This window comes from Centrocercus urophasianus, unplaced genomic scaffold (assembly GCF_019232065.1).
Source record: "Centrocercus urophasianus isolate 14NV4802_14NV808 unplaced genomic scaffold, USGS_Curo_1.0 seq_10, whole genome shotgun sequence".
Lineage (NCBI taxonomy): Eukaryota > Metazoa > Chordata > Aves > Galliformes > Phasianidae > Centrocercus > Centrocercus urophasianus.
In genome coordinates, this window is record NW_024884142.1 from 76,942,739 (window position 1) to 77,014,204 (window position 71,466).

At 44.9% G+C, this 71,466-nt stretch overlaps 2 protein-coding genes across 8 annotated transcripts in view; one reads left to right on the forward strand and one right to left on the reverse strand.

Annotated features, from left to right (window-relative positions):
• The first annotated feature begins 11,210 nt into the window (after positions 1-11,210).
• CALM2 (calmodulin 2) lies at positions 11,211-23,275 on the forward strand. Its single transcript, XM_042815275.1, has 6 exons — positions 11,211-11,315; positions 15,568-15,598; positions 19,936-20,079; positions 20,156-20,262; positions 21,131-21,266; positions 22,385-23,275. Exons 1-6 carry the CDS (start codon positions 11,313-11,315, stop codon positions 22,411-22,413), a joined length of 450 nt encoding a protein of 149 aa, XP_042671209.1. The 5' UTR covers positions 11,211-11,312; the 3' UTR covers positions 22,414-23,275.
• A 35,990-nt stretch (positions 23,276-59,265) lies between these two features.
• Positions 59,266-71,466, reverse strand: part of TTC7A (tetratricopeptide repeat domain 7A) — a 160,807-nt gene continuing 148,606 nt past the window's right edge. For 5 of the 7 annotated variants that reach the window (XM_042812210.1, XM_042812129.1, XM_042811968.1 and 2 more), the window contains one exon: positions 59,266-62,149. In XM_042812210.1, the coding sequence (XP_042668144.1) occupies positions 61,928-62,149 (222 nt within the window). In that variant the 3' untranslated portion in view covers positions 59,266-61,927. The remainder of the gene's footprint in view (positions 62,150-71,466) is intronic. The other 2 variants (XM_042812290.1, XM_042812045.1) reach the window with 2 other exon arrangements.

Below are 71,466 nucleotides of genomic sequence, written 5' to 3' on the forward strand. Positions count from 1 at the left end.
TCCAACTGGAAAGTCCAACGGTAACCTGGAATAATTACAGCTTGAGGCCCCAGCAGGAGGGGAGCGGTGTGGGCAAACACCACATGCCTCAGCAGCACAGCTCTTCCCACCAGCCCCTACTTTCAAAGAAGTGTGACTCTGAAATATCCCTCGTTGTTGAGGTGCAGGGATGAGGATGGTGGAGGCAGATAGTGCAGGTAACACACTGGGTCTGCTCTGCCCCTGCAGAGGCTCAGATGTGCCCTCAGCCTTTCTGCTCTTCCATCTGTATTAGCTAATTTTGTACAGTGCACGCTCGGCCTCCTGAAGATGTTTGATGCCTTCCACTTAGGACTTACTGTTTTTCACTAGCGCAGGTTGCCCAGGGAGGCTGTGGAGTCTTCTTCCTTCAAGTTGCTCAAAAGCCACTTGGATGTGGCTCTTGGACACGGGACAGCTTGCTGTTTGAGCAGGGGTTGGGCCAGAGGTCGCTTCCCACCTCAGCCATGCTGTGATTCCATACTTAAGGGGGAAAACTGGATATCTGAAGAGGAATTAATGCCTCCACACCTGAAATCCCCTTTGCCAGGTAAGCTGACAGTGCAAATGAAATATTCGCAAAGTCACAAGGCATTAAATATTTCTGCTCTGACTTGCACCAGTTCCCAGCTATTGTCAGCAGACCATTAGCTGCTTGCATCCTGGCTCCAGTGAGGTTAGTCAGAAAACTCAAATTGATTTCAATGGCAATAAAAATTAGTCTCCCAGACAGTGGTCAGGGGGAAGGAATTGGAGGATAGTTTGCTGTCACTTAACTGTACAAGTCACTCATTTTGGTGGGCATAACAAAATTGTGTGTGAATGTATACACAGCAGAGAGGTGTGATGTTTATGCCACTAAGAGATCCAGTATTGATATCTTCTCCAAGTGATTTCCAAACTTCCTTGCAAACACAGATGACTGTTTTAGGATTGAGGGACATGGACATCCTGGCTCCGGGCTGTATATGGCTCATGGTGTCTCATCTATCTCACACCGTTTAGTGCTGATATTCTGTTTGTTTAATTACTCAACCAGAAAGAAGTACTAAATGGTGTTTCATAAATCTTTATTGCAATATATGCCTTCCAGTAATTACCTCGCTCATTCTCTGACAGTGTAAAGAAACCCTGCCCCCATATCTCCTGCATGTAAGACAACACGCCTCTTTAGAAGTGGATTTTGTTCTTTATCCTTTTTTCTTCTTTCCAGTTGCACTTAGACTGATCTCGAGAAGAATGTGCAAATCCCTGTGGATGCCCTTCCATGCACATTTTCATTTTTCCCTTGCTTTTACAGAAATACAAATGGACTATATTGTTTTGAATTCCGATTTGGTTTTCATTTCTCTGTGATTTCCAGTTGTGACCACTTTTAGAATTCATTATTTTCAGGCGCCTTCCATCCCGCACGCATATGAAATGAGATACAGTTTTTTCCATTCTGGACCTAAATTATAAATTAATCAATAATCTTATTTTTTTTCCTCTGAAGTTGCATGAGAAAATCTGCAATTCAGACATGTCTGCTCTCCGGTGGTAATACAAGTCTTAGATTTGTTATAATCACTAGCAGTAAATATGGTATTCATTTTAAGAGATTAATCCAATCGGCCTGTATTTCCTGATCTTTCTTTCTCATTCCTTTGTTATGATATGCATTCTGCCTCTTAATTGTTTCCATGTGAAATGGCTTCAATCTGAGCAGTTGCAATGAATAATGACCATTTCAAAATGTCAGCTTTTCGGTTACAGCAGATAACCACCGTCTGGTTCCTCTCTGCATGCAGTAGCACTCTTTAAGGACAAGCAATGCCTTCTGCAGTCTTGTTAAGTGAAAAACAGTAAAGAACAAACATCACAGGCAAAAGGCAGCTTAGTAAATGTCATTTCTGCCCTTTGCCAGTAATCTTGATCCCATTTTTTATTTCTGCAAAGCAACATTTTCCCTTTCTTTCAGTATAGCTAAATAGTGTTAGGAACTAACTTAGCATCCCTTACATGGATTGTGTTGAAACGTCCTTTGATAAATAACCATGGTGTTCCTTTCATGTTTTCAGTACTGAGGCTGCTTTACTGAAAGCCCCTTCATTGCTGCAGAAAGCTCTGCTGGTTTTGCTGCATTTCCCCTGCTCAGTGCAGGGCTGGATGCGCTGAACAGTGAGGTGTGAAGAAGCATCCTGGAAGGGAAGGAAGCTAAATATATTCTGCTTCAAGATTTCTTCCATTCCTCTTTCCACCCCCAGATCCCAGAGACAACAATGGCTTATGCAGGGCTTTACATATGCAGCAAATGCTGGGAGGAGGAAAATTCCCACAGATTGAGAGCTGTAGCCCAGTACCACCACCTCCACCAGCCTGAAATGGTGCTGGGGTGGGTTTTGAGGGAGTGCTCTCTCATCACTGCTTCCAAAGAGAGGTCCTACACAAGTGCGTTTAGGAAAGGATCCCTTGCTGCTGAGATCCTCCCCTACTGCTTTGATACAGACACCTAGATGAACTAGAGAGGGGATGAGGTTTCCTCTCGACTCCCTGTGCTTTCTTTAGCTAGAAGGGACTTCCCTACCTGGGGATTATTTTCCCTCAAACAAACTTCATACTCTTCTCTATAAGCAACCTGTAAACTACCTGTAAAGAAGCTGAGTGCTAAGCACAGTCGCTGGGAGGCCAGGGGTCTGAATACATGCTCTCAATCTTCCACAAGAGCACTGCCTTATTAGTGTTCAAGGAGCACAACTCCATATCAACACAAAAGAGAAAACAAGAGTTTCCTCTCATTTGCCCCGTGGTTTTATGTTTATATAATTTTCCTAATTTCATTTGCAGGAGAACAGAAACAGATCCATAGTCTCTTGGTGGAGATGATTTTGCAGGGCTGTGATCCAAGCCAGAAGGCCGAGCAGGAGTCCACTTTCCATGCACAAACTACCACCACAGAAAAGATGTGCAAAATGACTCAAGGTTTTTAAGGATATTTGCAGACCTTGTAGGCAGTGGGATGGAGGCAGAAGAGACTGGGCAGCCCTCCCTTCTCTCCAAGTGGAAGTGGCCTAGCAGGCTGTTTTTATCTCCAGGTACACAAAAGGAAATTAAACAATTAGAACGAATAGCTTAGAGCTTCAGAGGGGAAGAAATCACTATTGGTTTGACAGGTCTGTAAGTGAATTACTTATTTATGTAGCTCAATAGATTTAATATTAATCACAGATGAAAGACGCAAGTTAAACATGCTTTGCAAACATGCGTGTTGACTTCTTATTTACCTGTGAGTGGCTCAGGCTAGCATTGCTGCTGGTACAGCCACAGATAGGGAAGGCCAGATAGCTGAAACGTGGAACAAGTGAAAGCAAACCAAATTGCTTTTAGAAGAAGTTTCAAATGAATGCACTTTTGGAGCTGCTGTAAAAGATAAAAGAAGGAGCTAAAAACTATGGCTGGGATTCACTTTCTGCAAGCAATTGTACATCTGAGCTTTGGGCAGCCCAGAGAAGCTGTGGATGCCCCATCCCTGGAAGTGTCAAGGCCAGGTTGGATGGGGCCCTGAGCAGCCCAAGATGGTGGGGAGCAGCCCTGTCCACGGCAGGGGGTTGGAACTGGATAAGCTTTAAGATTCTTTCCAACCCAAGCCATTCTATGACTTGTGCTAGTCCGGGGACGCTAGCCAAGTCAAACAAGTTGACCTCCCAACCTTGTGGGGTTTCCTATTCCTGTCCACAGCTGTCATAGGTAAAAGCAGGCAGCAAGGGCTGTGGTTGTAAACAGCACCTTCTCATTCTGTGCCTGATAGTTCGCCTTGGTGCAACTTAACAAGTCTCCAGTCTCTCATGTTGAAAGGAGTCAATTGAATTTTTAAAGCATTGTGCACACAAGGGACATCAGGTGGAAAAATGCTCTTGGAATCCACTATCCCATGACTAGAGCAGAGAAAAAAAAAGAAGAAAAAAGCTCTAGTTAAAGTTAAGCAGAAGATAGGAGCTTTGGAGCAAATTTTACGCATAGTAAAGTCTCTCTGGAATATGTCTATGCAGTCTTCAATTTAAAGAACCTAGGATTTTTTAATTTTTTTTCTGCTTTATGTCTTTAAAGTATCCGACTCTTCTTTTTTCAGACCTAGTCAATATCGTCAGCTATCTGAAAGAACATGCTCATAAAACCGTGCAAATACATACATAAATATATATATTAAAAAAAAAAAAAAAAAAAAAAGCAAAATTGCTGTGGTTTCAGGATTAGAAATGCTGCATTTGGAACTAGAACTAAATGCTTATTTACATGAGAGAGCATGCTAGTTTTCATCTACTGAGAAAATAATGTGCATTAAACCCTTCACAACTTAACAGTCCACTGAATAAAACAGACTTTATTGGAAAGAAGCATCTGTGATGTAATGAACTACTTCTGTACTAACCAAAATTACCCATTTTGAGGTTTACTGAAAGAATAGCCATTTTGGTAATGACTTCTTTTTGTTGATTTTAAAACTCCTTCAGGACTTCTCCTGAAGGACATGCCGAACTAATGCCCCTAGCAAGAGTGCAGCTGGAGGCTCACCATGCCCTACAAGAAGTGACAACACAACCACGGGTGGCAGGACCCCTCCCTTGGTTTTTGTGACCTTCAGTGGTGGATGAAGGCTTCAGTTAATGTTTGCAGCCTACAGAGGCCATGAGCCCAGTGCCCCTGCCTGTTGGCTCACCAAGCAAAGGCAACAGAGTCAAAGTAGCGGAAGGCCTGTGCACGATGGGGCCACGATGCTGGCCTGGGTGAGCAGCTAGCACTAATTTGAGCAGCCCAAAGGTCACAACTATTTATGCAGATAAAAGGTCAGTGGCAAGCTGGCAGGTGGCTGTGGGCTATCTTGGTACTTGCTGCACCCTGGGCACTGATGTCTGCGTCTGGTTCACAGTTAGTTTGTCTTTCCACATGGACTTTCAGGCCAGGCTCTGGCTGAAATAAAACGCAATAGGGAAAGAAAAAAGCAAGTGGATGCTGTTAGGAGCCAGCTGCAGTTTTTGTGGCTTGGGCTCGTCTGTATCTAAATGAAACCTTTGAATCATTATTTATAAAAGACAGCCAGATTCTGAACCATTTGCTCATTGTTTAGACAGCTCTTACATGGACAAACTCCTGTGAAAGCATGCATGATGGCAGATAAGGGAAAAACTGAATCAGGTGCTGGGGATATGCCCTGTTGAGAGGCAGCATGTCCAGCCAGGAGCTCCAGCAGCAGTGAGCATCTGCATGGCAGGTACGTGGGGAGAAGTCACCTCAGAAGGGCAGGACCTTACAGCATGGCATGAATTGCCAGAGCAGGTTCAGGTTAGTTGAAACAACGTCTAGGTGGGCGAAAAAGGGAAGCAGATACACCATGTTTAGTCCAGTCAGATTCTATGCTATATTTGAAACTTTTATAGTCAGTAAGTACCAGTGCTGCATCCTCTGCTCTCATTAGAAAGCAAAAATGTTTTCAACCTTTGGTTCCAGGAATTGTCTGTCTGCCTATACCAATTTTAAACAAAATCCTTTAATGTTCTCCTCTAATTTGGTCCAATACAGCCTGGTCTCCAAGACAAAATATGCAAAATATTTTGTGACATTTCATTCCCCAAACAAAAGGTAATGGGAAAACATCATTATATTGATTTGTTTTTCATCACAGAGGTATTTGGCAGCATGCCCTAATTAAGGTTGTAGCAGTAATTTTATTATAAGCACTGCTTTGTCTCCCCTGGTAATTTTTTAATAGGAGTTAGCTATTATTCTGTTATTTTGGTTTGCTAATAAAGAAAAAAATATTACAATGAAAGCCTCCTAAGTAGAAAGCAACCAAAGCTAGCTGTCATCAGACCTGGAAAAGCATTTCTTTTTTTCTGTCTTCCCATCGGAATGGACAACCACTAAATTCTTCCCTGACTGCTGTCTTCCTAGGCCTGCCCCCACACCCAGGGAAGTTTAAGCAGTGACTTGAGCACCACCTGCTCGGATGTGTTTTGTCAAGACTGATATCTCCATTATACCCTTTCTTCACTTCATATTGAAGGCAGATTAGCTATAGGCAAACAGAAATGAATCTTCAGCAGTGGCACAGTCTGATTAGTGAAGCAGTCTAATTTGTATGTGTTTTCCCATTGAAAATGGCAAAATTCCAGCCACTGAACGTTCATGGGTATTCTGCCCATTGTGTTCATCAAGGCAAAGAGTCTCCACAGGAGACGAAGGTTTGACCCGATGCCTGCAGATATGCTGCATGCAACCCAAGTGTGATGGCATACTGGGTGGTCATGCAGGACTTCCCTTCAATGAAGCCTTCTGGCCTACCAGTGGAAGTGCAGGTGACTCATACAGACCCTCTCTCAGATCTCTTTGAAGGAAATTAAAATAAGCCTTTGCAGAAACTGGAGAAATCGGAATGCACCCAGTCATTTTCTGGATTTAATGCTACCTCTTGTTACTGTCTTCAGTCCCTGAAAAACAGAACTGTCCAGTAGGTAACAACTGTTTAATTACTGATTAGCACGTTTCTGTCATCTTGGAGCAAACACATTTTTTATGCTTTCCTTCCTATTGAGGTATTTCAGAAAACAAAATAGAAAAAGCAAAATCTAATTCATAATTGAGTGTTATGGGCCATCAATTCTTGTATTTCAAGAACATAGGCTGGAAAGGGGAGCGTCTGCTGCTCCTGCACAGGCTACCCTCCCACATTCTGCATCTCCAAGGAGAGACTGCTCCGGAAGTATAAAGTGTAATGAAGACCTACAGCTATGTTTCCTTCATAGGAGTCTTAAAGATACTGTAGGCTTATGGGCAATGTTTCATTAGAAGGCCACATAAAATTGAAGCAGCTGTTTGGTTCATTGTTTGTTTTTAAAGAAAGAAAGAAAGGAAGGAGGGGAGGGGAGGGGAGGGGAGGGGAAGGGAGGGGAGTTTGTGAGTCCCACCAGCTCTCTACTCATACTCCCAGCCTATAGCCTATAACTAGATCTCACATCATCCTCCTCCATTCCTCAGTTTTGTCTGAGTGCACTCACGTACATTTTTGGACTCCCCTGTCTTGTTTTCTTTTGGTGCTTGGTTACAGTCCAGTTAAAGTCTCCAGTAAAGCTCTAGGTCACCTAAATAAGCTTTACAACATCCAGCCTCTAGTTGGGGAGCCATGTAATCCCAGCAGAGGAGCTCTGTATCTGCTAACCACAGAATTGAATAGCTTTCTGAGGGGCTCTGATGATTCATCACTACTAGAACTGCTTTGCTGTCTGTACCCAAGTCGCTTAATCACTAATTTGGATATATCAGTATTACCTTCATTATTGAAAAAACTATTCAACATCATATTCTGAATGCATTTCATGTATTACCTTATCTTGGGGATTCAGAGCATCCAGAGATTAAAGACAGGTGTCGGGAGGCATCCCCTGCCCTGTTTCTCTGTAATATATTTTTATTAGAGGCGGTGTCATCCATTTAACATGGTCAACAGACCAATATTTTTTCCTAACAGCTGCTACCATTCAGGTGAGGTGTGGTTAGCTGGATGAGCAGCTGCCTAGTTCCTGCAAATTCTCTGCACTCGGGTTTATTCGATCAATATTTGCTGTCAGGGTGCCAGGAAGATGAACTTCTCATTCAGCACCTTGAAATTTTGGACACAGCACTGAAGTTTTCCCTTGCTGAAGGCTGAACCGGCCCTCCACGTACATCTGGACAGCTAAATATTGGTTTGCTCCTCAGTTTCATCCCCGCGGCACTGGCTCTGTGATTTAAAGTTGGGACTGGAGCTGAAGCCCTTTCTTAGGGTGGCAGGTTCTCTGTTATAGACAAACCTGAAATGAAATTAGAACCACTGCACAAAATGAGCCATAAGCTATTTTCTTTCTATATGCAGTTAAATGCTTAGCTTAAGTCCCAATTTTAAGTGGAGAACTCTTCCTTCTTATTTGAGAAGTTCACTTATAAAATTTGCAGTTAATTTCTAATTAGGTTGTTCAACTTATTACTATGATCTACATAGAAATGACATAGCAAAACTTTCGGAGACAGGCCTGGCATTTTATATCACTGCACAGTGCTCTGTATACATCAACCCACAGTCCATTAAAGCATTGTTAGAACTAGGGAATAAATCAAATTTACACAATATTAAATATACCACATAAAGTAGCTGTGTGCATTGCTGGCATATGCAGCTCACCTAACCTCCTACCTCAAACTGCTTTCCAAATTTGTTGCTCCAGTCCTGGAACCAGGCTTACATAAGGCTATATTTCTACATGGAAAAAAAAAAGAAACAACAACAAAACCCACAACCCAAAGCACACAAACATTGACAAATCTATTATATTACATACCAGGGAGAGAAACTATCACATTAACAAGTCCCAGTCACCGGGCTGTTGTGACAGGGCAATGATAGGCAGCTCCCGGGGCTGCTCCGTCAGCACCCAGCCCACTGCTGCATTGCCAGCCTCCCACAGCACGGACCCACGGGCTGCCAGCCTGGCTGCTGCATAGCAGCTTTCAGCAGCTTGGCTGCGAGCAAAGGCACCTGTTCCAGGAGATGGGAAGCTGCAGCTTCACCTGTCTGCAGTGGCTGCACGGGAGAGGAGTGACCTCTCCTCTGTGCTCCTCCTGGCATCACAGCGTTCGCTTTAATACCCGGCAGTGCCACACTATCTGTTGGCAAGATTCCCTGCGAGTGTAATCGCGAGTTAACTTCACTGCTGATCTCTGCAACAGATGGAGTCGAGGTGGGGGTGGTGATGAAACCCACAGGAAATGGGTGCTGCTGAGGGAAATGCAGATGGAAAGCAGGAGACACATGAGAACAGGGAAAGGGGAGAGGAATAGAGGAGAGAAGCAGAGGGCACGGGAAACATACGGCAGAAAGAGGATTATCTTCATGACTTCCTCAGCCTTTAAAGGAAACTGAATGGTATGAATAATTGAATACAGTACAGATACCCAGTAGTTTAAAAGGACACATACAGAAAAAAAAGCGCTACAGTGGCTGGGTTCCAAGGGACTCGTGTTCAAGTCCCGACTGCACCGCAGACCCTCAGGCTGTAATTACAGAGCCTACATTTTGTTTAAGCCCTGGGCCCTGTGTTTCCCATAGCCTCAGTGCTCCCAAGAGGCCAGCAGCAGATGCCAGGAGCAGGACAGGGGCAGGATGCGATGCCTCAGACAGCACTGCCACGGCCCTCTGGGCAAGCCCCTGGGGCCAATGCATGGAAATGTCCGTACGCCTCATTTCAGGTGGTTCTTTGAACTAGAGGCGTAACCCGCCTGTGAGGGCAGTGTGTGATGTCTTGTCCCACTTGAGATGCTGTGCAGATCAGTGTGTAAAGAGCCGTCAGGTGGCCCATACTGAGCACACAAGCATCGTTGCAGCTCCAGTGCCACAATGTCAAAACCACATGCCAGCACAGGGCTCAATCTGCATGGCATGGCACCGTGCAGATGGAGCTGCTGCCTTCCCAGGACCTGTGCTAGCAGCTCCACAGAGGCCATGTCACTCCTAGGTGGTGTACCAGAGTGACATGGGGAGCAGTGCTGCATTGCTCCTTGCTCATTGGCATGGAGCTGCAGGTGAGGGCTTGCTGCTCCACACCACAGAGGCGTGGGGAAGCACACATGGCGATGGTTGGGATGCTCGCTGCTTTCTCTGGAAACTTTTCTTCATCTAAAAGTATTTACACGATTTACAACATTGCCAGGGTTTGAAAGGACAGCAGCTTCAGTGTGCTTGATTTTTGGATGATGAATGCATTAGGTTGAAAGAAGGCCTAAAAAGCTAATGTAGCACAACTTTGGGTTTCAAGGCAGGAAGCTGAATTTAAGCATATCATGGTGTTTTCTATGTTCACATAACAACGCAGGCAGGGAGCGAAGGGCGAGAGGCCCTGGGCTTGTAGAAGGTCTGTGCACTCTTGGGAACAAGGCTTTGTGCTGATGCTCCCCTTCAGTTCCAAATTCAGCAGACACCAGCTCCATGAAGACAGCAAGCCCAGGAATTCCAGTTAAGGATTGGAGGGAAGAACTCAGAGCTTTTGCCAAGGGCCCACAACCCCCACCACGTTCCCATGGCCCCGAGCCAGAGGAGCTGTGAGCACAGGGCTGGGCGAAGCATCCCTCCCTGCACTGAGCAGAGCCTGCTGCCCCGTGCATGGGACAGTGATGGGTAGATAGGCTTGTTGGTGAGCACTGTGCCGGCGCCAACCCAACCATCTTTGCAACGGATGCAGAATGGAAGCAGATCACTTTTATTGAGTGGTGAAGGAAGATTTGTTTTCCAACTTGGGTCAGAACACCCACACTCGGGCTCCAGGTTTCACAGCATGTTTACGGCCCTGAAGCTGTGATTCTCAGACACCGGGCAGCCTTGCTCATACTGAAAAATCAGCGGCTATCTGTTGCCTTACACTACCACAGCCATATGAACACCCATCTGTAAGCTGGACAATCCGGCCGCCTTCAACCAGCGCGTGTCGGCGGGGTGTCAGCTCGAGAGGCCGCCCTGCAGCCCTCGGGGAGCCGCGACGCCCAGCACCACCGCCAGCGGCGGGCGCCGCCGATGGGCCCGTGGCACAGTCCGACTGCCCGCCGCAGCGCTGCCCGGCACGCCCTGCCGCAGAGCCGTGCGGTGCCGGACCGGACCCGACCGGACCGGGCCGGGCCGGGCCGCCTTAGGGCAGGCGGCGGGGCAGGCGGCGGCGAAGCCCGGCCTAAGGCCGAACTCGCCGCACCGGGCCGGGCTCCGCGCACTGCGGGCGGGCTGGGGGAGGGGGCCGCTCCAGCCCAGACTGTGCATGTCCCAGTGACGCATTGCAGGTACGAATCCACCAATCGGCGCCCTCCGCTCGGAGTCCCAGCTACGGAGAGACGTTTTTTCTAGAATCCTCCTCCGCTCGGACAAATAGTCCCGCGGGTCGCCCCTCCGGCGCCCACCGCCGGCGTTCGACGAGCTTCCGACCCTTTTCGCTTCTCCCCCTGCCTCCCGGCGCCGGGTCCCGGGGGTCCGGAGGCAGAAACAGGGCGAGGCGGGGGCGCGGGAGGGCCCGTCGGGCAGAGCGCGGGGAGCCGGGACTCGTTTCGCAGTGCCGTTCCCTGACGGTGAGAGGGGTGGGGGGAGGGAGCGGCGCGGAGCGATCCGCGCGGGCTGTGAGGCGGTTTATGAGGCACGGCTGGCGGCCGGGCAGGGCTCAGTGTGAGGCGAGCCGTCGAGCGGGTAGGTTGCTGGTGCGCCTTGTGCAGCCGTTAGCTCTTACCGCACCCCGCAGCCGGGACGAGACACCATGGTGAGTCCGCGGGGCCGCGCCGGGGCCGTGCGGGCGGAGGGCCGGGTGGTGGAGGCGCCTGCGGGATGAGGGAGGGAGGCGGGGGGCTGCGGGGCGAGGGGCCGTGCGGGCGGCGGGACGGGGTGGGGCGAGGTGAGGGGTCCGCTGGCCGCGGGCAGAGCGCGGCGGGGCGGGCAGGGGCAGAGGGTCCCTCGGAGGCGACCTGCGCGTAGGAGGAAGTGGCGTCGGGCGAGTCCCGCTCGGGTCCCTTTCCCGCCCTGGGGCGTTGGTGCGGATTCAAAATTCAAACTGCCCTGAGCTCGGGCGCCATGTCGGGTGGGGGGGGGGGAGGGGGAGGTGGGGGCGGCGGATAACGGTTCCTTCGGGGAGGAGAGCGCGGGAGCGGCGGAGTGGGGGGGGGAACCCTGCCACGGCGGCACCCGCACCGCTCAGCCTCTCGCCTTCTGCCCCTGCGGAACGCGGCTGGAGGGCGCTGCGCCTGGCACGGCACGCTGCGCAGCCCACAGCCCCTGGGCAGCACCGGCAGCGCGGCGGGGAGCGGCTGGCTCGCTCCCCCCTTCCCGCTGGCCCCGCGGTGGGGCCGAGGCCGCGGTACCGCCCTGCTGCTGCTCTGTGTGAGCTGTTTTTCTTTTTGGGTTTTTTTTTTTTTTGGTGAGCGGTTCTGGTTTCCCGTTTTGGTCATTGCGGTGGACGGTACTGCGTTGTCTTGATCAAGCGCAGTGCAGTTTTTTTTTTTAAGCGGTGCGTTTGTTTAGGGTTCTGATCGATTCTGCCGAGTTAAAGCAGGTTGGGATTGGAGAATCGCGAAGGATACGGATTCGGTGGCTGAAATTTCAGCGGATGCTGAAATATACAGAAAATAATTGTGTCGCAAAGCCTCCACCGATGGCTGCTCAGAGCGACCTGTGCACTAAGAGAAGGTGCAGTGCGGTGGGACTGACTGCTTTCATTCATTGCCACCGTTATGGACTCCTGCTGTGTAACACGAAAGATGGGCACTTAGAGCTTTTTCAGCCGCTTTAATTAAAGAAGTTAAATGAACTGAAGCTAGATTTTTGTGCCTTTTCTTTAATTGTGAGCGTAATCGGCAGGCTGTCTGTAAAGAGCAGTAATTCCAAGCTGGCTGGCCGTGGCCATCGGTACAGAACCAAAAATGGAGTATCTTCCAGTGAGGGCTGTGTGTGTGGAAATGGGTGTGTCCAGGAGGCGCGGTCATGGCTCCTGGCAGCCCCTGCGGGCTGAGCCTCAGGGCTCCCTGGCCGGTGCTGCGTGTGTTGGGGGAAGTAAAGCACTTCGTGCCGGTGTAAGCCGACCTGCTGCAGGTGTCACTCTGGTCTGTGTGTGCTTGTGGTTCTCGTTCTTTGGTTAATTCTGGCAGAACAGAGCTGTTTGTTCTGATCTGGCACGTGTGAGGTATACCAGACTGCCAGGTTTTGAAGGGAGCTGCCTTATCTGTTCTGTGATTTGCCTCTAGCTCCATGTCAGGTAGTGTTGGTGAGATGTGGATCTGTTGAGGGATATTCAGGGGTGTTACTGCATAACAGCCCTGGCTGTAATGAAACACTACCTCCAGAGGCTGCGTTTGCTGCATATTGCAGCTCCCTCTTCCCTAGGCAGTGTGGATACGTTGTCAGGCCCCTGACTTAATGGGGGAGGGGAGGTACTGCAGTAAAAATGCTGCAGTGTAGATGAGAGGAGGTCGTACCCAAGCTGCAAAGCCTTTGAGGAGGAGGCTTTCAGAAGGATGTTGGCTTTAAGAAAGAAGCATGTTGAGCTGAAGTGAGGAGCACTAGGTGGTCATAATGTGACTGTTATTGGAGTCAGGTTGTGTTACTGAAGGTGCGTGTACTGGCCAATGACGTGATGTGGGAGTATCTAGCTGCAGTTTGGCATGGAACCACCGAAGGCCCTCCACCAGAAATGCATTGGCCTGTACTTGGAACAGGGATCTGGGATTGGGGCTGAGGGCCGCTGCTGCCTCCATGCAGACCAGTGGGTGGCTGCCTTGCTGGCTCCGCCTCTGGCTGCTGTTGCGCAGTGCTCCCTGCAGTGCCCGGCACTGCGGAGTGCAGATGGTGTTTGTTCAGCCCTGCCCCACCTCCTTGCTTATCTTTCAGCTGCCCTGTACCTATGGCTCCTAGTAAGCGTCGTGCTCTTCACAAAGGCTATGCCTATTGAAGCTAGTGACAGAGCTCATCCAAATTCGTGGCTGCTGGCTATAGGAAGTTGTAAGTCTCTGCAAGAGTTCAGGAACACTTAGTAGCTTAAACACTGCTTGATGTCATGTCTTTACATAAAACGGTTTATATAAAACAGTATGTGACTCAACTTGGTAACCCTGAAGTACTGACCTAAATAAAGTAGGTTCTTGCTACTTACACTTGATGTACTGCTTTCTGGGGTTAAAAATATCGTGTGGAAATATAGCACATAACTCTCTTCACTTGAGTGATTAAAAATGTAAATACTATACAGAGGTACGTGTCTGTGTTAATGGTACATTCCTGCTGAGCAGAAATCTGTTAGGCTTCTGTTAAGTGTCCAGCAGGATGCTTACACTTTCTCAAAGCCTGATGTGGAATTGATGACTTCCTCAGTTGTCTTGATACCACTCTTGAGAAGCTCATTAAAGAAATACTGCCTACAGCTGCTGAAATGGGAGCAAGTAGAGGGTATAGTTATTGAATGCTCCTCACCTGATCTTTTAGAAGTTGCTTGTGGTTGTGATCTTGATTTCTGGTGTAGATGAGTCAGAGGCTGTATGGGAAACTGCTTATCGCTGCCCTTATCTTGGGCTATTTTATTTTGGGCTATTACCATGCATATATTTCTTGTAAGTGGTTTAGCCGTGTGTGTGAGCTCAGTGTAAACAATGTGGAGATGTAATGTACATCAAAATCAGCAGAAATGGGCAGGTGATGCTTACCTATCTCCATACTACACTAACAGAATGCTGTTGTGTAGGGCAGCCTTTGTAGGCAAACGCAATTGAAAACAATGCTGTTGATATTGTAGAGATAATAGAAAGGTTTTTGATAAAATGACCACGATGGGGATGAACTGAAATAGTGATGCAGTGAGAAGGTGTCTTTGGTGTTTTGAAGTCTTGACTATTGTTTTATGAGGTAAGGAGCTCAAAAGAGATTCCTTGATGAAATGGGTTGCCTTGTTAATGTCACAGAATGGCCAGGGTTGGAAGGGACCTCAAGGATCATGAAGCTCCAACCCCCCTGCCACATGCAGAGCCGCTAAACTCCCCATTTAAGGAGCTGCCCAGGTCCCCATCCAACCTGGCCTTGAACACCTCCAGGGACGGGGCATCCACAACCTCTCTGGGCAGCCTGTTCCAGTACCTCACCACTCTAATGGAGCTGTCCTGAAGTTGTTTGAAGAACCAGCTGACTTGGAAACCTAGGGAAGACATTTGTGCTGTTCTTAAACACGTTTGTGTTCTATCAAGTCTGAAGCTTAGTTGGATTTGTCCTTGAAGACTGTAAGGGTTTTTTTTTATTGTCAAATCCAATTGGTCTTAAACTGGTCCCAGATAACAGAATGTATGAAGTGGTGCTTACCTAACTACTGATGCCAAACCTGTAAGCCTTTGTGTTGCTGGGCCTTTGCCTGGCGAGTCTGTAAGCTGCCTTGCGTTACTGCTGTCTGCAGATAAGTTTGAAAGAAGTCTAGGCAACTAAAATGCAAATACATGGAAACTACCAGATTGGGTGGAAGCTGTTAGTACTTATTATGTGGACTCTGTTTTTTGCTATCTTGCCTTGGACCTGAGGTTCTGTTAGTGGAGGGTGTACTTGATTCGAGGGAAGAACATCTTTTTTTTCCTAGTTACAGGATTGTAACTTCTGAGAAGAGACAAGAACCTACCTTAAATTTGGGATGTAGGGGGATACTGTTGCAAGGTATAAAGTGTCTAATGGAAGCACTGATAGCCTGGTGTGTTAATGAGCCCCTTCAACTGATCTGGGGGGACCTGCAGGCCTTGGGTTTCCTAGCGTAGCTTAGGTAATTGCGCATGGAAATCCATTCTTGGTGTATCAGATATTTATGGGGTCAGGAAATGACAATCTGCTAGTTCTTAGCAGGCTATCTCAATGACTTCTGAGCCGTGTTCATTGGAATTATTTACAAATGAGGAAGGCAAATCCTGAGGAGAAGTTGCCTGATTCAAAGGCAACTGCAAATACGTATCTTTGCTGAAATTTTTCAGTAACTATAATGCTGTTCTCTTCTGTTGCAGGCTGATCAACTGACAGAAGAGCAGATCGCAGGTGAGGTTTTCATATGCTGTGCTGATACTCCTACTTAACCTGGCGCATCTCTTAATCCAGTGACAGTCCATGTTATGCAAGTTACCTAGCTTTCTTAAATACTGAGGAGATACGGGTGGATGCTGTTACTTATTGCCTAAATCTTAAAAGCTTATTCTGTAAAACACCAATGAATAAGATGAATTTGAAGGTTTGTCTGCTAAAACAGTTGTAAATAGTTCTGTAGGCACTGGAGCTATTTATTGAAGCTGTGAAGATTATTTAAATGCAGACAAGTGTGTGTGGGTTGTGGGGGAGGACGGGGGAGGTCTGTGGTAAAGACTTAGAGTTTGAAACCACCTTCCAGCATAAGGCAAAATAATTTACTTGGTGCTCTCCTGTTGTCAGTGGAGGTATTTCAGACTAGCTGTTCAGGTAGTAGCAGACAGAGCTTTCACGATAACTGTTGATGTTCCATATTTGGAACTGCGTTGTGTACTTGGACTGTTCTGAAGGTCTGGTGCATGCTCTGAAATGCTTAAGCAGAGATGTAACTCCCAAGTGTTAGTGCTGGCCCCTGAGACTGGTCTCATTCTTGTGCACCCTGCACAAACAGCATCTGTTGCTGCTCTCTCTGAAGATTGATTTCAGCTTGACTAACTGTAGCCTGGAGTCATATCGATGCGTTGGTACTGCAGAACTCAGCCTTGCTGCAGATGCTTTCCAATTTGAGATTTCTGTTCTAACAAGGGTGTAGCTACAGTACTGGGATGTCTGTGTGACTGTCAGATGAAATGATGTTAGGGGATGTTTGGATTCAGCTGATGAAGTAGCAACTCAAGCATTCAACCTCTGAGAGGCTTTGGTATTTAGCTGTGGTGTGGTTCTTGCAGGCACTATTAAACAGAAGTGAGCTAGTTTGTTTTTACTTTAACGGCTAAATTTTAAGAGTAAGAATATTCTGGTGGCTTTTAGACTTCAGAAGCTTGCTCTAACTCATAAGAGACTATTATGGTTTTGTGGAAAGCTCTTAGTCTATTTATGTGTTGTCATGGTGCTGTCTTGTAAGCACACGTCAGATCTAGCTCAGCTACATACTTCTTTGAGTTGCCTCATATCTTAAAGGGGTTTGGGAGCAGGCTTTATCAATTGTTGCTGCTGCTGCTTTGATAATGGTTCATTGTTTCAGTTCTTAACTGTTAAAGCTTTATTAGTTGATCTGGCTGATTATAGAGTATAAACAGGAAGCTTATTCTTAACACTACCTCGGGATTAGCGATGATAGTATAGTAGTTCCTGGAGCCAAAAGTGGGTATTAATAAGTGTGTCATGCTAGAATAGAGTTTTCATCTGCTTGGGAAGAATAATGGCCTGGATAATTGGCTGAACTTAGAGCTCAGCTGTGGTATTTCATGAAGTAAATGTCTGCAAGTAAAGCCATCGCCCTCTGATGCAAAAACAAGGCTCGTCTGTAAAGCAGCTAGCTTGAATGTTCAGGAACAGTTGCAGATGTCTAAGTGTACTGCTTAGCTTTGCTATGAAGGTCAGTACTTTGCATGGGGAACCTGTTAAAGGTGCCAGTTCAAGTGATTGACGAGGGTTGTGGTTACGTGGTGGGCTTGAACCCTTGCTAATCCATTTCAGTTTCAGAAGTTATTTAGCTTTTGATTTGAATTTGGGCTTAAGGAAACAGTAGTAAAGGTAGAGACAGACTTCCCTTCATTGAGTAGAATTTTTAAGTGGTAAAATGCAGTTCTCATCTGAAATACGGTTTTCTTGCCAGAATGCAATTAAAGATTCCATATGTTCTTTCTGCTCTGTGAAAATGCTGGAAATTCTTGTCTTGATGTAAGGCTGGAGGGTTTTTTTGTTTTTTTTGTTTTTTTTTGTTATGGGCTGAGGTGAAAAACCTGTTGGGCCTATCTGTTGTATGAATGGCTTAACTGCATGAGTTGGGGATATACAGAGTGTGGATGGTGGCTGTAGCTCTGTTCAGAACTGAATTTGCCAGGCTGGATGGATTTCCTTTTGCTTAAGCGTTGCGTTAAGCAAGGTAAATAGGCCAGAACTGTTTGATGTGGATGGCTAAGAAAACTTAAAGCTACTTTTTGTCCCTAGGCAACTGGTACAGTGAGCAGTTCTTCCTTCACCAAACCTCAGAGGTCTCTAAATAGACTCTCAGAACAAGTAGACCTATGTATGGTGTTTTGCTGTGCTTTGTTCTTAGTGTGCTGCAGCCCTCTGGGGAGCTGAGCACAACAGCTATTTAAATTCGTTTCATAGCTGAAATAGTCATGTTTAAGTTACAAACTTTTGGTGGGTCATAGGAGAGCAATTCCCGTTCACCTGTGAAAGTTTGGAAATAGCTGTCTAAGCTGTTCAAGAGTGACAGTAGCAATTAACTGAAGGAAGGTGATGTTATGCTGAGGCTGAGTAGAATGGTGGTTATAACTTCAGCGTCGTTGAATAAAAAAGATGAAGTTGTCTTTTGGTTATCTCAAGTACTCAGGGCACACTACTGAAGTGTAGAAAGCAAGTATTTGGACTTGCAGGAATTGCTGCAGTGCTGTGTAGTCTGCTTCGTGTTTGGGTTACAGTGGCAGTCTGTTCTGACTTTGTCTATGGCTGTGGCTAACAGGTGGCTGTTTTGAGCAACACCTGAGTACCTGATGCTTGTTGGAGACAGTCTTCTGAGGTTCTTGAATGATGGCAGCCTATGGTTGTTGCTACTGGTCTTGACCAAAAAGCCCTTTCTTCCTTCATGTAAAGTCTGATCCTAGCAAACTCATTTGCCTCTAAGCTTTCTGGAACCTAGCCCTGAGGATTGCTTGCAAGTTATTGTAGGTACAGGTTGTAGCTTCTTGTTTGGATAGGCTTCTAAGCCCATATTTTTACAATCACACTGCAGAGAGAACTGTTCCATCTGGTCCTGTGGTAGCCTTCCTGTAAGTCTTGTGTGCTGAACAGCAAGAGCTGGCTTTCTGGAGCTGAAGATGTGGAAGAGTTGCTTTTTGTTTTGTTTTTTGTTTGTTTGTTTTGTTTTTGTTTTTTTTGAATGGAACTTGGCTTTGGTTCTCATATGATGGCTGCATCCATGAACTACAAACAGCATTTTTTAGTTGCATTTCCAGCACTTGCCAGTTTGTACCTCAATATATCTAGCGTTTCAGAGTAAGAAATGGGCAAAGGCTTTATGCTGTACTTGATTAATTCAGATCTGGGAAATCCACTATCTGGAAAGGAGGTTTCTTGGAAATGGGGGAGGAATTGTAATTCGTGGAAGTATTTCTAATGCTCTTTAGCTAACTTCCCCAAAAGCATGATATTGAGTGGCCTTGAGTGCTGCAAAAGGATCTGAATGGCATAAGGGAATAAATCAGTTTTTCAGGCTTAACTGTAATTTTTCTGTGAACGGCTGCAGTCCAGTGAAATAGTTGAAGGTCTGTAGCTGAAGACAAACAGATGGCATGGATTAAAACCAACTCCATTTTTGGACTAGACAATTAAACATGTTATGCTTGTATTAATATTGCTGGCGACAGTACAGCTATTGTAGGGGCCTGAGAGGTAGCACTGTAAAACAGCCAGTCTTGCAGCTGCTTTTAACTAGTTCTGTTGAGGGCTGTTTCAAGATATAGTAGGGCTGAAACAGTTTTCCAGGCAAGTTTGCAGAAATTGGTGTGACTGCAGTGACCTTTTCTCTTGAACAAGTGATTACCGAAGCTGCTGTGATATAGTCTAGACTGAAAAGCTGCAGTACTGCAGTGGTGTTCTTTTTTGGCAAGGTATGGCCAAATGTGGGAACCATGGTGCTGGACTGTGGCTTCAAGTAGCTGATCAGAGTTGTGTGTCCAGCAGAAGTGAGATGCAGTGAAGCTGTTCTACATTGAGTCTTAATTACAATCTGCCCATTGAATGGTCTCTTACTACTAATAGAAGTGTATTAAGCCATAGCATTTGCATTTTGAGTACAGCTTTCAAGCTTTTTCTTAATGTAATTCCCACTACTTTTTCGTAAGAGTAATCTTGCCAAGGATGTGTTATTCTAGTTGGTAGCTGAGAGGAGTAGCTCTGTATTGAGGATTCTTCAAGGTGATTTGTAGCAAATGTCCAACTGGTCCTGAAATGGATGACCTTCCATTTTCTTCAAGCCAAAACGTGGTGATTAGACTGATAGAAACATCAGCATCAAGGCATTAACTCTGATGTTTCAGTTCCAGCAGGCTGAGCTCTACACCTTCAAGAATATGAAGTCAGGTTTAATAATTTGCTCCAATAAACAGCAGTGGTTCTGAAAAGGTTAAATAAGCTCTCCATTGGAAAACTGGAAGCACTAACTCCTTTTTGTTGTTGTACAGAATTCAAAGAAGCTTTTTCACTATTTGACAAGGATGGTGATGGTACTATAACTACAAAGGAGTTGGGGACTGTGATGAGATCACTTGGTCAGAACCCCACAGAAGCAGAATTACAGGATATGATCAATGAAGTAGACGCTGATGGTAAGATCTTAACAATAAGTAACTGTTTACTGGAGTATTGAGAAACATTTTTTCTAACAAAGCGATTGTCTTGCAGGCAATGGCACAATTGACTTCCCAGAGTTTCTGACAATGATGGCAAGAAAAATGAAAGATACAGATAGTGAAGAAGAAATTAGAGAAGCGTTCCGTGTGTTTGACAAGGTACTGAGATGTTTGCCTCAACAAATCCTTCTGTTGGAAGAGCTCAGACTTCTGATAAGATTCCTTAGTGAACTAGGGGCGTTTGCAGTCCTACCATTTAGAACTAGTTAATTAGTTGTGCTGAAGTTGAGTTATACTATGGTGCTGTACCTGAAAGCCACGTGAGTCATTGTGGGTGACAGTAGAGATCTGCTATATTGTTTTGCTTGCTGTGGTACCTAAGTGCTTGTTGGCTGGCAGGGGAATTGAATAAATACATTGTGAATCTTTCACTTCAAGTAAATTGCTGTTTACTGTTAATCAGCTCCTTAAATGAAATGTAATTTTAATCAGAAAACACACAAGTATCGTGCAGTGTGGGGAAGAAATGAGCAGCTTTGAGTCTGTATGCACCAGTATTTTGATATTCTATCCTGGTTGGGATGTGTAAAAGTGGCCTCTGAAGGCCTTGTGGTTTTGTGCTGGATTGCCACAAAGTGGGAGTGTGAGAAACTGCTCCTGGTCTGAGAAATAGACAAGTGACCCAAATGGCCCATGACTGAGATGCTTGTCACCATCAGTATGGTAATGCCTCAGGACAGTAAGGTAGGCTGTGTTGTGTAAGCTCTTTCTGAAAGACCTCTCTAAGATGGTGTAGTCACAGAATTGTAGAGTGGCTTGGAGTGGAAGAGACCTTAAGGATCTCGCCTGGATCCACCTATCTGAGATCCTGGGCAGTACATAAGATGTGCTTGTGGCTCTTTATTGCCTCATGCAAATGTTAGTGGTTCAATCTGTGTTAACTTTCAATGCTGATCTTAAGAAATGTAGCTTTGAGTTGCTAGGCCTGAGGGAAACTGGAATAAACGTGTCTTTTTTCCCCTCCCAGGATGGTAACGGTTACATTAGTGCTGCAGAACTTCGTCATGTGATGACAAATCTTGGGGAGAAGCTAACAGATGAAGAAGTTGATGAAATGATTAGGGAAGCAGACATTGATGGTGATGGTCAAGTAAACTATGAAGGTAAGGAGCTGTTAACAGATTGTGGTGCACTTTCCAGTTGCTGGTAATGGCAGAATTTAAATAGGACAGCATTCACAAGGGAGGTCCTCAGCAGTTTTGATGTCTCTTCAAGCTAACATCTTTTTAGTACATACATAGGTTTGAGTGGGTCACTGCTATTTTCTTCCTAAGGCAGCTGTGAACTATGCAGCATTTAAAAAAAAAAAAAAGCACACAAAGCAACAACAAACTCTTAATGCTAATAGCCATTAGTATAAGAAAGCTAGTTAAGCTATTCACATACTGTTCTGTTTATTAACAAATGTTGATCTGAAACTACATCAGGAAAGTGAATGTTCTGACCTCTGGCAGGTCACTGATCTTTCCATAATAGTTCAAAAATTAAGAGGAAAAGCCTGTGAAATACCTATCAATTTTACAATCTTTAGAAAACCTTTAAAGTAAACTTTAACACAAATCAGCTGCAGTGCTGACTTTCTACTTCTCTTTTGTGATGTTGAAACTTAGATAAACTCATGCAAGCAAAAGTTTTTTCCCTCTTCTGAGAAGCACGCAAGCTGTCTAAGCTTGCTTTCATTTTAGCTTTCCAAGCATATTAGAAGTACCAGCTAGGGTATTTCCAGTTTTTCTCATCCAGGGTACTGTTCCCAAGGAATAGGTGTGGCTTCTTTTTAAAACTTCATTGTTGTTCCTGACACTAAACTGAGTCTGTGGTTCAGTAAGCTATTCTGCTGTGAAGTCCATGCCAATGTTTGTACCTGTTTTGTGTCTGTAGCTGACTGTAACTTCAGCAGCATTGGCTCCTCTCTTGGCATGTGAAGGGTGACTGCAGGTTGACAGGAGATGACTCTGAACAGTCTTATTTGGAAGTTTGTGGTGGACTGACAGTTTTGATGAAGTAGAGGCCTTTAGCTGTTAATTGCTTTTTTTTTTTTTTTTTTTTTTTTAAAAAAAAGGAGGTGCATAGGCATGACTGGTAGAAAAGGGAAATGTCTTTTTTTAATGTAACTGGAAATGACATTTTGAAATGTCATTGGCCACTAGTGAGGCAAGTCACTTGCCAGATGTTGCAACTCTTGTTCTTCTCTAAATAACTTCTGGCCTCTTTCCTTTTGCAGAGTTTGTACAAATGATGACAGCGAAGTGAAGACGTTGTACAGAATGTGTTAAATTTCTTGTACAAAATTGTTTATTTGCCTTTTCTCTGTTTGTAACTTATCTGTAAAAGGTTTTTCCCTTACTGTCAAAAGAATATGCATGTATAGTAATTAGAAGGCCATTCCTCCATGTTTTTCTCCTTTATCTTACTGTCATTGTTCTGATTTTTGGAAAATTGATCTAAGTAACAAATGTTGCATGTGGCTTACTCTGGATATTTAAGCCCTTCTGCACATCTAATGTTAGATGGAGTTGGTTCAATGAGGGAACATCTGGATTGTTTAAAAATAGCTTTCTCTAGAAGACGTAGGTATGACTAGTGTAACAAGTTACATAAAGTAAGTTAGGTTTTACCATGCATTAGCAGTTCCTTATTTAAAGCAAGATGCTGACTCCAGCTTTCCAGTGCACAAGAGTTTATTCCGCTTCTGCTAATGGAGATTAAAGATTCCTACAGTTGACTGCAGGATAAAACCACGTGGATAGCATATGTGGCTAATGCACTGTAGAAAGTATTCTGACTTACTTCATAGTAACTTGTTTGTGGCCATACCTGTAACATGTTGTTGAAATGTGGAGTCTTAACATTGTGGACGATTGACAGTCAACAATATGAATCTTAAAAGTTGCACTAATGCAAAACGGGTGTATTATCCAGGTACTCGTACACAATTTTTTTTGTACTGCTGGTCCTGTACCAGGAAACATTTTCTCCTCTTGTTACTATGCTTTTTAAACTTTGTTTAGCCACTTATTTTCAAAAAAAAAAAAAATCTGCTTATGGCACGATTTGCCTCAAATCCATTCCAAGTTGTATATTTGTTTTCCAATAAAAAATTACAATTTACCCATACTGTTTCAATGTATCCTTGAATTATTTACAGGATTTGTTCAATACAGTTGCTGCTCTGTGTTTCAGTATGTAGCAGTTTGATTTGCTTATGCGATGGATTGGCTGTCTTAAGAGCTTGGAAGGTGAAATCCTAGACCGTAAACTCTGGCCCTTTATTAGTATTGTTGACTTGAAGAAGCTTTCTTACTAGTAGTTTAAAATGTATTTTACAGTCTTGTGTGGAGCTTGGTGCTTCAATATACTTACCATAGTGACTGGCTATGCCCACTATCTGTAGACATTGTGAACTGGATGTTGACCTAGTTCAATAGTTGACCTAAAATTAAAATTCCTTGTTCAGACAACTAAACCTGTTTGCTTTCTTTTAATTATTTTTTGGAGTTTATTCCCTATCAGCTGCTACTTTGGGGTAACATAGTCTCACACCTGGGCTTTTCTGAAACTGCCATGTCTGAGTCTGTTGCTTTTCAGGATGTGGTCAACTCAAAGTATGTAAGGAAAACCTTTTCTTACTGATCTGCTAGTAAGCATGATTGTGCTTGTACCCCTTTTTGTTGACAATTGCAATGTTCTAACACAGAAAACAAACCTCTTTTTGACCAAGGGCAAATCCAAGACCTCAGAGGCATGGCAGAGGCTATTCATGTTGTTTTGCCTCTGTACCCTGGATGAGAATTGGCTGACTTCTATATATGCTGTGGGGTTGTCTTAGTTGGGTGTTCTGGCACCTAATCATCCCCACTGGTTCCTGCAGAGCAGTTACCTCATGTTTTTAAAGACATAAAATATGATGATTCTTGCAGAATTAAGACAGCTGGTATCCCTGATTGCACAAATAACTTGAAAAATGCTCATGGTCAGTGATGTCCAAAAGCACAGCTTCCAAAGGACTGTAAGTACCTCCATTTTGAGGGCTTATCAAAAGTGGTTAAAAGGCATCCATCAGAGTGCCTTAAGTTGTTTGTGCCTTGACAATTGGATTCACAAAGTTCATGGAGGCTGCATATGAGGAACTGGAAAGGCCATTTACGCAGCGCTCATCCTGTGGCTTAGCATCTGGGTATAAGATATTGGTTTCTAACTGGTATGGGATAAGAATTTGAGCTTCTGATCTGTAGGGCTACTGGAAGTGTCACTTCTAAGGTAAGGAAAGTACGCAAGAGTCTGACTGGAAGCCCTGTTTGTCAATTCAGTGTCTTTCAGCAGCCACAGTCTGCTATTACATCTCAGCATGCATTTGAATGTGTCTAACTTAGAGTAAAAAGAGAGAAGGGGCCTCACTTTCCTGAGAGACTGCCTTGGCCAAGATGGTTGCAGTTCATACAATGAATGGGTGAAGACTATAAATGAGTGGGTTAAGAAGGTGGCTCTAACACTGTCTCAGCTGCACATGGTTCAGCATTCTGTAACTAATGAAAGAGCAGGCTTGATTCTAATGTCAGTGTTCATGTTACTGATACGTAAAAGAAGTTTCTAGGTCAAATATTGGAAGTCTTGTAGTTAAAATGGAAAATAGAGATTGTAGTTCTTTCTGGTACTTTCTGTAGAATGGGAGGAGCCTGTCTTTGGAAGTAAAGATGGTAAGTAAGTGGAAGCTAATGGCAATCAGTACAAATTCTCTGAACAGGAGAGCACTACCGTATGCTGTACGGAGTTTCTGCATGTTCAAAATTTAACTGAAACTTCTGGGCTAGTGGTTCCTGACCTTATTTGAACAGGGTTTTGTGTGAAGTGACTACCTTGTCCGTGGCAATCTAAATGGCTCTGGAGTCATAGTGCTGCCTTCTGGCTTTGTAGGAGGACTGCTGTGGTGTGCTGCCTTTGCTGGGAGAATCTGCTGGCTATCTAAAGGAAGATGGGTAATTGCTGCTGTAGCCTGATGAATGGTAGTGTCTGTGACTCCTCCTAGTAGTTGCAGAAGACATCAAGCAGGCCTACAGTTAGCAAAGAAGGTGAAGGAAGCAAGAAGATGCTATGTATTTCAAGGCTGAGAAGGCTGTGAGTTCTGAAAATACTTCCCTGGTCAGCTGGAGTTGTGGATTTTTGGTGGAGGAAGGCATAACTGGATAAGTAATAGGAGCTGGTGAGCTTGTGGTCTGTTAAGATAGATAGAGCCAGTAAATTGAGGGCAGCTAATGAATAAGGAAGATACAGATTTTGGATTAAATAACCAAACTAGCTGAGAACTTCTGCACAGTGAATCTTGAGAAGCACTTCAGTCTTCACCGAGTGAGAGAAGTAGGTATTTAAGATGATGATTTGAATGAATATACTGGGCTAATGAGAGTCAAAAAGTGTCCTGTTCTGCCAAAAGGAGTGATGGCAAAATCATATGGGCACACATAATAAATCTGTGCTTGACAGAGAATAAGATAATAATCTTTGGGGTTGAGAAAGGGAACCAGAAGAGAAAGAATGGAGAGTTTGTGTAAGTAAATCTGTACATTGAAGTATTTCCTTTTTCTGCTTACACGTAGCATTCTGTATTTAATATCTGTTTGTGGCTGGAGTGAGAACTGTACTGAGATGGAGATGAGAACCCCAGTTTTCTGATTTCCAAGAAGTATGATTCTGATACCGGATAGCGTCCTCTTCAGATGATGCAAATGTCTGTTTTAAATTGAGAGTGATACCTCTTTGCTGGCTGCTCCCTGAAAGAGAAATCGCCACTGATTTCTCAATCTGAGCTACAGAAGGGAGAGTGTTTATTTCAGTGTCTTAAACTTGGGAGTCCTGAGATAGTTAAGGAAACTGCAAAGATGCAATCTAGGTGGAATACCTTAAGCTGAAGTCTTCAGGACTAGAAGAGTAAGTAAAAGCAGCTTAAGAAGAGGCGTTCCATGCACAGCTGTTTGACAGCATCTGGTGAAGTAACTAAAGCTAAAGTGAAACTAAAGTTTCACTAGGCCAAGCTTAGGGATTCCCTACAGGCCATGGCTCCCCTGACGCATCTCAAGAAACCTTTTAAAATCCTTGTCTGATCCTTTGCTGAGCTTCGAAATGGATGCTACAGAAAACATTTGGACAGCTTTTGCTTGCTTAAGAATGCTTCACCCAAGGAGAATAAATGCTGAAGAAACCTCCATGAGATCAGGGCTGGAGGCCCTTTGTGGAGTAGCTCAAGTTACTGTGCAGCAGATTTAGGATTTAGCTGGTAGAAATCAAGTTTGATGATGGCTTTTATTTTCAAGGGTCTGATCAATTCTGTTTGGCTACGGAAGAGAAGTATCATGATTTTGCTGTAATCCTTGAATTACCAAAACAATTGGATGAAATTTGATTGAATTTCAGCAGAAATTGTATGGGCTTTGTTTTATGGGCTTTGTTTTAAGGTCTTAGTTTCTTTGCTACCTCTGATGGTCTGTCTGCCACGTTAGTACTTCAGGGAAAAAAAAGTCATTGCTCACTGCAGTAAATTGGAAACATCTACATCAATTCAAAGACTTTATTCTGCATCTTAGGAAATGCACCTCTGCAGTTTATGAAGTGTAGGCAAGCAGCTGCTGCAGTCATTTGCTGAATAACAGTCTTAAGCAAACACGGAGTAGTCAGAAAACACCTGGTGCAGTTATATTTCTAATACCAGAAGCATGGGGAAAAAACATCCAGTGTTCAAATCTATTTCTTCTTTTAGCTCTAATGCAACCTTCTCTTCTGTACCTAGTAGAAAGATGTTTTCACTGGGAATGCCAATAGTTATCCACTGTTAGTACTGTAGAATGAGGAGAGCTGCACCTTGTTTCCTCTGTGGGCAGAGGTACACTGCTTTACCAATTATGCTGAAAGGCAAAGCTTTACTGCTGACCTGACATGCTTCTGGGGAGGAGCCTGGAGTCCTTCCAGAGCAGACTCCTGTTAGTTTATAATGGTGTCACGCTGTGGAGCTATTTGTGATCAGCTATTTCAATAATTTTTCTAAGAAGCTACTCTCCTCCCTTTTTAAAGGTTTCACTGATAGAACAATTGGGATCTAATGTCAGTTTGCCTTTTCATCAGTCTTTGAGGAGTGCTTAACGAACATAAGGAGAAACTGAAATGATTGTTCACATTTGCAATAATGTCTTGGGGGATAAACTACACAAACTCAATTCACATACTCCATCAGTTCACGCAGTATGCAATTTTCTTCAAGCAGCCCAGCTCAATCCTGTGAAGGCCACATGCAGTTCTAAAGGAGGAGGCAGGAGAGTATCCATTTTCAAACCAAAAGCTAGTATTTTGCTGCCAAGTCTTTCTGCTTAGAATTTTTCCTACTTCAGTAGATTTCATGGGGAAAATACTAACTGTATTAGAAATGCACAAGGAAGAAACCCTGGTGCCCTGTGTTGTAAAGACTAGGTAAGCACTTCTAGGTATGTAGATATAAATGAGAGAGTGATGGCAGTTGTAGTTCACTTTCAAGATGTAAGTGGGGAATGGTTCTGGTGACTGTTGGATCCGTGTGACCTGAATTATCTATTTCACCTGAGCTTTAAAAACATAATATACCAAGTAATGTTGTTTCAACACTTTTCATATACATGATCTTTCAATTCCCCAGAAGATTGCTCTGAGTGGTGTAGTGAAAGGTTTTCATTGCCTACTTGCCCAGCTGTCCCAGTGAATGCAAGCAATCACAAGACAGAACTGCATCTATGTTCAATTTCTGAGTTTCCCATGGTGAAAGGCACTGCTGCTGCTGCCTGTGAGCCTTGTTCTTATTTTTCTGTTCAAATTATGGAGCAGGTGGGTTTAGTTCTTTGCTGAACTCCAGTGATTCTGAAGTGCTCTGATCCATGGTCATTTCTGTGGATTGCTCTATTTGTTGGCAAATTGAAGCTGAGGCACTGGACTCTTCACTTGCTCTCAACTCTGCTCTAAAATTGTCTTCTCTGTATTGGGTTGGGCAGTACTTCTGTCCTGAATACCATGGGGATCTGGAAACAGTGCCCAGTACCCAGTAACAAAGTTCCCGACCTTGCAAGAACAGACATTTGTTTTGGTTTTCAGGTTCAGGTGATGATTAGAAGGATGCTCAGGACATGTACAAGTGCCTATGTATATCCATCATGAGGCAGAAAACAGCACCAGGTCAAATCTGAGTTTCTTCTATTTATGCCTCAACACTTGAGGATTAAGTTCTTATTCTAAGGTTGTAACGTTGTAAGGTTGTGAGGTAAGGTTGTGTTTTCCCCCACAGAATTACAGGGGTGCAAGGGACCTCTGGAGATCATCTAGTCCAACCCTCCTGTATTTGTGAGTTGGATTTTGCCACTGTATCATTTTCATCCAGTGTAGGGAAACGTGGGAAGAACCAGTAACATGGAGGTCCTGTCACCTTCCTGACTATACTGACCTTTCCTTCCAGGTTATTAACTTCACACCAGAAAATATTCTCAGTTCTCTAGCTCCCAAGTTTGCAAGTAAGTAAATCACATGAAAATCACATGCTGGAAAGACTGATGTATGTATTTCAGCACTGGAGTACACCTGTCACTCTCTTTTATACACTTCAACTAAAGGGCACTGCAGTCTCAAATTGATTTCAGTGCTCTAAGCCCTCAGTGTCTTGACCATTTTCGGGGTAGGTGTGGGTATAGTCATTTTTAAGAATATGCTCAGGTTCATCCCCATTCAATTAAACATGCTGAACTAGAATAAGAAGTAATTTGTGCTGAAATTTTAGCACAGAATTTATCAATGGGGCATGAAATAGTAAATATCATTAGATAACATCCCCACTCTGTATCTTGAAAGTGAGAGTTCCTGCTGGCTTGTAGCCCTGGTAGGTATCGTGGCAGTTACAGTATTTTCTGCCCAGAACTGTTTAAAATCCAGCTATTTTGAAGGAGAAAAAAAAAAAAGCCCAACACCCAATCAAGCACAGAAGTGCTTCATTTTATGGTAAACTCTTTTGTACTGCATGTTGGTATTCGTAATTATAAACAGTTATGTAGTAAAAACTAATAGAAGCCATTGCAAAATCTGGAACAGTCAACACAGTACCAGAATTGACCATTATTCTTTCTTAAAAATCATAGGATGGCTGGGGTTGGAAAGGACCCCAAGAATCGTCAAGTTCCATCCCACTGCCACAGGCAGGGCCACCAACCTCCAGATCTGGTACTAGAACAAGCTCCCTGGGGCCCCATCCAACCCAGTCTTCAACATCTCCACATTCTCTCTGGGCAGCCTGGTCCAGCATCTCCCCACTCTCTGTGTGAAGAACTTCCCCCTGACATCCATTCTAAACCTTCTCTCCTTGAACACAACTTGTTTCATTCTTCTGTCTCAAGGTTTTCAAGCCTTTACTTCATTCCAGTAAGCATTATGCAAATGAAGATTTCCACTCCTAAAGCACACATGGATAACTGAGATGCAAAACATACATAAATCACCTTATGCCAGCTGAGGCATTGGAGCTCTGTGTATGCCTAGCACATGTCTGTAATTCAAATCAGCTGTGCTCTCTGGATCATCAGCTCAGGTGTTGCTGGTAGTCCTGCCTTGGTCATTGCCCTATCTGCAGCAAAACCAACTGAGCAGAATGTGTGCCTGCACCTCTGCCTCTAAATGTAGGCAGAGCCAGTGGGCTTCACACTGAAGCTGTAAAGGCACTGACCGTGTTCTCCTGTTTCAACTTCAGTGTGGTAACCACAACTATGGGACAGTGCCTCCTCAGATAACTGCAGAAAGGCATAACAAGCTCAGCTACTACCACCCTAACAATCAACAGTAACTTCCTCTCAGCTGGTGTGTGATATCTTGTTACCCTCATGACCGTTTATCCCCATACCTGTGGCTTGTGTAGAACATGAGGGCATCAATCTTCTAAGCACAGCTCACACAGAGCTGTACTGCATCAAGTGTCTTTGTAATGGCCTCGAGGGCCCTGCTGGAAGGGAGGTCACACATGAGCTCCTTTTTACATGATTCTGGCCAAGGTGCATTAGGAAGGCTACTAAAGCCATCAGCATTCTCCTGATTTTCAATCCTGAAGACAATTAATGGTGTGCTTACTGAAAAGCAATCCACGTTGTTGTTGCTGTTAAACATCCCATAAAAATGGGCAAGGATATGGTTTTCTTACCTTCTGTGGGTTTGAAAGGACTGAGAGCATCTGTCAGGTTCAAAGGAGGCACAGCAAGGATGAATTCATCTCCAAGCTGAAACTGCATATTCACTTTAAAGCAGTAGCAAGTGAATTGACTGCATGCCAATGTGGCACAGGCATAATGTATAAAATTCCATTCTTGCTTAAATTACAATTGCATAAAATTTGAAATGCCTTCAAGCTCTCGCCACACCAAGGCTGATCCTAATCACTTTGGTAGCAGCACTCTATCACATGATTCCTCTGGCTTCTGTAATACACTTCCTGATTTACTGCGAGAGATGAAAATCAAGGCCACAGAAGCTCCGTTTTAGTTCTTCCTTCAGAATGTCACGTATGTAATTTATTCAATTGCCAGCAACACAAAAGCCATGCCAAGCGATGAGATAGCTGTGGTTCACCTCTGTGCATTCTGTACCTTGCTGAATGACTCTCTAATCATAGAACTTTCAGTTTGGGGAAAAAAAAAGTATTTCCACTCAAGAATACTTAAGTTATTCTACTGCTGGATTATTACATAAGATGAAACAGCTGCTGTCTATGCTTACCTGACTGAACTTGCTAAATCAGAAGTGAAAGTATTGACACAGCCTCTTCTTCCAGCAGGACTAAATAACAGCCACGCTGAGCAGCTGGAAAGCAGTCAAGTCCCCAGTCACAAAATGAAGATTTGTCCTGGCCCAAGTCAGGCACCTAAGGGGATGCCTTCGTGATCTTCTGCACAAGGCTTGGGCTGTCTCTGCCCACATCCGAGGCAGGTGCCAAGCTGTGGGCTAGGGAAGAAGTCGAGCAGCCATATTAGAGTAGCAGCAAGCCCGAGTAATCCAGCAGGATTACTGGGCCAGACTTGGCACTCTGCTCCTGGCCTGGAGTGGCTCATGTCCAGGAGGAACAGCTCAGCAGAAGCTGTCTGCAGAGCAACAAGATGGCCAAAATGCTGCCAGGTCCCAGAATCTGCCTTCCCATCTCCAGCAGGTTGAATCAGTGTGAACTGATTCTGGGGCTCTTAATTCCCCCATTCACAGCACAGGGATCATAATCAACTTAGCACTGTGCACAGGAGCATTTCATTTTACCTTTAGATACAGCATTATTATTATAATATCTGAGCCCTTTTTTTTTTTTGAACCTGGCACTACACGTGTTATTTTGAATTTTCCCTAAGGACCAGAATTGAATTATTTCTTTTTTTAGGAAACATTTGTTCAGGGGTCTCTTAATCTCTCTGCAGCTGCCACTCAAGCCTGTCTGTGCAGCCCTTTGTTACAATGCCACTAAACCTGGCCCCTTAATTACAGAGTGCCAACTTTTGATTCTGTTATGAAATGAACACAGAAGCATTGGCGTTTTCTATTTCTGCATGAAAATGATTCACAACATAGAATGTACTGTACTACAAAAAGGATGGCAGCAAACAGTGCCATGATGAGGAGACAGAGGCAAGGGCTCGCTGCTGTGATGCTTGCATGTACCAGGCATTCTAAAAATGGCCTTCTTCACAATTAGCTAGAAAAAGCTCTAAACCATAAAAGGAAAACCATTGGTCTAACAGCAAGAGATGCCAGCAGGCTGCTTGAACTCAAGGAAGGTGATAACTCAAAGAGAGGTGACACGTCAAAGCTTGCTGGACATCCACTCAAGGCTACCTTCATTACCAGGCAAGCCTTGGTGCCAGGCTTTGCTTTGAACAGAAAACACGTGCTGTGCTTGAAAAAAATGATATGCTCCAAATAGGACCGAGCATTGCTATTCCCTAACAGGTTGACTGTGGCATTGCTGTCCTGCGTACAGCCCCTTGTCAAATCCAGGGCGCATAAGGGCTGGCTGAACAGCAGATCTGGGGAGCTCAGGCTGCTGCCCACATATTCCCCATGGAACACGCTTGGCAGAGAGAAGGCTGTGAGTAGGCTGAGCTCTGGCAGATTGTTCTTCCCCCACCACAACTGAAAAATGAAAACAACGCTGCTGAGAGCACTCAGCTGGATGTCATCTGAAATATGAAAATGTGGGTGTTGCTTCCCTCAATGTGTTCTTAGGACCCTCTCATGCTTGGCATAGCCAGCACTTCAAGGATAACATACTGCTTGCAAGGACTTCTATGAACTCCAAAGGCACGACAACTCTGGCTAAGAGAGGTTTGCAGTGGGTAGAAGTAAGGGGGAACTTGAGCTAATGTTGATAAATTATAAATTTTTATATATAAATTATAAACAGATTAACACAAACCTCCCAAGAGCTTTTGAAATACAACTTATGCACGACTCTGGGAAAATGTATGCACAAATGTAAGCATAGAAGCTCCTACTGGAACAGGCAATGTATTGCAGCTGCTGATATTGTTAGTAAAGCAGTATCAGCACAGTTAATGCTTGTATACATTTAGTCCTTTGTCTGTAAGGAATTCATGCATAACTCAGCCATGGTCTTGGCAGTATGTCTCACAGTAGAAAGGCCCTTTTCCCTTTTGGGGCAGAATCTATTTACTAGCCAAGAATTTCACGGTATTGTTCACTTCTAGGTACTAGGATGGAAATGAAAAGAGGATTTTTATCGTGCAAAGCAAGTTATCTATGCTGTATCTGTCACATCTAGAGTTCCAGAAGGAATGGTTTGGGCTTCCCACAGCCCTATCCAACCTGGCCTTAACACCTCCAACGAAGGGGCACCCACAGCTTCTCTGGGCAGCCTGTGCCACTCCGTCATCAACCTCCGGTTAAAAATTTCCTGCTACCACATGACCTAAATTTTCTCTCTTTAAAGCCATTCCCCCTTGTCCTACCACTACCTGCTTGTGTGAAAAGTCATCTTCCCTCCTGTTTGTAAGCTCCCTTCAGTTACTGGAAGGCCACAGTGGGCTCTCTGTGGAGCTTTCTCATCTCCAGGCTGAACAAGCACAACTCCCTCAGCCTTTACTCAAAGGAGACACGCTCCAGAACAGCGTTGTTAAGAAATAAAATAAGCATTAGCACAGTTCTGCAGTGTTTACGTGGAAGAACAGTGAAGCAGTGTACTAATACAAATTATCTGAGGCACTCTGCCCTGTGATATGTAGATGCTAAACTTTCATTTGAAAATCCTTTAGGATCTCATTAAGAGCTCTATGCAAGGCTGCCTTTGCTGTAGGAGAGCCATTCTGAGTAAACAACTTCTTAAATGAGTTACAGGTGCATCTGTTTTACAGTAATTTGCAACAAGTTATGTGTAGCACCCTTTAAAACTGTACTTCCAGCCTTGGAATTTCAGCCTGAAACTGGTATGCCATAGTGTCAGATGGGATCTGTTTGGCTGCTGTTTTGTAGAACAGCCTTACACTTTCTATTTATTTTGCTGTGCAATTGTTCCTGGCCTTTTCAGCTGACCTCAAGCTAGCAACTAGTTATAAACAGCAACCACATGAAGGGTTTTGGTTGTGAAACCCCAGTAATCTCATAAGCAACTGCTCCACTTCTAAATCTCATCATAAAAATGACGACACAAAACGAGGCCCCAGCACAGTGCTGCTGTCTGCAGGGTCTCACTTTTCAATTTTCATAAATGCACTGCAACATCCTGTGAATGGCTTAAAATGCACTTACAGTCAGGGAAGGGATTTTGTAGAAGCAAGGGCTCTGCGTTCTATATTAATGCTGAATATAAACATTATAATATACACAAGTCTTACTTTCCAGTTGGTATTGTCATGAGAAAACTCTGTGCTATGGACAATTTCACATCTATTGCTGAATGTCAGCTTCTCGATGTACAAGAATATTTGGTCATATTTTACATTTCCAATATAAATTCTATTTTAAAACAGGAAAGTCTTTCAATATTTATGATCCCAATGGTTTGTGACTGTCAAGATTAATGGCTCCTGTTTCTTGTGGGGTTCTTGGACCTCCTGGACATGCTGGGAAATGCCTTTCCTATTAATCACCTTTGCTTTGCCATTCATCCCCAGGTCAGATTTGCCACACTAACACGTGTCCAACCTGTTACTGGCAGTTACTCAAGGAATTTGCAACACTTTGTTTTAGCTCAGTGAGAAAGGTCACAGGCTTCCAACAGCTTGCTGAAGCTTTTCCCTTCCCCACTACTAATCACTAGTCTAATGTGGCATCTGAGCTGCAGTACAGCTCCATGGAGTCAGAACCCCTACAACCCCAGAAATGCACATCTCTACCGCTGCAGCAGGCTGTAGGCTCTATCCCTGGCATTCAGCATCCCTTCAATTTTCTGTACTCCAGTTATGCTTGTCATTCTAATAAAACTTCTGCCTAGAGCACGCTTGTCTCTCTGTGCAGCTTTGATGGTTGTTTTGTCTTGCAATGCTTGGACACTGCAGTATTTGTTTTACCACTTCGCTGACTTGTTTTGGATGGCATCCATGGTGGCCTTCCCCTGCTAGCTCATCTGCTTGCACTCCCCAACTCATGTTTACAGGCATCTTGATACTTCCCTAGGGTTCTGTTATCAGGGCTGGACAATGTTTTTACTCTTCCTCATTTCTAGAAGCAGAATTAATTTCATCCCTGCAGCGTTTATCCAGTTGGTCTTTTCTTTGACAGAACCAGTCCCATGTGGCACAGTGACCTCCAGCCAAAAGGATTCCTCTCATCCTCTTCCTAGGACACTCAGATCTGCCAGATGTCTATATCAATATCACCAGCAAGCAGTTAGGAGACACGGCAAGATTTTCTGCTTGTCTGGGACAAATCCGTTTCAGCAGCAGCTATGGAGAATGGTGTTCAGTACCTCCTACCTCATTTTTTTTCCCTCTCTTTTGAAGCACACATAAGTATTATTAATCACCTGCAGTTGAATGCTTGTCCTAGAACAATGACCCCTCAATGACACAGTTGAACGCAATGAATGCAAAATGAGAATGGCAGAATTTGTAATGACTGGCTGAGGCATATGCTGGCTAGTTTGATGGTTGGCACATCCCCTACCTACTACTGCAGCCATCTGAGTTCAAACTTCTTGTGGAGCTAAGAGAAATCTATTAATAACATTCTAAGCTAGGATCCAGGTTAAGAAGGTACCTCAATAAGGTATCTTTAGAGAAGCAAAATTATTTGTTTCCCATCCATATTATGCAAACTAATAATATGGTTTTATGCATAGTCTTTTATTGGTCACAGGTCAGCTGACTTTTCAGCTCTCCAAATGTTTCATTCATAAGCCTGCTGTCCTGTTTTATCTATCACCTCTATCACTCTTTTCCTGTATTGCCTGTACTTCTTAACCTCTTCTCTATCCCGTCCAGTACTGCAATTAACTCACCACCTGCTTTTTCAGAGATACCAACTTTAATCTATCTGATCTCTTAAAGTTATTGACACAAGAAAATCTGTACCATGAAAGCTAGCTAATACATCAGAAAGAAATCCAAGAAGATCCCTTTTGTAAAAATGTCTTGTTTTGTACTTGCTATACGTCAAACGTTCTTACATGGTCTTTAGGTATGGCTATGTAAGCTTCTCGCACTAGAGAACAGGACTATTTGATGGTGCATTCAGATATTCAAGCTGATGAAGGCTAATTCTTTGTTAGATTGTAAAGAAGGGGCATCATGCAATTTTTTTGCTGAGCATCTCATGGCATTTTAGATTTGAATGGGGCTTATGGGGTTCGTGGATTGGCCTAGAGTCATCACCGTGCTGCCACTAAGCATCTTCTTAACAGCTGTTCTTTCACTTAGAAAAATTATCAAATGTCAAAATGTGATGGCTGGGTGAACTGTCCTGTTATCTCTACACACCTCAAATTCATAATCCTTCCCAAAGACAAACAAAGCAAAGTACACATGAAAAAAATTCAGGAGGCTATGACTGCACGAAGGCTTCATTTTTATGCCTGGCTACAACTGACAATCAAAAATAAGGAAGGGGAGAGATGTGAATTAATAAATACACAGTATCATAACTAATGGTTATGAAGCAGCTTAGGCTAGACCACAGCTACTAAAGAAAAAGGTTATATTTCTGGAGACAAATATGAAAGCCTTTTACAGAAGATAAAAACTCAGAACTGACTAGTAGAAGTTGGTTTGTGTAAAGCTAAACTACTATAACGTAATGGAATGTGTAGCAATAATAGCAGAAAGCACAATTCTAGGTCAGAGCAATTAAGAACAAGCCCAAAGGCAGCAACAATAGACACAAAAACAAAGGGGAAAATAATAATAATAGTAATAATAAAAAATTAGCTTACCTTAAGAAAGCCTCAGATATACAAGAATCACCATGGAGATACCCTTGTCTCCACTGCCAACCCTTAAATGAGGTCTGGGATGGGGTGATCCTGGCTCCACCCCTTCTGGTCACTCAGGATACATTGCATGCACCTGAGCTCTCCTAGGTTGGCCCTGCCTTCCCGCCAGGTGCTCAATCACTGGTTCAAGCCATGACTTAGCATTTCTGCTAGAGTAATATTCTAGGGTTATTTTAATCTATGCATTTTTCCTTTCCACAGATTTACTACATATCTCTATATATTTAACTGCTGAGATCAACTTCCACACATGACTAGAAGTGCCTTTTTCTAGATTGCATTTGATTGCAAAAAATCTCCCTTTGGAGCACTGGAACAGGTTGCCCTGAGATTGCGCAGTCCCCTTCTATGGAGACTTTTAAGACCCATCTGGACACCTACCTGTGTGACCTGTTGTAGGGTACCTGGTCTGGCGAGGGGGTTGGACTCCATGATCTACTGAGGTCCCTTCCAACCTCTGCAATTCTGTGAAAACAAGAAAGGAATGCATAAGGGAAAACTTGAGTTATGAAGTAGTTTACTATGGTGACTGTGTCTGCAAACAAGTGATCTAGATAAGACTTTCCTTTCAGGAGAAACATTCCTAATTAGTTCTTCTAGTAATTCTCCTTTCACCCTGAAATAACAGGGGATCCTTAAATAATATGTGAGTTTTATACTGGAGTGTAACAAGCCTAATAATACAAAGCCTTTAAGGTGACATGGGCAAATTAAAAAAAAAAAGAAAAAAAAGTAGTGGCAGAATATAGTCCAATAATGAGACACCTGTGTGTAGTCCTGCTCTGATTAAAAGTCATTAAAAAAAGCTATGGGTTAAAAAGCTGTGAGGAAACAAACAGAAAAATCTTGCTGAGCGCCACAGCAGCTCTTGGTGGCCAGGCAGCAAGGCAGGAGGACTGTGTTTGGAAAAGGACAGCAGGCAGCAATGAGCTCTGGGGACAGCAGCCATTTCCTTTCTGCAGGCTCTCACAGAATGTGAGGATGGTGCGGGGAGCAGAAAGCAAGTAATGGCAAGAGGACTGTAGCTCTGCCAGTCGTAGAAAGGAGGGAAACCTGAGGCAAGTTGTTGTCTGCAGTGCTTTGAGCAGTTGTGTTTTCCTTTGATCCTGTATAAAAACATGAACTTATTTATCAGTAATTTGTTATTCCTTTCCCCTGCTCTTTACTTGCTGGAAGGGAGCTGTGGCCTATAATGGGAGTCGTGGAAGGAGTTTTGATTTCCAGTATCCTGAGCAAGAGTTTAAACTGTTAACAAAGGGAATGTGGCTCATTTATGTTGCTAATGATACCTAAGGAACCAGTTTATCAGGAACAAGCTATTCTATGCAATCTGAATGCAGTCTAAACAGTGGTGAAATATTTAGGCATTACTCGATAGCGATGCATTGCCAGATGATGGAATTCTCAGCTTCTTATTTCCTTATAGTATCCATATGTAATGCTTGGTAATGTATTTGCTGTAGTGTTGGCATGATTATCTGCATCAGTTACAACGAGTGTTCATTTATAATCAACTGTGATTGGAATACTGTTCAAAAGCATTGAATTATTCACAAGAAATGTCCCATTAATCAATCCCAGACACTAAAGGACAGGTGTTAAACAAGACATTTAGCTGCCTACAGATGCTAATGATGTATTTAGGCCTTTTTAACATCCCAGCATACTTTGAGCAACCACATTTCTTCAAAAATCCCTGGTTGTTCTGATACCATTACTTACAACTAGTTTCTTCCCTCTTCAAAATTTCTCACATCAGTAGAAGTGCTGTGAGCAGTATGCAGCGCTCAAAAACTAAGATATTTTTGTAGAGAGACAATTGGGAATTAAAGAGACCCTAGAAGTGAAAAATAATTGTCTCCCTTTAGCTCTAAAAATAGTAATTTGTCACACGTCAGAACGGTTTTCCTTAGTTGCATGCTCTCCCTCTTGGCTGCACCAAGGCAGTGCTGGGTGTGGAGCTCGCTGTAAGGCCAGGATGTTAGAAACTGAATGCATTAAACAAACATCTCCATCAGCATCAGTGCTCATTCCTTGTTCTTGATGGGGGCCGCCTCGTAGTTTTTAAGAGCTGTTTGTTTAAAAACCTGGGTAGCAACAAGCAAAGTTTCAGTGCATCCAGATGATTCACATTGCAGCTATCAATGCTATTTCAAGCTTTGTATGTTAAAAAATACATTTATCTAACCCCACTCAGCTTTTGCTGTTGATGGGCAACACAAGGTCTGTGAGTCACCCAAGACACTCAATCACTGTGGCTAATAATGGGCGAAAACAGCTCTCCATGGCAGCAGTTGGGTAATGTTGATTTTAACCCGAGCCCGTTCTTTTCCATGATGTGAGAGCTATCTCCTGGTATCTCTGCCTCATGAATTACCCTGGTGACTACACTGTGAGTGCAATACAAATTATCCTGAAATCCCGACTTCACCAACGATGATGGCAAAGCACCCTATGTGCTCAGAGAGGACAAGGTTTCTCCTGCAGCTCTGACAGCTGGGAAAGAGTCGTGGGGCCGGAGTGCTCTGATGTCCTCGCCAAGAGAGAGGGGTGAAATGTTGGCCAGCCTCCAGCATGGAAGTGTTTGTCAATGTCTTCAAGTTTCAAAGTTTGTGTTACTTTATGCAGTCTAGTTTTTATACGCTTAGGCCAAATCCTGCTTTCAACCAAGCACTCCCACAAAGTCCATGGGAGTCCCAGTCCCTGGGTTTGGCAAAGTGAGGTTATGAAAGCAAAGCTTGCAACTTGCAGGCCTCAGACATGCAGAGGTGCCACTCTTTGCCTCTCTGACTTCCCCTGTATATTCAGGAGGCTGTGTGCGCTGAGGGCTTGCAGTAATTTGGCAGGCAGGGTGATGCAGTGCAGGATTCCTGCTGCAGCTCGCTTGTGAGATCAGCCTAGTGGTGGTATGGCTCTGTTGGCTTTTGTCACAGCAGAAATGCACATCCAGGCAACAGGGCAGGAGATCCATGAGAAGCTTTGAATTCAACAGGATACCCAGAATAGTTTTAGAAGTCTAATACTAGCCCTACAGATCTCTAAACTTTTAGCTCATATCTTGTTTAGGATATAGGGTTCTCGTGCAAATTGCAGCCAGGAGAAAAGAATTGTAACATCTGCTCTGTTTTTATAGCTACCTCTTTAATAGATGGTAGCAAATCCATTTAACTAAGCTGTACAACATCATCACTTCTGCTTAATTATAAATCTGTTGCATATCATTCTGGTTTTTGAAAATGAATATGGATAAACAGACTTATCTCTAATTTATATTGATCTCAATCAAGAGATGAACAGATGATGAACTTAAAACATCCCGTTCTATTCCAGTGCATTTTCCATCTGTACAGAAACGGAAAAATGTTCGCTGTTAATTACAGAAGAAACCCTTCAAGGAAACGATTATGGGAGTAAGAAAAAAAAAAAGAGCTGAAGAGCAAAATCGTATGTGAGAAAATATTGTTCCATATTGCCAAGGTTGGCTGACACCAGAACAGAGACGGTAGGAAATACGCATCTCAGTTTGAGTAGCGGGTTCTGTCCTTCTTCTGGCACAATGCCTAATGTTGAGCACATTGCTTAGTATCTATGCTCTCCAGTTTTCTTGCCTCTTAAGCAGAGGCAACAACTCTCTAAAATGGATCTGAGAACATTTTAAAGGCAACTGGATTGTTCTTGACATTGTATTAGTCAGAAAAAACAGTCATTCATCTTCCAAGTCTTCCACTAAATTGAGAGGCACATCAAGAGAAGTGACAAAATCTGAACACCCAGCAAGAGACAGTGTGGCAAATGGGCCTCTCATAAACTGCAAAGGCTAAAGAGTGCTTCAGCCTTCACTCTGCAGGAAGAACCTGGCAGGTCTAGGCTTGTAAATATCACGGCACCTTGAAGTGGTATCTGGAAACTTCTGTCTGCGAGGAAGGCACTGTGTGCAGGGAAGCAGAACTCCCAACTAGGATCACAGAATTGTGAATTGTGATTGCAGCACAGTATGCAACTTGGTTGGCACTTGTGATTCCTGTAATCTGTTGCTCCATCTGACCAGGTTTGGAGGAAAAAAAGATCTTTGGTTGCTCTACTTTTTACTCAGCATCACTTGCCTGATGCCATTTATCTTCTGTGTAAAGTATCTTAAATGCATACAATTTGGTTAACACGATAACTTAGGATATATATCCACAGATGACAAATCTTGGTGACAGTGGGATTGAGTCTAATTAGACAATGGTGAAAATGGAATGTAAATGAGGAGGGAGATTGTTCTCAGTTTATCCAAGCATAGGAATCACAATGATTTCCTTATCAAGCATCTCTTAATTCTCCTGGGGATCTGGATATTCAGCTAGCTCTGGGGCCAGCCAGCAATACTCAGCTGTACTCAGTGCCTCTGAGTATCCTTTCTCTTTTATGAATGTTACTTAGAAAACCACTAAATGCAGCTCAGTGGTTCTTCCATTGGAGACAAAAATGATCACAGGACATTTACTTCTGCCTTGGAGAAGAAAATGAATATACATTTCTGTTTCATTCTTAATTTCTGTAGCTGTAGGAGACCATTAGCTTGTTTCAATAACCTATTCCAATGACACTCTGTTTTACAGCCCCATAACGTTCAAAATAACATGAAAAATGTAGATGTAGAAGTATTCCATGCAAGACTTTGCACATTTATAGCCGAGCAGTTTAAAAAGAAATCCAGTGTTACTTATTTGTGCTTGCTTACTTGCATTACTTTTCAGCGTGGATAATACCTCTTAGATGGTTTATGATTATTTCATATTGAATTTCACTCCAGGCTCCCGCTGTATTAGCACAGGTCTTCAGTGACTGAGTGGTTGCAAATCCTGCGGGAGAAAGTTTATTTCTTTGTTGGAAGATGGAACTTCTTTAAGAACTGGTTTAAGTCACAGATGACTGATGATGGATCTTCACCAGTAGCATGTAGGTCCTGGTGCTGTACTGCCTCAGCAACCCCGGCTCTGGCCTGGAGATCCTTTCAAATCCAAAAAATTAAACCCTGGCCTCACCAGCTGCAGTCAAGAAAATAACTTTTTTAATAAAAAAAGCAAGTAACTGATGTAAGAGTTTGGCTTTACTGAATTAGCCAAGAGCCCAGGAGCCCCAGACTGGTGCATGGCTCCTCACAGAAGGTGATATACTGTGAGCCCTCAAGTGCACAGAGCTCCACAGTCTGCCCATGGTCTGCAAAGGAGAGAACACATTTTTAAAAGCAATATCCCCCCAAAATGGGAAATAATTGTTATTTGCCATGCTGTTCTTCTTTCTGCTAGTAAAGAAGGAACCATCTTGCGTCATGTGCTCCTGTTCAAATCACCCAAGATGCTACCATTCAGCTCAGTGAGTAATCTGAAATGTTGTCTGAGAAGCAGCATGTGGCAGCAGCCTGAGGTTAGTCACCTGTGGTCACCTCTGGGAGAAACAATTGCAGAGGCTCATTTTGGGAAACGTTTGCTAGTACTGAGATAGGTGACACTCTTACTGTAGAGGAATGTCAGCTGGAGAAAAGCACTTTAGGCACTTGGTCACTTGAGCATTGGTACAAGCCCTTCAGGTGTTTGTTTCAGCCCAGTTGTGGTGGCATCTCCCAGCCATGCTGGCTGTGGCTGCCAGAGCAGGTTAGCTGTGACAGCTGAGCTTCCGAGATTGTTCTGGTAAGTTTAGATGTGAGAAAGATGGACAAGATAGAAGGGAGACAGAGGGACCCAACTTTTAGTAAGGATATTCAACTTCATTGTCAGGAGAGGAGGAGTCTGAGAAGAACTACAACAACCTATGTGGATACTTGCAGATGTGCAGACCAGCCATAGTCTCTCCCACTCCTTGCTCCTTACATTTGTTAACAATTAAATTTGATCCATGGCAGCTGCAGGCTGCTGAAACAGGCTGGACAGAAAGAAGAGAAGTATGTCACAGGATGGTTTCAGGGAAACTGCTCTAGATATCTACTCTCATTGAGTTTGTCCATGGCCAGCTTGTCTGTCGTCTCAGCTCCCATCCTCCAACTCACACCCAGCCCTTCACTTTGCAGTGATTGATGTCTGTGCTTCCCTTTAAATCAATGAACTGAGGGGAAAAAAAAAAAAAGAAAAAAAAAGCCCAATACAGAAAAAAAGGTTTACTATGTTTGTAAATGTGTAAAATCTGGAGACCTTCCTGGTCTTTCTTCTCTGGGCTTTCCACTGCTGCAGGCAGTGAGGCTCAGCAGCACTCTCAGGGGAGCAGAGGGGGCATGATGACCACAGCAAGTCATTTTGTCTTTCCATTTGACTTCCCTACACATATGTAGAGATAATGACACTCTTTTCCTCTGAAGACTACTTTTAAGACCTCAGGATGAAAGTGACTATTCAAAGGCATTAATTGTTAGTGAACAATAAACGGCACAAAATTGTTCAGCTCTTATTTGGAGCTTTCAAGTGTATTTTTGAAACACTATTCCTGAAGAAAGTTTTTTTTCCAACAGCCCTAATCTGGGAGTTTTCTGTTTGCTCCTCCCTCCTTTATCTGGTATTTCTTGTTTTCCATTTGTGCAGGAAACACCAGGGCCTGGAAACTATACACCCACATAGTGGTTTCCAAAGCAGTGATGAACTGCTGCTTGTTCGGGTCATGAGCACCACACCTCCTTCAGCATGTGAAATATGGGGAGGAATATGAGGGGGAAGGCAATGTCCTTTGTCTTCAGGCACGATTTCTCACCCCACTGTGCTTACGATTCACCACTCACCTGTCTGTCCTAAACAGCACAGTCAGGGGGTGCATGTGGCCATAGAGTGGCCAGCTGGGTGCCCTCTGTGGTGGTAGGAGTTGGCAGCTGGCCTTGGGGGCTTGCTTGGGGTGTCCCTTAGCCAGGATTGTATAGTTTTACTTTCTGGCCCTAGCTCAGGATTGTACTTAGGTCAAAGAATAATTTGAAGTATTGACTTCAGTGGGAATTCTTGTGCTCTGAGGGCTGTGCATGCGTTAAAAGTCTTTGTGTTGGGCTGTGGCACGAATGGCACTCTATGCTGCTTAAGGTTGCTGAAGTGTTTTTTGTTCTCCTTTTGTTCCATCTCTGGCACTTTACATTTGCTTATAACTTTCTGATACAGAAAGCTGCTATAGATAGTTTCCTTTTGAGAATGGCTTCATGCATGGGTGTCTGAGGAAAATCAGTTCAGCCATTTTAGAGAAGGAATGGCCTTTATTTCCATGTTCTGGCTTTAAAATTTCAGAAATGCTTTCAAAACCATACATGTTCCCAGCTGGAGGCCAGTAGTGCATGGTGCAAGGACTTTCTTTTCTGAGATCTCTGAGAGTGAACATATGCATGCTAAGTTTATCTCTTTTTCATTTGTTTTTAGGTGTTTTCTTGAAGCAGTGTTAAAATTATTCATGGGATGGTATTCATCTCTTTTGCTCTTGCTGAAATTTAAAATGTTATAACTATGTAGGCCACTCTGAAAGTAACGCCTCCTATTCATTTTCACAGGCACTACAGTACAACAACACAGTTTGATAGAGGAAGTTCTCAGCTACAAAAAACTGTTTTTCAACACAGTCATCACCATTAGCTGAGCATTTTTACTGGTGATGAACAAGAGCCTGCATGCTGCGCTCATGAAAGCCTGCGCCAGTGAAGGTGACCCACTGTTTCACAGCTGCTATGATGGCATCATTGCTGGAGAAATGTCCACACAGTTCAGCTTTCACTATGCCCAAATCCACTGTTTGGTCTTCATAAACATTCAAACAAGTGTCAGTGAATGTCAGTAGCTGCCATTTTTTTAGTGGTCTGTGGCTTTGGCCTGTGGGGTTTGGGTTGGGTTACTTTGTGCTGCTTCCTGCTACCCGGGGTGTAGTTAATGCAGAGAAAGGGGAAGGAAGGAGAGAGGAGTGAGAGCAAAGAACCTGTGTTCTCAGCACTGTGTGCGAGTCTGGCCCTTCGTGGGTGGGAATATGGTTCCAAGAGACAAAAAGTCCTCCTTGTCTCAGATGCTGCTTTACAGCCCTCTTTGGTGACATGGTTTCTTCAGCAGATGTCAACATGGCCCACGCCCAGCCTGCTATTTTGGGATAAACTGGAAGAAATGAAATCTGGAGGCTGTGGTTCCTCCTCAGGCCGCCCCATGCCCAGGAGAAAGCTGTTGTTGCTGTGTTGCTCCTCTTCGTTATGGAAAGATGGGCAAAAAGAGGGTGGAGTGGGTAGGTGGAATTGCCTCCAAGGAGAGTGAAGACAAATGGAGAAATGCAGGGGTGGGAAAGCTGCCTTTATCAGGCATGATACATCTCCCTTTGATTGAGGCACATCAAAGCGGAGAGCTGCAACATCTTCTAGCATGTCTTACTTCAATCTATCACCACAGAGTTGTGTCAGCCCAGAGCAGGCTTGACCCTTGTGTCAGGTGGCTCTGGGAAATGTTCCTCCCAAGGGACGAACAAGGCCTTTGCAGCAGGGATTTATCCGCAGTGGCGTGACTGGCTCTGGTAATCAGTAACTAGCTAAGGATAGAGGAGTGGCACTTGTGCACGTGAACCATTTTAAATATTGGAAATAGTGTGGACTTGTGCATACCAACCAGTTCCGCCTGTGCCCTGTTTGTATTTCTTCCAGCACGGTGCTTCTGAATGGGTAGGGGAAGAGACTTGCTGTTGGGATGTGCATGCTTCCAGGCTGGCCTGCAGTTCTGGGCAGCTAGTAAGGAAATACCCCTGTTATTTTAGCCGCCATTCTGTGCCCTGTTGCTTATCATGGACAAATTGCATTCTTTGCTAGCAAGCCCAAGCATCGCCTGCTAAGACGACAAACACTATGGGAAAGACTACTTTGGTTTTATAGTGCCTAGCCCAGAGGGAACCAATCCCAGCTGGAACTTTGAACTCTCTAGCATTCTGAATAGTTCTAAAGGTTGCTGTTCCTTTGGAAGCCGGGTGAAGCTTGTGCCTTATGGCAGGGGAGAACATGGGTGTCATCGCTTCTGTGTTGTGAGCACATGGTAATATGAGAGGTGTGTGACAGCAGGATTTTGTTGTTCCCCCTATATAATAGATGGCTTTGAAAGGATATTAGGAAAAACTTATTCTCCAAAAGAGTGGTGAGGCACTGGAACAGGCTGCTCAGGGAGGTGGGTGAGTCACCATCCCTGGAGGTGTTCAAGGAATGTGAAGATGTGATACTAAGGAAAATGTTTTAGTGGGGAAATATTGGTTGTAGGTATATGGTTGGGCTGGATGACCTTAGAGGACTTTTCCAACCATGGTGATTCTATGATTTTATGACAGGGGCAAGATGCATGTAGATGAGTCTGGTTAAACCTATGCGCCCTTCTGGGCAGATAAATTATGTACAACTCCTTGATTTTGGAATGTGGAAAGGTTTCTTTAACTTGCTTTGTCCATGGAGCTCCTAGTGTACAGCAGTGCCTGTGCCTCACCACCGACCCTTCAGCCACTATCCACCAAAGGCAGACCCTGGCTGGTGCCTGCTCCATGGCTGTCCTTTGCTCTCACATTACTTTGCTGTGAATGGACCTGTTGTGCCTGAGTTAATGAGGTGCTGTGAGAAGTGGTTGCTTTGTCCCCTTTCCAAACAAACGGAAGGAAAAGGCTGATGAATATCTCAAGGCAGCAATTAGACCCATAGAGCAATTTTGCAACCAATTATTTTATGCTGGTGCAACCCTAGGATTTCCCTATGAGTAGGTGAGGTGGTTCAGATGTTCCCTCATCTCCCCTTTGAAAACAAACCTCACAGACTGCAATACAGCTATTCCCATGTTGTAGAGAAAATGCATCTTTTGACAGCTTTAAAATAAACCAATATCGATGTTAAATAGAAGCACTCTGCAGAAATCAGAACATACCAGTGAACTTGGTGACTCCAACCTCCTCCTGCTGCTCCTTGTCTGGACTGTGGCTCCCATCATACTGACATGGCTGCCTTCAAGGCAGTAGGGGACTCATGGCTGAGTTTTCCTCGTAGTTGCTTTCAAATATTTATCTGCACAAGGATAATGTGAGAAGTGTGTTGCCTCTTGTCAGGGTTTCAGGAAGGATTTTAATCTCCTGTGCTCCTTCAGCTTGCTGAACACCAATAGAAGTGGCTTATTCCTGCTGGTGCAGGACCAGTGCTCCTGATTACACTCTGACCTAAGCAGGGATGTACTTTGATGGGTTAATGGTTGGAATAGATGATCCTAATAATCTTTCCAACATTAATGATTCCATTATTCTATGCTCTTTGCTCCACGTTCCCTCCAGTTTGAAGGGCTTTCCGTCCTTTACTGTAGCTCTGAACAGGTGCTATGAATTTTATTGCACCTCTAGCATCCAGCCCTGCTCAGTGTGGGAAACTGGTCTTTCTCCCTTGAGCCCAAAGATAAAGTGAAATTCATCTTGTCATCTCATCTCATGAAAGGAGCGAGGGAAAGGACAGAACCCAAAGCTCCAGAAAACCATGGTGAGTGCTCCTCAGGACAGTCTTGCTGAGCACCCCTGCCAACTGTGGGGCTGGAGGATGCAGTGGGGTTAGAGAAGCCCGTGCACCCACCTGCCTTTTCAGCCCAGTTTTCACACTGTGACTGATACTGGGGAAAATTGCATCCTGGTTGCTGGAAGAGAAAACTTCCCATGCAACATCACTGAGAAGTTCAACCTTGAACCGTAAGATGCAATCCATTCTGAGGCAGGATAATCGTGCTAAGCTTTGCCCTGTTAACTGCTTGATGGAACAGCTGGCTTGGCAGACCTTGAGGTGATTGCTGAAGTCATGTTTAAGATAGCGTGAGCTTTTTTTCCAACCCAGGGTTCTTCAGTCAGTGCACGTCTGGTGGTGTCAGGGGAACACCCAGGGCTTGCAGGATGCACACGCACATTGCTCTGCTCCGCAAGGGAGCAGCAGTCATGAAGCCGCGTTGCTCTGAGCCCTGCTGTGTGCTCATCCGTCAACAACCTACTTGGTATGCAAAGATACCTCTTCTGCAGTGAAAAGTCTTTGATTCACCCAGGTCCAGATCGCTTTATTAGCATTGCTAAAATGGAAAGAGCCTCCACCGCTGATAACCTTCTGTTCAGTGGGATCATCTGCTACATATGTGATCCTTGCAGAGATAATCTGGAAAGGTGCGTTTATTGCACTTCAGCAGATAAGGATGTGCCCGGCAGTTTCACAAACATGTCCTTGGTTAGAAGTCTGTTGCTTAGCAATAGTTCAAGATAAGGAATATATAAATCCCTGAGTGCTCAATTTTTAGGTCTTCGGGTGCTCAGAAGAGGAGTGTGTAAAACAGTCGTGCTTTTGTCTAGAGCCCCCAAACATAGTCTTAATCTTTGTTAACCATGAACAGTATCAAATTATCAGAACATGCAAGATGTTCCTCCCTGCATTCAGCCAGTTGCAGAGTTGCAGAGTAAGCAGGGTAAGCAACCAGCCATGCTCCTTGCCAGGAGATTAGGTGCGGAAAGAGCCCCTCTGACCTACAGGGCCTCCTTTACAGGGTGATGATATGGAGGGAGGCAGGGACTCTTATTTGTTACTTAGGGTGAGAGGGAATAGCCTTAGGTTGCACCAGGGTAGGTTCAGGTTGGATATTAGGAAAAGTTTCTTCTCAGAAAGAACAGTGATGCACTGGCACAGGGAAGTGGTGCTGTCGTCCCTGGAGGTGTTCAAGAAACAGGTAGATGTGACACTGAGGGACAAGGTTAGTGGGCACGGTGGGGATGGGCTGGAGTTGGACTGGATGATTTTAGTGGTCTTTTCCAATCTTAATAGTATGTAATAGAATAGCTCTTTCTGCTTCTGTGCATGCAATCCATGTAGCTTCTGTAGCCAGAGGTCACCTCATGTCTGTCACCTGGTGACCATCAGTCACTGATTCACCTCACAAGCTAAGGGAAACCTTCTGATGGTGGTTCCACATGGCTTATATCGCACAGACCACGTCCACAGCTAGGGCTGATCTCACCTAACAAAGAACCTGCTTCTGTCCCATAGCCATAGGTCACCTGTTTTCACTCCTGTTTCCTGAGCAGTTCTCTCCACCCTCTGTTCTGTCCCTGGTGCTTCCAAGCAATGTGGCTGGGGAGGTGGTGAGCCACGCTGCTGCTCCTAGCAGAAGGCTCACACAGAGCTCTTGTGCTCTGCCAGCTCCTCCTCCATGCGAGAGGCAGGAGCTAAGAGCTGCATGAACTTGGCAGCAGCACCAGGTTTGAACTGACTCGACACATTGGATGCAAATAGAGTCATAAAGTATATGTGGCAGCGTGATGCATATTAAAGTGATCCGGGGGGTAGTGTTTCCAGTGACTGTATTCTTAGTAACGGGGAGAAGCGATCTTCCCACCTTAGCTGCAAGTTGCAATGCCCACCGAGGGGCTGTTGGGAGCTGGGGGCCGTGCTGGCCCTAAAGCAGGGTTTGAAGGCCTGAGTCCTGCTCGGCCCTGTGCCTGCTGTCCTCAGAGGCTCCGCACTGCAGGCCCAGGGCAAGCGCTGGATCTTCTTGGAGCTCCCAGCAGCATGTAGGAAAACATGCCCGAGAAATGACTGCATTCCCTTGGGAGTGAGGAAGGACCAACCCGGCTAAAATGGGAGGAGAACATTTTATATCCAGGCAGTTAGTAACGCTTTATTTGGAAGAACAGCGCTGTTTGCCTGGTGCTTCTCGGAGCTTTGGCTTAATATTAAAATGACCTCTGCACAAACGTTCCTGTGCCGCTTCCCAGAGGAGAAGGCAGAAGTTACAGCTCTTTCCATCAGCTCTCTCCTTGGCGCAGAGCTCACAGCCCAGGCTGGAGCCCAGACACAGCGGCAGCATCTCAATTGCTCATGGCACACCTGATGTCTGGAGGCCCCATGGGGAGGGCTTTGTGGCCCAAACCCTTCTGCAGCAGGGTCACTGAGAGCAGGCTGGTCCCATGCACTGTTGGCTGTTTCCAGGGGTGTGTACCCTATGGCCTACTGGGACAACCTGTTCCAGAGCTTCTCCATACTCACTGCAAGAAGTTTGAGTTCATGTTAAAATGGAATTTCTTGCGCTTCACTGCCACAACCAACATGCCTGCATCTGAGTCATACCAGGAGCCCAGAGAAGGCCAAAAAAGTCTGCCTTCCTGCTGTGCAGCTCCTTGGTGCAGCTTGTCCCCGAGTCAGCTGGCTGCTTGTGCCTCTTGCAGGCAGAAGGTTGGCAGAAGGATGGGTTTAAATGCCTACTCATATTCTTGTGAGCATGCGAGATCATATGTAAAGCCTCACTTGCAGCACAGCCTCATTACTCAGTGTGTGCTTTACAATCTCTGGTTGCAGGGTTCAGGACTACCTTTGCTCTCTACTGCCAATGTCAAGGTGCCAATGAAGGCATCTCGATCATGCCTTGTCCCTTCTGTAAGTAACTGCTTAACCTGGTAGGAATACTATTATCTTATGGCCTCTAACACCCAAGAACATCAACGTTCGGGCTGTAAGAGCTATCTCCTTTGCATTCTCCTGGGAAGGTTTGGTCGTGGCATTTACTTCTGCTGTACCCAATCTCTCCAAATACATCCCCAATTTTCCTGTCTCTACCTCAAGCGCTCTGTGCTGGAGCCCGGAATAGCAGATGTTGCCTCTCGTGTTAACTGAGAGGAGCACAGGACACTGAGGCGTCTGGTTTCTCATCACTTATGGGCTGGATAAAAGTATCTCTTGTACTGACTAGTCCATCAAATATGAATGATGCAGATAGAGTGGCTGTTTACACACAGTGATCTATTTTAGTTAAATTGAAAACACACACAGGGGAGTGTTTCAGCCTTGTGGATAGGAAACACTGGAAACGTGTTTGTTTTGTTTTGTCTTTTCTGCTTGCCAGGGACGGTTGTTTCTCAGGGGTGCTCCGCTTGCAGATGGGAGAGGAGGACAGATGAGCAGGTAGCTCTCACTGCCCAAACACGTCTCACAGAACTGAGGACGAGGTGCTGGCCTCCCTTTATCACTGTAATTTTACCTTAATGCTCGCATCTTTTGCATAGCATTAACGAGAGCATTTACAAAGCTGGTCCCTCTGGAGGATGACAGCAATTGTTTTGCTTCATGTTTAATGGCTTCCTCTCCCTCCGGACTCCGTGCCAGTGCATGCTGTAACGAGCAAGCTCTGGAAGAGCATTATAGCCTCCCTTCATCTATTAGGACACTTTTTACAAAGAAATCTATTTTGCGCCACCATGAATGACACCAACACACAAATTAAAGACACAGACGCAATAACCGCACACAGAGAGCGTTGTCTGCAGCAAACTCATTAGCAGAATGAATTACTCTGAAGAAAATCACTTAACCTTTGCAGATTTCCTGGTACCGTGTTTATTAATGCCATGGCTTTGTTTTGAGGTAACATCTCTGTGCTATCTGCAAACATGCTCCAGATTTGAAAATTAATGTTACAACATTAAGGCTGCCTCTGAAGGTGCTAATTATATAGAAAGTAAAATGTGAGTTCTTGTCTGCTCTCCCAAACCTGCCATGTGCAAAGGCTTCTGAAACCAGAACCGAGCAATGCAGAGCTAAGCTTATTTTGGGGAAGGGAAGATGAAAGGAAACAAGATGAAGGGCTTTGGTTTCCATGGGTAAATGTAGATGGCAAGCAGGAAGCTTTCCTGCACCGCCCTCATACAGGGCTCTGTGGTGAACGTTTTGCTGGGGAAAATATTTCTCCAGCAGCAAATTGAGATGAGGGAGCAGAGCAGCTTCTTTGGCAAAGGCTCTGCTTTGGTTAGAGAACAATGCTCAGACTGCACAGGGTTCCATCAGGAAGGCTGCTAGCAGGAACATGGCAGCTCTGCTAATTCTGCAAGGAGTCCCAGACAGGATGCATCAGGAATAGCACGCTCGGGGCTGAGCAGCCCGTGTAGAAACGCCGCTGCAGGAAGCTGTGTGTGTGCAGGAGGGGAGGTGCTCTCAGCGGCAACGCATCCCTGAGGCTTCATATGGTGTTTCTGTGCTCAGCTGGTGATTGCTCACTGCCAATTCTGTGGTACCTCAACGGCAGCACCACGATGGCCGTCCTGCTTGGTGTGACGGGTAATGGGGAGCAGCGGCTGCATGTCAGCGGGGTGACTTGCTGGGCAGCGTGCTGCTGGCAACATCATGCAGGCCTGGGGCTGCAAAACAAAACCAATGGAAAGAAAAACTGGTTCAGACTTATTTCAGGGACATGCTCATGGAAATGAAAGCAGATGGCAATTCTGATGAGGACTGATATTCCCTGAAAATGCTGCATTCATGAGCTGTGGGGTCTGATGCTGCTCCTGTGACACAGAGTTAATTCTACTTCTGCCGGGAGAATGCGTGTCATTGTTTGCTGGGTGTTATCACCCTTATATCTTATACAGCTATAATTACAACCCTGCAGAGCACATTAGTGGAGGACGATGGTTGTTGACTCCTACTGATACACTCCAGGTGACAGTGGTAGAAATGCCACGAAAACTTTGGCCTTGAGGGGAAAGAGTCAGCAAAAGGCTGCTTGGAGTAATTGCACCAATCGCACCATTGGTGGCCATGCTGTACTGAAATGCAAAGACAGTCAGTGTTAACCTGGCTGAGCCCCAAGCCTCCTCAAAGGGCTGGAGCCCTGAACTGCCTGAAAATGAGGCACCTGGGTGGTGCTGGTCCTGGAGCATGCTTGCACAGTCAGCATCACTGAGCTTTGTAACTAATGAGTGACAGAGTAAGTAGGAAAAAACCAGTATTTGCTGCTTCTGTACATCAGTGTCATCTGTCACTTAATCCTTTAACCTTTCTATCTAGACGCTGTGGATTCCTTGCAGCATACTCGCTGGCAAGGAAAGGAGGATTGGGTACAGGGGTGTCACAAATACTGCCAGAGAAGGGAGCAGGTCTGAAAAGGAGCATGGGGGGATACAAGGTGAAGGCATTTCACTTGCTGCAAGAAAATAGCTTGCAAGAAACTGCTAATTTAGCGAGGTTGTGAATCAACAGATTCAGTCTCCTGTGAATGATGTGAACACTCATATTTATTGCTGTAGGCTGTAACAGGTTAACTCTGCGTATCGAGATCAGGAGATTTCTCAAGAGCAATATGAAGTGTTTCACATATGGGCTGATCAACTGAAGTGTGGATTCTGTAAAAGCTCCTGATCCAAAAGCTGTAATTTGCAGTGACAAACAGAGCAAGGTTATTTATTGCTGGCAGAGGCTTGCAAGAACATACATTGCACCAACTTAGCCTTCTTCAGTAGAGGCAAGAGAGGACAAGATGGTACTAAGGTAGATTAGCGGCACCTCATCCTGTCTGCAAGAAAAAAACAAACATGAATTTTAGACTTGCTCTTCCAGTGAAACCAGATCAGCCCTCATTTTGAAACAGAGGCCACTGTCCTGCAGTTAAGTAACTTGAAGCTAAAACAAAACGCTGTGCATCTTACCAGTGTTCTCTTATCACAAATGTGTATTTCCTAACTGTAAAAAAAAGATTCAGGTCTTGAACAGAAAGGTTTCCCAGACACTGAACATCTCTTTATATTTTTGTTTTTGTATAGTGATGTTGCAGAGCTCCTTGTCTCTTGATGAGTATTTGTGTTTCCATTGTAAGTTGGTAACAGTGCCATTCCTTCATGTGGAATGATAGGACACACAGCTGGCATTTTGGTTCTGCTGTTAGTCATCAACACGAGTGAAAAGATACATACATGAGTTGGAGAAATTGGATCCACTGTCAGATCTGTTGATCAGATATTCAGAGAGGTATGAGTTGAATAAGTTTCTCAGCAGTGTAAAAGAGCTTTTAGTCCCTAATTCCATAGTGAATGTAAGACACATCCTCTAGCTGCTCTTTCACAAAACATGCACGCTCCTTGTTTTCACAGACACTTGGATTTTGTTTTCTTCTTTTTCTTTAAGCTCCTCCATACACACACATCCTCATCTCCCACCTAACCTCCCAAACTCAGTCATCTCTGTGCATGATTGACCTAAGTGATCACCATGGTTTCCAATTCAATTTGGGTCCCCAAAGAGGACTTTTAATTAAGAAGCTCTAATAGGATCTGGACGAAAATGCGTAAGTCACTGGTCTTCAGGCTGAGACTGCAGATCCCGGGGGTGTCTGTGGCTAACTAGCGAGGGGCCCTAAACATGTCTCTTTCAGAAAGGTCATATCCTACATGGAAATCTACAGAAGTGTATCCTGCAGATCCAGATACCTGTGGGAAAATTCCTAGGGATCGCTAGAACCTAAAGGATTCTGTAATAGGCTGCTGCTGAGCAGTGAGAGGAAGGCGGGACTGCGTCGGAGTGGCTGTGTGTGATGCTGCAGTGTGTCCAAGTAGGCATTTGAGCAGGCCAGGCTTTAATCACCATCGCCTGAACTGCAGATGTGTACATGGATGGGATTTCCAAAAGCACTTGGTATTGGTCCATATTTATTTTGGCAGGAGCAATCCCACCTTGTGAAGCAGTATGTGCTGGTGTTTACCCAGCAGCTCTCAGTGACTGCTAGAAAACAACCTGTAACTGTGGGATGTAGTGTATGGTGCAGAAGCACTCAGAGAAGCTTTCATAGCAGGAACTTGAGCTTTGGCCACATATAGGAACAAGGGGTGGGACTGGAATGCACTTTTGAACTCTTTCAAGCACAGTATACGCTGAGAAGAAAAGTTCCAGAGAACAGGAGCTGTGCTTAAACTTAAGATAACTTCGGTGAATAGTTCTTGGCTGGGAGACAAAATGGAAAATTTAAACGTTCTCTGTAGATTGTTTCAGGATTAAACATCTTGAATTTTTGTTGCAAAATGCTCTCCCTTCTGGCAATTCTCTCAAAACTTCTGGTCATATAAATCTGAGTTATTGAAGATAGTGCTTGAGGACTCCTGTCAGAACAATAGTTTGTTTAATTGGAAAATTTTTTTAAGCTCTATTTGGTTGAAAATCTCTGAAGTTTTCCTTTGGAATGTAGCTTGAAACAAATGATTTTCTTTCAGCTTATTACTTTTCGCTCAGCAGTTTGTACAGAAAGTGCTTTGCAAGTACCCAAAGGGGATGATGGGAAGTTGAAAAAGAGAAAAAATCCACAAATAAAAGGCTCGGTGGTAAGCAAGCCCCTCAGCACAGCAGCACTCAGGGTCCAGATACGACTGCCTGTGCTGAGCTGCCTGTGCCTTCCTGGCAGCATCAACCTGTGGGTCTTGTGTATGTTGTTCTAGGGATGGATAGATAGATAGATAGATAGATAGATAGATAGATAGATAGATAAAATAGATAGATAGATATAGGGGAGGAGGGCACATAGCCTGCACTGATGTAACATGGCAGTGGGGGCCTCCCTCATAGAATCATTAAGATTGGAAAAGACCTCTAAATCATCCAACTCAACCCCAACCCATCCCCACCGCACCCACTGACCATGTCTCTCAGTGCCACATCCACACGGTTCTTGAACACCCCCAGGGATGGGGACACCACCACCTTCCCGGGCAGCCTGGGCCAGTGCCCTCAGCTCCATTGCCATAGAGGAGAGGCGACAGCTGCAGGGCATGAGCCCACAGTGTGGACTGAGGGGGAATGGTGTCGTGCTGCCACCACAACATGGCCGCATTCCCACCATGACATGGCCGCCAGAGGCAGGCAGCACTGCCCTGGGGCAGGCGCAAGGCCCCAAACCCAGAAGCAGCAGTGTCAGCCATTTTGCAGAGAGAAACAGCTCTCGGTCCTCTCAGCTCCCAACAGGCTTGGTTTTCCATTCTCTTCAAAGGAGGATGTGGTGCCTCTCTCACTGCCCTCGGAAAAACCCTTCACATCCTCCAAGGAGGTGTAAGAGCAGCACCATTGTAACTGGGAAATGAATTAGTTGCTTTCTTGGTTTGGCAGCTTCCTGTTTCGGAAACATGAGATAACAGCTCCAATTTCTCTTTGCTGTCAGCTCAGAAGGGAACCCAGGGCTGCACACCCCTTCGCGTGGCAGCGGCCCATTTGCTAATTGTCCCTTCCAGACAATGTCACATACACTGACAGAACCACCTCTAACCCACACCACCCAGCAAATCACTACAGCCCTGAACTCCCGTCCTTCTGAAACAGCAGCCGGCACCACGCGCTCAGCCGGCGCGTGCTGGCCTCTCTCACGGCACAGCCACACAGAGGACTGCTCGTTGCTGATTAATTTGTGAACATGCCAGTTTCCAGACATAAGTCTGGTAGCGCAGGCAGCTGCATTAATGAAAAAGATATCCGATTTGCCACACATGATATAATGGATCCTTGCTTCAAGGACTGTGCTGCCCTTTGAAAGTTAATGAGAGCCGGGTGCGGCAGTGGCATTGCCATGGGCATGCTGCAGGAGAGTGGTCCTGGTGCTGTCACAATACTTTTGGCTCCCCAGCCGTGGTGCGAGGAGGAGAATTCAGGTTCAGAGCAGCCTTTGCAGCCAAGATGCCATCGAGGATCTGCTCCACAATCTGGTTTTGTGTGTTCCTGTCAGAAGTGCTGGTAATGCTGGGCTCTGCCTCTGCGAGAGATTTTCGGTAAAGAAAATTTCTTCTTTACGATTTCGTGATTCCTCTTTTGCTTCTTTAGGACACGTCTCCGTATGTCATTTCTGTAAATGTGAGATGTTCTGTCACAAAATCACAGAATCACAGAATGGCCAGGGTTGGAAGGGACCTCAAGGATCATGAATCTCCAACCCCCTGCCACATGCAGGGCCACCAACCTCCTCGTTTAATGCTAAACCAGGCTGCCCAGGGCCCCATCCTGGCCTGCCTACCTGCTTACCTTCCAGCCAAAGGATCCAGCTGCTACACCAGCTTTACACAGGATCAGAGCTGGAGAGGGTCAGCTAAGCAGACTTAGAGGAATGACCTGCAAGGGTACTTCCTCCATAATTCAACACTTGCACGACCTGGAGCACTGAGAAAACCTTTGAGTCTGGCCCTTCAACTGGTGGACCTGTGATGTTTTTGGCTTTGAGATGCGGCTCTTAATTTTGGAAATGACATCAGAAGAAATTGGTTGGACAGCCAGAGCTCAGTTAAATGCTACAGTGGCTGCAAATGACAAATACACAAACCAGCGATAGGTACCTACTTCTACCTTCTCAAGTAGCAGTCTTTAAAGATCAGTGGGTTATGAGCATTTTATTTTCTCTGTTACACAGAGTGGCTCAGGCACACTGAGGGGGATGTGGCATCTCCTGAGGGATGTGTTTGAAGACAGAGCCAATGTTGCTGCTTTTGTGCAAGTGAGCATATGGGCAGCAGCAGTGCTTCCCATCGCCTCCCTCACTGCTCATGGAACTGCTGAACATCCCTGTGTCACACCAGGTAGGACTCCAGCACAGTATCTGAGTTAGTCTTTCCAGTTTGGAGAAATCTATGTAATCAATGACTTCAATTTCCAGTTTTTAAGGTTTTGTCGCAACCACCAAAGGACTGAACCCCGCTGTTGCTGTAGAGAAACTTTGTCCTGCTTGAGTTGTACTGAATGCACTTAGAACCCGGAGCAGCCAGCTATGAAGAACTGCTCTTCAAAATCCCTTCCCTTAATCCAGGTATGAAACCAAGGCCCTGGCTTTTTAAGAAGGCCCTTTGAAGCCTGCCCAACAGACTGATGTGTGAATGCTCTGGAAGCTCTTGAATGAAGACAGTTATTTCCAAACAGCCACAGGAGTAACTGACTGTAGCAAACGGATGATTAATGGCATCATGGCCAAAGTAAGGTGAGCCCCTAAACTTGATGGCGCTGTATTTGCATATGACCTTGATGTTAGAGTTTATTTTTACGGGAATAAGTACAAGAAAAGCATGATGCTTGCTTAAATCTGCATAAATTCAAACACTGAGGCCACAATGATCCTTTTTCCTGGCTCTGGTCCTCTCTGAAAGAAGTCTACTTGCATGCTCATTCTCAGCTTTCCCATGAACTACAGGGTGTAGGCCAAAATGCCCTTTGCAACTGGTAACTTGCTGGGCACACTAGGTTCCAGTTAATGTACCAAATAGTTGTTTCATAAGGCCTGAAATAGCAGTGGAATGAATATATTAGAAGTACTGAAATCAGCAGGAAATAACTGTGCACTAGGAGCTTTTCTTTTTTTTTTTCTTTTTTTTTTTTTTTTCCACAGGATCAGTTTTATTCATCTGGTGAGAGTGTCTTACAACAAGAAAAAATGTTAGGTTACATGGAAAAACAACAGCCACAACCATGTTAACAGTATTCGGGTGGCACTGCTGAGTATGAAACACCTTTTACGTGCCAAAGGCACTCTGCCTCTCTGTCCGGGTCAAAGAGGCTCCTGAGCCAGCACTCAGTGCTATGCAATGGTGTCATGCTGTGGTCCCCTTCAGTGCCTTCAGCTACAGACTGATATGTTTCCGGGGGGAGAAAGAGCTAACATCTTGCAGAACCAAACAACAACCTAGTATCTGAGAGACCACTGCCTGCAGCCAGGCTAAGGGAACGGCTGGCTGGCTGATTGGTTCAGTCAGCAAAAGCAAAGGGGAACAGGGAGGGAGAGGAGTTGCAGCTACACCCACTCCTTGCATAATTGTCCAGTGTGCCTGTAATACAATGCAGCCAAAGGCAATTACCACTGCTCTGGGGAGCCTTCCCTTCCTCGGCTGAATTGCAGCTATCAAATCTCAGTGGGTTTGGTTGGAAAAAAGATCATGTCAGCGATCTCTTTTCACCCCAAAGGATTGCTTCTTGCCCTGTTGTCACTAAAATGAAATAAAATAGCCAAGCTCCACCTTTACCAAGGCTCTCCAAAAATCCAAAGACGGGACTTCTCAGGGATAAAGTAGCTGCAATTCAAGCTGCAGCAGTCAGTGCCGTGCCTACTTTGGTTCTCAGCCAGTGAATTTTAAAGTAAACACCCTCCAGGACTGTTCTCCATTTGGATTTATTAGTCATTACCAAGAAAAGATAATTAGCACTTCTGAAACGTTGTGATAATCAGTGGCGTGAACTGTTACCAATAGAAACGGATTGGGGTACTCACGCAGTGTAAGAATATGGCAGTGCTGCCATGTTCTGCACAGTGAGCACACCGGAGGGCAGGGCCTCCACTGGGGGAATTCTCACAGACACCGCCAACTGGTGCCAGCTCATGGGGGCTAAGGCAGCGAGGGGGCTGCTCCTTGGCTGTGGGGCTTCTCCTTTCATCCACCTACAGGCAGATTCCTTTTTGTGACCAGATGCAAACCTCACTGATTAAAGGCAATGCCAAGTATTGCTCCTTCACTGTGCAACAGCAAAACAGGAGCTAATTACATTCTTTTTGTGTGCACCCTGCCAACTCAAAGAAAAAAAAAAGCCTTGTAGTGGGGGGAAAGGGATTGGGATCTACCTGCATCCTTCAGGCAATGATACAATATTACTCTCCTTCTTACAAACTAATGAGAAAACTGTTGGACTGGCTAAGGCTCCAGAATCAGTACTTCCCTTGTTCCCTAAACTTCCATTATTTATAATCATCTGCAATATTCTGATGAGGGATGGGATATAAGCCTCATGTGCTTAGTCTAAAACCCTGAGCAGTAAGATGCTGGGTTTCCTGCTACGCAAAGGAGTATTATTTCATCACCTCAGAGAAACGGATCCATTAGATATACCAATGTTGTTATATAAATAAATACTACAATACATAGGCTTGTTTGTAGTCTTTGTTTTTCTGTACCTGGAAGTATGAGCAAAGAACAAATACAGGATCTATCTAAAAACACTTACAAGTCAGTAAATACCACCCTCTTTCCTGCCCTGTGCAGAGCATCTCAGGTCAGCATGATCTCAAGCTCTAAACATGTCAGTATTAAGAAGTATACAGAAATGTACCAGCAATGTCAACACAGTTCCAGTGAACGTGCTTCGTACCTGCTGGGAAATGTCCAGCAAATCTCAGGGCTGAATCCAAACACAGCACTGAGGCAGAACTTTGCCTGCAGTTGATACAGGGGCTGTGGTGTGCTGAGCAGTGTAGCTCCTATTGCTGCTGATGGGAGCTATGTCCTCCTAGCCACACCTCCAGCACAGCCTCTCAGCACTGCAGTTCCAATGGCTGGTGCACACCACTCAGCTCTCCCAGGAAGGTGACTGCTGTGGAGTTAAATATCATCAAGCCAGAGCTCCCTTTGGAGGTAAGATACATGACACTGGTGGCTGCATGGAAACCATGCATGCAGCAGTAACGAGGCCTGTGAGTTTGCTTCTCAGCTGCTGCTGGGAAAATGGGTACCTCCTGCCAGGGCTCGAACTGGACGCACTGCAGACCTCTGCAAACAGCTCCTCGGTCACAGAGACATGCACAGCATGTACTCAAATGGCTGTCTGGTACACAGGCGTTACTATGGCAGTGCCTGACAGACAGATGTTGCAAAGCAGAGCGGTGATGTCAGACCACAGTGACTCTGTGCTGTACAGAAGGCTCACTCCCATGCTGGAACTGTGGACCAGAAATAAGTATCGGATTATAATACCAATCTATCTATATCTACTGAAACCTACTACTTCGAGTCAAACTGCTTCGAGCAGTGAAACTGGGTTTAAAACACCTCGATAACGATTTACATGCCATGTCCACAATGGCACTCTCTTCTCCTACCTGTAGCACAAAGTCAACTTCAGAGCATCCTTCACAGCAAAATCTGTCTCTGCTGTGTCTTTCTGGCTTCACAAATCCATTTAATTGTGGTACTTCAACACCTACTCCTTCCTCTGCTGCTGGTGCTACTGCAAATGAGTGATGTGGCTGGGTAACATAGCTCCAAAACAACTGTAAAAATGGCTGATGTCAGGTTTGCTCCTGAGCCTTCAGGACTTGGAAGAGTAACTCCTGTTCATTTGCTGCCTGAGGATATAATGATTTCTGGAAAGAACCACAATACTGGACAGAACTACTGTACGCATCATGTTTCAGTGCAAACCCACTTAAGAAAAAGTCACAAACATTCTTTGGTCAGAAATGGGCACCTGGCCCCAGCTTTTTGCATAGAAAAGCACCCACAGCTCATTTCTGCATCCCCTTTTCTGTGGGGCTGGCACGTGTGTGCTGTGCTGCAGGGCAACAGGCCTGTCAAACAGGGCTGTGCAGATCGGATCAGCTTAGCGTGAGGTGAGGCAGCTGCCTTGCAGCCTGGCCATGCCAGCCAGCAAGAGGCAAGTGGATTAGGAGCTCTTCAGACAGCTCTAAGATCATTCTTTCATCTGACACGGTGCTCAGCATCAGCCCGCCCCACTGAAGGTGCAGCTCCCTGACTCTGATGTGAAATGCTTGCAGAAAATCCAAGCATTTGGTTGTAGAAGAAAAGCAGTTCTTCATATATGCACGCTGCCTTCAGCATGCTTCCCCTGAACAGACTGCTGCTACCTGTTATATCATGAGAAGGCAGATGTGAATGTGTATAGTGCCAGGGACAGCACTGCAGCAGAGCACAAACTGCAGGCACTAAACACTGGTAATCACTTCATTCCTCACTAAAAGTGATGGAATAGGTGATTAACAACAATGAAGTTCAGAGAGTTTACAATACTTCAAGAGAGGCCTTTCAATAAAAATGTAATTGGAGATACATACATGCCTTTAACACTAGGACAAATGTTAAATGGGTCTTTGGTCTTTCTGCTTTTTTGAATTGTGTTGCTATAGCAGCTCTATTAAAAAAAAAAGGCATTTTTAATTTAAATTGATCTAGGCAAATGCCACACTAAATATATATAAATATATACTGAGTATATGCAGCATGTAAGACAAGGCAGGAAAGACAATCATAATAGCTGAAATAATTTTGTAAATGGTATATACTGCGTGTCTCTATGATTTAATTGTCATTCCTATCCTGTCAGGTCTGTGCGAAGGCAGCCATGTGCTTAAATAAACCTTGGTACATTTGCTGGTGCACTTACTCCTGCTCAGAGCTGGTCCGGCTTTAGCTCAGGGCTTGGAAGCTTTATCTTTGGATTTGGGATTTTATCCTTAATGAAAACTGAAAGGTGCAAGTGCTTTGAACAACTGTATTCCAGCATGAGCTTTTCTACAGTTAATCAGTTCAAACCAACATTTTGAAATAAGTCTTGCTATAAGTTGCTATTAACTTGAACCAGGCATCTGCAAAGAAAAAAAAAGGCATTATCTCTCTCTGCCTCTTGCAAACTCCTCTGCAGTTAGGCTCGTCTCAGCTAAACATGTTCCCCTGAGCCCCACATTAGAATTATTTTGCTCAATTCCAGGTTACAGTGGCACTTCTGTTGAATCCAGTTTCTTCGCTGCAGATCTTTTTGTTTGTTTATTCAGTGTTTGTCCATGGAATGAAGACACTTCAGAGCTCTCTGGGTATTACAGTGAACGGGATGACAGGACTGCTGGATTCGAGATCCAGAGCAGTAAGAAAGCATTCGACGGCTGCTTCGTTTTTCCCCTGAGCTTGCAAGACCTCCCCTAGGCTGTTCCAGGCCCTGTGGCTGGTGTTCTGGATCCGGATGGCATCTCTGAGGACCTTCTGTGCCAACTCCCTCCGCTCAAGTCTGTTCAGCACCAGGCCCTGCCAACAAACAAGAGACGAGTGGTTAGCAACAGCACTGGCACAGGAGGAGCCCACGCTCCCAGCAGGCCAGGCAGTCCCGAGCATGCAGGCACCCTGCCATCTGAGGAGGACCTCCCAGCACTGCAGGAGAAATGAGGGGAGCAGCCAGCTTTTAAGTTCTGCTTTTTGTGATGGTCATCCTTTTGATTCTGTAATTTAAAACAACAGCTGTGAAGACTAAGCAGCAATGGATCCAGCCCCGCAAGCACTCCTGCTGTGTTAGTGGGAGAGCACATATTGGTATGGTATACTGATATCCATCATGATGCCAGTTACGTGGGGAAAGGCTACAGGCCCTTTAAGCATCCCTCCCTTGTATACAAGCTTCTAATCCTCAGGAACACAGATAGGTTCAATTACACCAGTAGCTAAATTAACTCCTGCATGTCTGGAAAATCCAACGGAGGTAAAGTCCTTCAGCTCCCACAGCCCGACCGTACAGCAAGTCCTTTCCTCAGCACAAAGTGGGCTAGAGGGATGAGGTCCCTTCCAGGGGCAGGCTGTAACATCACCGGGGCTCCGTCCTCCCATCAGCTGCACTCCAATACAGAGCCTAAAGCGGCGTGGGGGAGAAGGACAGAGGAACCTTGTTTAAAAAGCTGTCCTTAGGGTAAGAAAAGACACAAGTGGGTGTAACCATCTGGAAGGAACAGGAGGTAAAGGATGAAAGAAGTGGTAGGAAGAACATGTTTTCCTATAGGGCTCTCATAGATGCGTCTGAACCCACAAAGCATCTAATGAGCCAGGCTCCCATTTAATTACACAGCACTCAGCCTCACTGAGCCCAGATGGTCACGTGGGCTTTGCATGCCACAATGTGTGAGTGGCGTTCTTTTGCTTCCTCCTCAAGGTGCACACACCAGGATGGATGCCTCACCAGTCCCACCCAGATGTGGCCAGTGGAAGAAGCTGTCAGCACTTTCATGTTGCCTGCCAAGAGCTCAGTAGGTTCAGGTGCTGCAACCCTCACAGATGCCATGACCACTATGAGGTGACCTCTCTGGGCAGCTTCACGTAGGGTGTGGTTAAAGGCCTCATCCTACAGGGTGAGGGATGTCCCAGCAGGGCACATCAAATACCCACAACACTGCCAAAGCAACCACCACAGTGCAAGTAAATGGGACTTCAAAACTCGTAAGGGTCTCTCTTAGCATCAAGTTTTATACGGTGCTTGAACTCACAGCTCTGTTGTCCATCTCCTGCGTAGAAACAACAGTCCTCCATGATGGCTGAGGGACTGCAGGGTATACATGCGCTCCTTTCATTGGTATATCAGTCTAAGAGTTCACCAATTCAAAGATTTCTATACCAGAATAACTCAAGGGATGGTATCATGAATATTATTAGTGCAGTAATCAAATAGCAAGTATTGGGAATCTTTTTCATACAAAAGTATAATTTTATTTAGCCAACACAGAAATGTTGTAAAGGGAGATGACTGCCTGACTTCATGCTTTTCCTGAGACTAAGCCATAGGTGGACACAGTCAGTCATACATATATAAAGAGAAGCATAAGCTCTGCCCTTAATGGGTCCACTTACTTTTCAAGATGTAAGAAACCCAAAAACTCTCGCAACTAGAACCCAAACTAAATTTCTGATGAAAGAATGGTGGTACTTTCAGAATCAATGCAGATTTTTGTCTTGTTTTGTTTGCTTTTCAGAAAGTGCCAATAGCTGCAAAGTACATTAGCATGACTAAGGCTTGCTAGCCAGTGATATCAGTGATACTGACAGAAGAACACTGCTTCACCAGAGAAAATTAAGAAACACGTGTTTGATCAAATATACAAATGCAGTGGCAAGTTTCACTGCCTTTTTCTTGCATATAACTTTGACTTGAATATTCAATTCAGAACCAAACTTCAATTCAGGGATTCAGTGGGGATGTTTTCCCTTCAGGTTTCTCTCTCTGCTGGAAAACAGCGAGGCCACAGATAGAATTCTCTTGCAAGTAGACACGGGCAGAAGGGAGATGCTTCCATGGGACAGGTTAGTTTCCCTGGAGGTAACTGCCTGGAAATGATCACTGGCATGTAATGACAGACTGGAAGGAATTCGTTCAAATATAATTTGAGTCACCTGCTTGACAGTGATAACGAGGTACAGAACGGGAAAGTAATGTGGCCATAGAAAGTCTGCTGCAGAGCCAAGAATAGACAGGAGCTATCTCAGCTCATGTTTGTCCTCAACCACAAAACCACTCTTCCTAAAAGCTCTTCCCGTTGCGCTGACTGAGCAGAGCTGCTTCTGCTCTCTGGTGGCCAGGGCCCTGCCGCTCTCCTCACCCTGACACCGAGCAGCCCAAGCCCTTTGGGCCTGCCACAGTCTCCCCTTGCTCCCAGAGGGCCACAGCCCGGCCGGCACACCGGCTGCAAGCCCATGCAGCTGCTGCCTGTCATCCCTCTCCAATGAGGAGGGGAATTCCCTCCCTAACTGACATCTCGCGCCTCTCAGCAATGCCAGAATGAAATCCACCTCCTCGTAAAACTCCGTCGGTGCTCGTGCAGCTCGGTGCCCTTGTGTGCTCCAGCACCCGCGGTGGACTGGAAGCAGAAGCCGGTGAGGCTCCTTCTATGGCTCCCCAGTGTGGACTCGGCATCTTATTTTGGCTGTGCTTGAGCAGGACAGATCTCCTCATCCAGTGGTCCCTGCAGCACTGGGAGAAGGAGCTGTATGCAAAACCCGGGCACCACGTTCACCTGGGGATGATGCTGAAGCACAGCCCACCAGCAGCACAGAGCATGTGAATGTCGCATGCTGGTATTCAGGGCTTTCAAGAATTCCAAAAACATCTGTGAATCTGCAGAGAGGGTGGTCTCAGGCTCTCCAAAGCCAGTGGAAGGACTCCCGTTGACATGAGAAAACTTTTGCTAAACGAGCTAAATATGCCTGCTTGCTGACATGCACAAATGGTTGGGCCAAAGTCTGCCCAAGCCCTCACCCCAAGAAGTCAGGCTGCTCCCCAACTCAGGCTGCAAGTGGCACCAAACCATTTAGATATTTAGAATTTAGACATACTCCTCCACTGCAAGTGAACAGCAGCAGACACTGTCAGCCTTTCCATGAGGCTTAAGTGAACTGGCAGATGCTGCTAGGTGTTTAAAGCACAGACTGAACATCATTAATTCTATTTGCAGCAGAGCTTCTTCATTTGGGCTTCTTCTCTCTTTCTCCTATCCCCTGCTCCTTGCAAGTCACCAGCATTCAGAGAGCTGGAGGCTGCACCGTCCCCAGGCCTCACTAACACACAGCACTGAGCACTTCAGCTTTTTGTTTCCCTAAGGTATTTGCACTTGAGAGCTTCTCCTTGCTACTGAATTTCTTATTTCCCCATGGAGTCTGGCTTGTTATAAACAATGCCTGCATGTTGTTGCTATGTAGGTCCAGCTGGAATCTGCCTACAGTGCAAAAGAAAAAACTGATATATAAATTCAGAAAGCCACCCACTGACAGGCAATTTGCATTTTTATCTGGAAGATATTTTTTTACAAGATTTTTCTAATGAAAGTTCAGTTCCTGAGTTTCTATGGAAACTCATCTGCTTGGTGTGCATGCATAATTTCATAAAGTCAGATCTCAGGAAGATGAGCAATTAGTACAAATACAAGCAGGAAAGTGATTAAGGGTTTCATCCATCCCCTTATTCTTGGAAAGGGAGGGTGGGGCTGGGTTCTGTTGTCTTGCTTTGGTCTGTACTTGCGATTTTGCCAAATGAATGCAGAAACCAGTGTTCAGAGTGGCCTGGCTCCTCTGCCACCTCCTGGCTATCACTGGCACTTCTGGTTTTGCCCAGTTATTTTCCTCCCAAAGCTGGCGAGCACCTCTAAGCATGGTCTTCTCCATCAGTGTTGGCAGCACTGAATCAGACCTTCAGGGGCAACGAGGATCAGCTTCTTTTTAAACTCAAGCATAACGTAAGTGCGAAAGAAACCCAACCAACTAAAAATACACAAAATACAAACAACAAAAACAAACCAACAAAAAAAGCCAACACCAAAAACCAACCAGCCCAAAGGGTGTGTGGCAATTACTTTGCTTTTGAGCTCCTGTAGGCAGAATGTCAGCAGGGCTCGCACCAGTCCTCTGCTAACCACACGTAGGCATTTCATGTGCTAGGTGCATTAATGTAGCTGTACAGAGCTTGAATGCTAATTCACTCAAGGGGGCCTGAGGGCAACTTGTGCAGATTAAATTATTTTCTTCTTTAGGTCTGAAGACATACTTCAAATCTTGTAAACAAGAGGCAGAGTAGTGAAGGTTATACTTTCAAGCCAGACTAAAAGCTGGCACTGAAAGAACTGGAGAAAAATCATTTGTAGTGAAGGGCGATGGCAAAATGAAACTGGCACAGTCCAGCAGTGCATAAAGGCAGAATGGAGACAGCGAATTTAGTCATCTTATTTAGGGTGCCTTACACTGGTAGCTGGATGCCTACATTAATTCTTTTAATTTCATCACAGGAGAGGTGCTCCTGGGAAACTTTTCCAGAGGTATTTCAGATCTCAGCTGCACCCAAACCAAACATAAACTAAACCACATATAAAGATACTGGACTGGACTTCACTGCCGTCAGTGATGTAATACTCACCCAGAAATAGATACTTGAGAGAGGAGACCCATATTTCAGTCTAAGTCAGATGAGCAAAACTGCGAGGTTTCTTCAATTTCTATTAATGTAGAAAATGAACAAAACTCCCACTTGAAGTCCTAATTCATTAGGTCTTAAAATTCTAGACCAGTGCCTTTATTTTCTTAGTTTTCAAGAAACCTCCTTAGAAGCTGTTAGCTTGTAAAATTCCCACAAAATAGTTCAGAAAAGACATTGTGGAAGACCACAAAACAAGCCTCATGCACAAGGAGGAGTTTATTTTTAGTAATGAAAGTCAAAACTTCCTTTGCAAATGTTTAGCTCAAACACCTGATGAGCAGCAGGGAGTTCTCTCAAGTCTTGGCAGCGTTTCTCCTTCCACTAAGGTGGCACAGATTTATTTGTTCTTTCCTCTGTACTCTGGCTTGCACTGGAAAAAGACATCCAGCAAAATATTTTTTTTTCATTCCAAGAAGGCTGCTCTTTGTTTTGTTGGCATGGTTATCTCTTTTTTGGACCATGTGCATAGGAGGACTAGACTGTCCTTTACATACTGGTTTTAATAATTACCTTGAATGCAATTTCTCTTTCTCTCTTTTTCATGAGCATTAAACTCCAAAGTTAACTGTCTCTGCTGCTTTTCTCAACTGAGCAGAATATTGCGGTCCATTATTGTCTAAATACCCTAACAAGCTACCAGAGTAAATGCAGACTTTGCTGCTGGGTACTGCTAGTACACTAGTTAATGGATTTCAAGGTAAATGAGGTGTTCTTCCTACAGAGTGCCTACTACAGTCTGTAATATGGACATGTCAGTAGTGGTTACTATGAGGGTAATTAGCAGCTGGCAAGACCTGGGCATGCTGGAGAAAAGGGCTCAGTCAAAAGTGTGCTTACTCAGCAGATGCCTACAAAGAGCCTTTCAAGATGCATTTGGCACTTGCTGATAACAGCCTCACGTAAAGGAAAAACGTGCACTGCTACAGGGCAACAGACACTTCTGTAATTATTTAGCAATCAGAGTAAGTTGAAAGCAAAATCTGTTGCATAAACCATGAAATATCAGACAATCCTTTTGGAAAATGATGGAGATTAACTCTGAAAACCTCAGGTCCCAGAACACGAGCAGACGTGCAACCAGCTGATTTCTCCTCATTCTTTCCCCCTGCACTCACGATCTTTGCATTTCTGAGGAACCAGGATTTTTTTCTCAGCTGTGAGCAGTGCAGTAAGTTTCTGTTAAGCTGTCACTTAGTCGCGCAGGGGCTGCCAGTGTGCAGGAGAGCTACCATCCATTTTGCTGATTCAGTGCAGGCTGTAGTGAATCTGAGCTGTAAATCTGAGCTTTATTCTCTGAAAATACACTGTAGGAATACATGGAGCTGTGTGAGCAGTCTGGGTTGCTCGCCAAATGCACTGAATTACCAAATGCATCTTAATTTGCTGTGTGACAAAGGGTGACCAGATTCAAATCCGGAGGAAGAAGCTCTTCTTCCAGTGCCTCTGCTGTCTCTTTTGTTGAGTGCAGCCTTTCTTGCTCTGCCTTCCCCCTCTCTGACTCCCTCACTGAAGCTACCACATCCCCTGTCAGCCAGTGATGCTGAAGTGCTTTGTGTCAGTTGTCAGACAGAGCAGAGGAGGGGATGAAGGCAGGCTGGGCATGGCAAAACATGGCAAACAGAATGGGAAAATGAAGAAACACTGGGGGGGAGGGCTGGTCAGCGCTAAGAAAAACAGACACCTGAGTTTACACCATGATTTGTAGCACTCATGCACTGTCTGTGGGATCAACTCAGGAGATCTGACCTGGAGATTTCAGGTCTGGTGCCTGAGACACCAAGGGTGGACAGGCAGCTACTTGCTGCCCACACCTCCCTTCAGCCTTGTTTTGTTTTGCGGAGGAGGGTGGGCCCAGAGAAGAGATGAGACTGCAAGAAGCATCAAGAAGGACAGCCCAGCCAAGGGAAGGCAGAGATGTCTCAGGCCCATCAGATGGGCCAAACCAACCATATGGAGGTAGCATTAACGTTTGGCAGGGCAGCATCACGAGGGAGACAAAAAAGACTAAGAGTCATGGAAGATCCAAAGAGACGACAATGTGAAGAGAGGAACATGCCCTTCCTTAGCTTGCCCATGTTGTTTTTCAAGGCAGTGCATGATTGTGAGGAGACAGCCCTGCACAGGGCCCCTCAGCAAGGCCATGGCAAGCCCCCAACCCATGCAGGAGGGAAGCACAGTGCCACACTACATGCTGCCTCCTGCCCAGGCTGGCCGCCTCTATTTAGGTTCATCAAATGTTAGCAGGGATGTTTGTACAATGTTTGAAGCTTAGATGTGATAAAACATTTATTGACACAAAAAGCAAACCCTAAGGCAGCATTTCAAACCAGGAGGCTCTGATCTCTTCACAGGGAGGCTCATACAAGCCTAGGGAGCATGAAGACAGTAATGTTTTTCTGCCTTGTTGGACTGTCATCACTTAAACTTCATTCAAATAATTGTTTGCTGCATGAGAATATTCTCTGGATAGTTACTCCTTCAGAGAAACCTACATGGAGATGAAGAAGCAAGCAATGAAATCTAGCAGGATGTCCTGACCACATGCTTGAGACTAACAGAGTGCAGCACTTGTTTCACACACCTTTTTCCTAGAGAAGGAAAGATTTCTCCAAGCCCTGATCATAGCAGTTGTCATAGTAATGCTGCAGTAGAGCACACAGTAGCATCAGCTAGGACTCGAGGACTCCTCCTCACAGTGCTGTCTGCAAGAGTATGTACAAGAAGGTCCAAACCTAATAACTGACAGAAATTTATAACAAGTAATTCATAATTTAAGGTCCCAACTTTGTTCTTCAGTGTACACTGATACCCCACTTCCTTGGCAGAAAGCCTTGCAGAAGTTAGTGAGACTCAGCCTAAGTACATTCAAGTATTTCAAAATGTGCACCATCTATCTCAATCAGCCCCAGTAATGAGAGAAAAGCTGTAAGATATATGTGCAGGAAGCTGACAGTAGGTAATGTTGGCTACAGCATTCGACTAGAAAGCAGTTGCTCTAGACTGCTTCTAGTTCATTGTTACCAATGCATTTCAAGCTAAGTAATTTGACAATATTCAGAAACAGTTCAGAGAATGGGAACAGGCCTCACATTTTGGGAGGCAGAAGTCCCAGGCTTAAATGCTCTCAGACTGAGAAGGGGACAGAACTTGCCTCTCCGTGACCAGGGTGCGTGCACTAACTTCTAGCAAATGTTTTAAAGAAATTAGGGCAACATTTGAGCACACTTTCCCCCTGGGGTGAATGATCCTGTACCTCTATTTGACAGCAAGCAGGTTCCTGTGTTCTGTTCCCATGTCTGTTATCGTTGCCTCTCTGGACAGACCAAATCTTGTCTGAACACAGGTCATGGACAGGTCCTACACAGCAGCTTCCATTCTGCTGTGGGTCCCTGTGAAGCTCAGTCCCTCAGAACAGTTTGCCTGAACCAATTGCCAGAGCAAGCACTGCACTTAGCACGTCTCCAGGGAAGGGTGCAGCACACTGAGACCTCGGCTGATCCAAGCCCACAGCATGCCAATGCAGATTACAGCAGAATCTCCTGGCAGGAGAGCCGAGATATGTAAAAACAAAAACTTAATTTGCTTATTTTTCTGCTACTGGCGGTCTCTGGGATAACAAGTTGTTAATGACATCCTCTGCATAACCATGGCTGGAGCCTGGGAATGCAGACCCAGTGCTAGGCTAGCGTAGCTGCTAGGAAATGGAGTGAGAGCTGGGCAGGAGCGTGCTGCTGTGTGCCAGCTCCCAATTCCCCCCACCACCCCGGTGCCTCCCACCCAAACAGCAGCATGTCCAGCTACCACCTGAACCCAATGTGTCTCAAAAATTATGACCTTCCAAAGAGATTTTGCTGTATTACAGAGAGCTGTGTTTTCTCTTACATGTTCAAAAGAGAACTGAGTGAAGAAACTAATTGAGAAGATAATTATCAAAGCCTTTTGCTAAGTATTACACGTAATGTTAAGTTCCAGTGACACTGGAAACTTTTATGTTTCCATTTGTTTGGCAAGAAGGAACTCCTGCTTCCTTCTTGACTGTGGTCAGCTCGGTGTAGGGGGACAGTCTGCAGAAAACCTGGGATTCCTGCTAGCTCCTGTCCCACTTTGTGAGCTGTGTCTTATCTGCCAGCAGGAAATACATTCTGTGACTGCAGTACATGCTATTTTATATACTGGAGTACTACAGTCTATCACTCTCTTCTGTCTTTGGTGTGATAACAGCAGCTAAATAGCACAGAATTTAAACTAATTATAACTGGTTTCCTGGTTTGTGAAAAACAGTGTTTGAAGGTTGAAGCATAGTTCCATCCCTTCTCCCTCCTGATAATTCCCTGAGCACCTTCCAAAGTATAATTTGTGAGTTCATCTGTAGACAAGCAACTTAACTCCTACAATTTCTAGGCTTTAACTTGATCTCACAAAAGACACTGTGAGGGCAATACTGATCAGAAGAGCTACATGGTCTCTAGACAGCTGTAGATGGAAAACCACAGCTAGCTGTAAATGTCTGTGCTCACTGCAGAGGAGCTGGACTAGACAGCTTTTTTTTTTTTTTTTTTTTTTTTGGACTAGATCTTTCCAACTCAAACAATTCTATGATTCTATGGCAGTGAAAGCTAATAAT

Bases quoted from the DNA above. Each gene is read 5' to 3' on its own strand.
- CALM2 (XM_042815275.1), top strand. The intron at 15,599-19,935 runs GTGAGGTTTTCA...GTTGTTGTACAG, and splicing joins GACAGAAGAGCAGATCGCAG to AATTCAAAGAAGCTTTTTCA. The intron at 21,267-22,384 runs GTAAGGAGCTGT...TTCCTTTTGCAG, and splicing joins TGGTCAAGTAAACTATGAAG to AGTTTGTACAAATGATGACA.